A 72089-nucleotide genomic window follows, 5' to 3' on the forward strand; every position below is an offset into this window, starting at 1 on the left:
AATCTGGGAAAGAATAAAAAAGAAAAACAATGAGGAGTCTAACACAAACGTCTTGCATTTGCAATATTTTAAATATGAGGTCACTTCAAACTACTATCCGACCAGGGATACCTGACAGTGACGTCATATTGTGTTTACTTTCCAATGTTTTCCTTACTAAAGGTATATTGTATTAAATTATCATTATGTTTCTTTACATATAGCCTGCATGGTTACGTAGCCCAGAGGATAACGGCGCTGTCGTAGTAACCGAAAGATTTCGAGTTCGAATCCGGTCGACGGAACATTTTTCCCGCACGGTATTTTCTTATTCAACTATATATTAATCTTGATTTTCTAGTGCTTCACGAATTATATGCGTACAGAATTCATAGTTTCACTCCACATAGAATAGCTAAATTGGCTATGAATACGTTTTTAACTGTAACGAGCCTTTGGAGAATTACGAAAAAGCACTATCTATTCTAAAACAAGATGGACTGACGGTGAGAAAGGCATATGTTGCATTAACATTTAGTATACTTCATAATAAAATAATGACTGATAATTAAAAGAACTAACAAGAAAAAACATATAAAAACAACATTTTTCAAAATCAAGGAATGCAAATGTAACTTATTTTTCAATCAATATAATAATGAGCCGCACCATGAGAAAACAAACATAGTGGCTTTGCGACCATCATGGATCCAGACCAGCCTGCGCATCCGGGCAGTCTGGTCAGGATCCATGCTGTTCGCTAGCAGTTTCTCTAATTGCAATAGGCTTTGAAAGCGGACAGCATGGATCCTGACAAGACTGCGCGGACGCGCAGGCTGGTCTGTATCCACGTTGGTCATTAAGCCATTGTGTTGGTTCTCTCATGGTGTGGCTTATATGTTTTTGCTACAAAAAATAAAAAAGATATACCTCACCTACCACAGGTTTCGAACTTACATCGCCTGCGTGACAAGTAACCAACACATCCACTGGGCCATACGTTACTCAGAGTTTATCATATGATAAGGACATATTTCGATATACTATAAGTATGCATCCGTTTGTGGATATGCCGTGGTTATTTATAGTTTGTTGACAAAAAGACGTCACTGTCAAATATTGTCGGTGGATTAGTACGTATGCAATTTTCAATGTTATTACATTTACTGATCGCTGTTTCAGTAATCAACTGACAAACTGTCCACTGGACGGTTATAATAACGAACTCAAAATGATGAATGACACTTGTCTTTGGAATGATTTGGAATGTGAAACTTGTTTTGCTTATCTAATCTAAAACATCGCACATTCTTGTTGTAGCAGATAAACATTTTGAGGTCCAGTTGAAATGACACTGACATACATTTTTATATCAGTATATCGAAAAGTTTACTCTTTATATAATGTTGAGGTAACGCATTTTTTTTTCGGCGTAGCTGAATAACATGGATTTAGATCTATATTCTATAGTAAGCGGGGCACGGAACAGGTGCGCGCTGAAAAGATAAACCATTTATAACTAAGTCTTAAATAACATTGAATATTAGAAGGCACATATTAAATAGAGGATATTTAGTTATTTTAACCCAAAACTATAATGATTTATTCTAACTTTAAAGCCTTAAGTAATTTATCATCTCAAGAGAAATCGAAAGTACGCTTCGTTCCCCGTTGCGTACCTCGCTTTCATATGAATGATTTGTAGATGGTTGTAACTGTAGTCTCGCTCGAGTTATTGTGCTAGTGGGTACATTTGGGGGATTCTGACCAAACACGAAATATTTCAGAATCAGCACAGGGCGTCGAATCATTTTGACCTTCTGTTACTTAAAGGATACATATTGATCATTTAAGTTTGCTGCTTAGTTGAAATATTTGCAAATGAGTCATGTGTTCATAGATGCATATCAAAATCTTTTCAGTCTGTACATCCTGTTTTATTATGAATTTTCCATGCGCCAAAACATTATTACCTCTACGCCGTTTGTCTTTTTAAAAGACATTTCTTGTTTCATCTCATTATATCTTCAGGGATAGATTTGATGCCCACACGTCCTTCGTGTCATCCCTGGAAATTCTGAATATGTTGTAATTCGACATGAACATGTGCTCTACTTATTTTAGCGTAAATAGTAATTAGTGAATTTATTGTCCCTTAAATCATTAATATTTTTGTGGAATGCACGGAAATATCTGCGCTGTTTTTATCACGTTGACGTACGTTATTTCCTTTTCAATCATCCGTTTTAGGTCCTTAATATAAAAAAAAGTTTTTGACATCACTTGAGCACAAGAATATTTCTCTTAAAACATGTTACTTTATTCTTCGGTGAAAACGCCCTAAAAAGTCTGAAAATAATAGAGTTAATCCGGAACGTTATCAAATGTACGATTTAGCAGTTGATCAAGGTCTCTATGTCAAAACAGTATTGATCCTCTTTTTATTCGAATTAAAATATACTAGCCAGAGCATTTAAGAACATGATCAAAGATTCCTTCCAAATCCGCAGTACAAGACAAGACAAGACAAGCCAAAAGACGATAGACACTCAGTAAACTGTCTACAGACAACAGAATCCTGTCTAATTAGAGACCAGTAGCAATATGTGCAACACTTTTTGTTATTTCTAGTAAATGGTTTCTTTTGTTGATTTGATTGCAGAAATATATTTTTCAGAACACCATTTATGTGTCGTTTTCGATTTCTGGAATTATTTGACAGTTTTGTATCAAAAAATGTGTCCTTGGGAATGCAAATTGTAAATAAAACACATTTCATGTTTGATGATAGAAAAAGGCAAAACATACGTGATGTTTCTGTCTTGTTGGCTTGGGAGAGGCCATATTTGGTGGGTTCACATACGACTATTGATGCAGTTACCAAACAGATTGTGTCTAAGTTTAATCAAAGAAGTATAAATACACAGAACGGCAACTGGCTGTAATCCCGCGTGATCTCGTGTCAGAGCGTGAATCGGCGTTATCTTCGTAAAAACAAACATCGGCGAGCATGGAGTGACAATTTGTACCTTTAAAACTACATTTAAAATACATGTTAGCTTCTAAAACAACATTAGTTTAATGTGAAATAGTCTTAAGACACAAAGTACACGTTTCATGCCATCAAAAGAAGCGTGGTCATACGGTGATAATTATTTTACCGATGAATAACTGCTTTCGCATACAAAATGGCGCGTGGAGAAAGCGCCACTTCCGGTAAACGAGATCTCATTCCGTTATCACGGGATGTTGGCGAGATTTGCTTTATATGCCTTTCAAGTTGCCGATCTATTTATTTTTATAGCTCTTTGGTTTAATCTATAAAAAATCTGGCCAAGCCAAAGCGAAATAATTCTTGTTTCAGGTACTATAACAGTATGAACCAACTAACTGATTTACAATACAACAGCGTTCGAAAGTGATTGTCAATATTAGGATTTTCCGATGCACTTAGACTGCACAAAATAAACACTCGACATGATATTCGTAAATTCAGTTCTTCAAGTATAGGCGAATTCAGTTATATCAATTAAACACACCTGCAATCTTATTTAAAAGACAGTTGTAAATATTTAATGTTTAAAATGGCAATATCGCAGAGAAATATGTTTACATTTTCCTCCTTTTATTGTCGTTACGTGATGTTGCATTTAAAAGATACGATATGTTAAGTGTGTGATAATTGTTTTTTTATATTAAAAAATCGGTCAAATTTATGGGGAGTTGACATGGACAAACAATATATAAATTCAAACATATCTTGTGTCAGCAATATTTCTAATTAAACAAAGGGTTCTCTACATAGCACGGCACATACAAAACCCCGAGTCGTTGAAAGGCTCTTGACGTTTCGGTCTTAGATACATGTTATGACACAGTGTAACGTGAAAAAGAAATAGTACGTAAAGTATAAATGATTTCATCCTGAAGTGAAAGATATGACCAATATGAGAAAAGAAGAAATATAAGAAGTGTGGCCATCATTTTGATGCTATTTCCTTAAAATATTTGTCATGACACACAGTCTCGTAATTCCAATTAAAATGTTCATGCAATAATGTTTCCTTAAAATTTTTCGAAAAATGCTACGGACAAACTTTGTCGGAGACCTACACATGTATAAAGCGATTCATAACAAGAAACCGTTTGTTTCACTGTTTTTTTATGTTTGATTGTCCATTAATTCAATTTAATCATTGAACAAACATACGAAAAGTCTGTACAAAGAAAATGCATATTATATTTAGTGAATTTCTATAAGTTCGTCCACGAAACAAAGTCGTTTATATATTTGTTTCTTTTTTTTCTTTTTTACATGTTAGCTCTGGTCTATAAATGCAGACAAACGGAATTATCGACAATTCATGGGACAGCTTTATTCAATAATGCACGTACCAGGTTTTGTAAATGCCCCATCAAGAGGTTCATGAGAAGGTGTCATTTAAACGTATAAGACTGGATTTTACGGCTCTTTGACATTTATGAAGGTGAAATTTAATTTATTTAAATTCATAAATGAAAATTTGTTATTGTTAATAGACGCTGGGTTGTCTTTCTGTTACTTTTATTTGCTCTACCCTTCGACGTAACAATGTGCAGTCTAACCTGCATAAACGGCCTTCATTAACTCTCGTTTCGTACGATCAGCTAAACCTTTATAACAATGCAAGATAAAGATCACTAAAATTGTAATGTCACAGCATATCTAAAACTCTGAAATACTTGTGAAGTAATGATTTCTATGTGTGAGTAGATCTGGACCTAGCGACAGGCTTATTTTGCTGTAATTGAATAGCATCCACTGCAAATGGCATATAAGTACTGTTAATGAAACATTTATAATTATATTAATTAGAAAAAAATGTTATTATTAAAATAGTTATTATTAGCACTTGTGTACTGTAGATTAATAGAAAAAATTATTATCATATATTTTAGAAATAAAATGCACTATCTGCAGTTGACTTTTTGTTTTTATGTTACATGTATGCCACTGAGAATTTAAGAATAACAAACCCTTTTTGAGAGTGAGTTTTTGTTAATTGTTCCTTATAAGAATCAATAAGACGTTCGTAAAGTATAAGTATAATGCAGTTTAAAACATATTTCATACATTAACTCGACAACATGGGTAATTAATTCACTTGTACATAGTGGTCAATTTCAGTCAGTACTTTCGACGACCGCTAAAAGCAGTTAAGACTGATCAAGTTTTATCTAAAATGATAAAAATCTAAAAGTTACATGTAGTACATAGATTACATAGACATAAATTATTATTCTTAAAGCTCAACTCACATAACAATATTTGACATGAACATCGATACAATGCAAAATACATGCATTACATTCTAAGACCTTATTATGTGGTGAAGTATTGTGTAACGATAAAGGATAGGAAAGAAGAAATTAAGCAAACAATATCAAAGCGAGTATTTAAAAATAATGAATTAAGAATTGTTTCTCTAGTTTGCGTTCTTTATTTTCAAGAGGGATGGGTTGTGTTGGTGCTGATTTACTTAAGGGATTCTAAAAAGTAACAAAACACAAGGAACAGAAAGTAAAAGACGCACAATTACGTCGTGTGCGGGGTGGTTAGTGTTTAGGAGGAACAATAAGAAATGTAGACAGACGGTTGCCTCCGACGTCTTAGCATGGAATCATTCATCTGTATTAGAGCCAGACAAAAGAATTATACTTTGTAGCAAAATGTCAAACCATGGAAATAAGTGATAATTTCTTGATTTTGTATGTGCTTGTGGTATTTTGTGGGTCCATCGCAAACATAATTTGACATTACATGGTAATTAAGCAAATCTATGCTAAAACTTTTTCAAACAAAATTTAAAAAAAAAATGGGGTTTTTTTTTCTTCATTTTATTAAACTCTAAAACATTTTCACTTGTTATACGATACGCATGTATGTGATACCTACTACTCAATGGTCAGATAAGTTATCTCCGGAATAACCCATTACTTTTTTTTCTATGGCTTAGTAGTAGTAATTATTAAATTAAAATTTTCAGAAAATGATATGCTTTTAAAGCGATAAAGTAATTCTTGACGGTTCTTCTCTGACTATCAACACGTATTCTTAGAAATTCAGTATAGGCCTGCGGTCAAATTCTGTAGGTTCTATTACACATTCCTGGTAACAATTTCACAATTTTGGCAGTGTCTCTATAAAAATGACTCGGGATAGCGTTGTGGAATATTGCGATTTTAGATAAACAGAAAAATACTTTTGAAATTAAATGTTAGTCAATTGCTAAAACGAGTTACTATAGTTGATATGTAGCTTTAAATCGGAAGCTGTCTAAATAGTACTTTATATATACATATACACTGCTGAAAACAGTGGCAGTTAAGATCCTACCTATTATGTCGTTAATCCATGTAGGTACAGCAGAAATTCAATCCACCTCCCTCTAATACCATTCCTTCGTCTTGTTTTCTTAATCAAAAATAATATATTGGAAGTATCTTCAATAAAGATTGTACAATGAAAATAAACCTTTAACCTTGTACCAACTTCGCTTATCAGAATTATAATAATGGCTTAAGTCTATGTAGTGTATATACCCGTCACATTGCGCATGTCTACCTACTAGTAATAGCATACGCTATCGGTGTAAATTGATTGGTACATGTGATTTAAGATTTAAGTATGATCAAATCATATGAATAATTTGAACAACCTGCAAGTAAAAATAAACAAGAGGGCCACGATTACACGGTTTCGCGCGCTAGATTTACAGCTCTGATTTGTGTAACAAGAAAAATTTTGCGCTTAGTAACTCCTAGATACTGACATGGACATTTGAAAGAGAAGACTTGCAAAGTTTTGCTAAGAAAACAAAAATCGAAAACTAGAACCGAACCATATTCGCGGCCATGTTTTTGATAAACTGTAAACTGGTAGGACATAACCACTGTTTAAAGAAGGTCAGGAAAGAAAGTTATTTGAAAATATAGAGGGTCATCCATGTTGTTGTTTTCTCTTCTTTTTTTTCTTTTTCTTTTTTTTTATTTTTTGGAGGAATTGGAATATTACGAACAATAATGGGATAGGGTCACACAAGATGCTTTTCTGTTTTACTTGTATATCGGACCAACGGTTTAGGTGATTTTATTTCAAGAATTTGCTAATTCAGCTATGACCTCGTTCTGAAATGCAGAATAATTTGAACAACGATGGTAAGGGGTAAACCAAGGAAATTATTTGCTTGAAATGGCTTTAAAATCGGGCAAGCCATTTCTGACAGGAAGGCTTTTAAAGTTCCACTTATAGTCAGATAGTCTTAGCAAATCATTCAATGGGGGCTGGCATATTAATTCCCGATGAGAATATCTATGTTGAAGCATGAATTTGCTCGCTTAATGTATAGCTGTTCGCAAAAACTATAGCTGTTTTATGTAAATTATAGGAGTCAAAGGGCATGCTACTGGATTTTGATTATGTTATCATTCTGTATAGCTTATATTTAACTGATTGAATACTCGCATTTTTCGGGAAAATTGTACCCCAATATACTCTGAAAATATAAGTAATTATTTAAAACTGATGAAATGCTAAGATGCAAATGTGAAAAGGATAGAAGTGTCTGAAGTTACGGTCAAAGGTAATGCGCAGTAATTATCTACGTTGATATGGTGTCAAACTATAAACAATTTTAATAAGTGTGTAAAAGTGATGAGAATTTATTCAAATTTTATACAGAACGTAAAGGATATTGAGAAAAATGATTTTGTATTAGAATGACAACTCTGCCAGGTTTACGTTTTTAATTAACACCCTTTATAAATAATTCCAGAATTACCAAATTTACTTTCTTGAAATTTTACAGAATGGCAACAGACAATTAGAGAAAGAGAGCAGTATATAATGAACATTACTATTTAAATCATCCACCTTTATAACATTTCATTCAAAATGTTAAATATTGAATGTAATTTATGAGACGGGCTAGGTGTTGACTGGTCTATCTTTTTTAAAAATCAGCAAAATATCCATTCCGTTTAAATAAAAGTAGAGAGGGACTATACCACCGTCAACTGACATACTAAGTAGAGCATTTTATCATAGCTATTACACTTTAGTCAGCCGTCTGAATTGTACAAATTAATATCTTATGTTACTAACACCAGTTGATAAAGCATGTATTGAAGCTATCTGGTAATGTACTTGCTTGCGGAATGTTCAAGTAACAAGGAAACTAGCAGATGGTCACAGAAGTCATGACACTGAGATTGATAACTTCAGTATTATCTAATATTTAATGTTATTTTATTTTTAACACATACGTTATGATAAATACGTACCATTACCGTGTCATCAAATGATCTCTGACAATTATGTATTTCTTTAGCCTGCATATTTTGTAAATTAGTCAGCACAATTAAGCATATATAAGCCAAATTAAAAACGAGTTCGTTTCCTTTTATTTCAACATTATTCATCGGTCGGTATCGTTTGTACCGATACTTGTGTTAGTTAAGTTTATTATCGAACAACTATTCTTCATAGTACAGATGTAATTCTATTTCTTTAAATATCAATTCTCTTTCACATCACACAGTTTTATGACCCATATACCACAAATCATATTGACTCATTTGATTTTTTTGTATGACTTACAATTTAGTTCCAAGGTCAATGCAAACTCTAATTCAGTTGTATTCTCAAAATCATTTTTAAGCAATCTTAAAATAAACCATCGAATACATGATTCATCCAAAGTACATTTAGTATAAAGAAATTACGAAGATAACGGGAGATTATATGTAAAGATCCAGAAAACGACAGCGTTAACTAAGCTGATTTTTATACATGCAAGCCATGAAAGCTTACAAAAGTCAAAAACATAATTTTGACCAGTAAGGTGTCATATAACCGCTTAAATTTGGTACCATTTTCCGCCGTTCAAAGAACGAATAGTCAAAACACCATATATGCGCTTACTTAACAAGCTCTTCTAAAGATTATACCTTTCGAATAATTCATTATATAAATTGCTGCAAAGTGCTTCCTTTTTCCGAGATACAGCTTATTGGTATTATAGGTACATATGTAACATAATCAGAATATGTTAGAATTTAAAGCAATTTATGTGTTATATGATCTAGATGAGTTGTTATACGGAAACGCAGTTCAATACTTTCTTCCGGAAGTTTTATATGAAATGTGTAATCATCATTATATTGAATATTGTTTTGCAATTAGGAATGAGCTAGTACATTTACATGTACATAGAAAACTTAACATACCTATGCATTTGCTGACGATACAAGCGCTGCTACATTCCAAGATGTCAACATAAATACGCATTTTCAATCGTACCTGGTACATCTGTGAATATATCTTTGAATTCTTCAAGCAGAGCATATAGGGATAGGGGGCGTGACCAAACAAGGAGCAGAGGTAGATGAAGAAATAGAGATAGAGATAAGAGTCAATATAATAGGTCGGAGAGTGGAAATAGTATAAAAGAACTCAGTGATGTTGAGAAGTTAGGTATGCTTAGTGTAAGTTCATGTCCTATAAAAACCGGTACTTATAACGGTAGGGGTATAATCTGTAATGAAAAAAAGGTTGTACATGTGTTATAGTGAAAAAGGACTAAGTAGAAACAAGTCAGCCTTTTGACAAAGTCCGTAGATATAAGTACATAGATGGAACTGAACACAGGCTAGATGTAGCTCGATTAAATATTGACTGTCCGTATTTCAAGTGTACAGTTCTACCATGGATGTTAAAATTGGTAATGTAGAGGGAGCTGTAGAACCTCAGTTTAGTAGCTTAGCATAAGCAGTCGAAACTAGGGCGCAGGCCGAAGTTTAGAAGCAAGTTAAGCTTAAAGATCCGTCTCTGATTCTAAATATCGCCGTAGAGGAATTTCTGGAAAAGCAACAGAAAGATATCACTTTAGATTTGTGTAGAAAGAAGGTTGAGGAAGGTACGTTTAAGCAGTGTAGAGGTAAGGTGTAGTGAAGTTTGAGGTTAGGAATAAGCTGTTGTATAGAGAATATACCGCCCACTGCAGAGAAAAGTAGACAGTTGATTGTACCTATATGGCTTAGAGAAACTGTACTGGAAGTTGCGCATGATTCGTTAATTTCCGTTAATTTAGGAGTAAGAAAAACTAGTGATAGGGTGTTTGATGAATTTCACTGGCCAGGAGTAATGACAGAGGTTAGGAGATATTGTCATACATGTAGTTTATGTCAATAAACTATAGCTAGGGGAAGAGTAAGTAAAGTTCCTTTTGGAAAGATGCCTTTGATTGGTACTTCGTTTATGATAGTTGTTGTCGACATTTTTGGCCTGATCGAACCTATGACTGACAGGAAAAACAGATATATTTTGACTATGATAGATTATGCAACTAGATATCCGGAAGCAATAGGTCTGCCTAGTGTTGAAACTGAGAGAGCAGCAGAGGCATTGGTAGATATGTATATAAGAGTAGGAGTTCTAGAGGAAATACTAACCGACTGTGGATCGTTTACGTCATACCGTATGGCAGAAGCTAGTGGATTTTTGTCTTTAAGGCAGTTAACTACAAAACCTTATCACCATATGTGTAACGGTTTAGTAGAGAAATTTAACGGTTCTTTGAAGCAAATGTTGAAGCTTATGTGTAGTGAGAGACTTAGCGATTGGGATAGGTCTTTGAATGCTATGCTATTTGCTTACCACGAAGTTCCGCAAGAAAGTTTGGGGTTTTCTCTCTTTTAGTTACCTTGTGGCAGAATAATTCGTAAACCGATAACTGTTTTAGAGAGTTATGGTCTGGTTAGAGGGAAAATGATGAGGTTAAGACTACTTACCAGTACGTTATGGATTTGCAAGAAAAGTTGGATGATACGTGTAAGATAGCTCAGCAACGGTTAGCCAAGAGGAGTTATAGGTACAAGAAGCATTACAATAGGAGGGCTAGAGATAGGAGGTTTAAGACAGGAAGTAAGGTACTTGCATTGTCACTTTCGAAACATAATAAGTTGTTGCTACATTGGAAAGGTCCTTTCGTAGTAGTAGAGGTAGTTATAGACTAGATTACAGAATAGATGTAGACGGAATGTTGAAAATTTTTCACGCAAGCATGCTGAAACAGTACTGTGAAAGGAAGGATAATAGTAATTCAATACTGGATAAGGGTGTATTAAGTAAGGTAATAGAGTAATTGTAGAGGAGGATCACAGAGACTACGACAGATTAGATCCGAATGAAAGAAGTGAATATGTGTTGAGTAGAGTAGGAAAGGATATAGTTATACGTCCTATAAAGCAAGGTACAAGGACGTACAGATAAATCCAGAGTTACCATGTAAGCAGGAAGAAGTCGTTAAAAAAAGTCTCAGATGTACTGACAGATATTCCTGGGAATACCAGCTTAGTTGAACATGTTAATATATAGTTGTTAGCAACAGATCTGATAAGAGTAAAAGGTTATCCCATTCCTTTTCCTTAGTAGTGAATGAGGAAGTATATAAGATGTTGAAGCTGGGAGTAATAGAACCATCAAATATTCAATTTTCCTCTCAGTAGTCCTTATTAGGTAAAAGGATGACAGAATAAGGTTCATATTGATTTCCGCTAGACCAACAAATTGACCGTTTTCGATGCTGAGCCTATGCCAAACACGGAGGAGATGTTTTCGAAACGATCTAAGTATACATAAAGTTATTTTTCTAAAGTAGACATTAGCAAAGGTTATTTGCAGGTTCCTTTGTCTGAAAAGGCAAAACCCATGACTGCTTTTGAAACTCAGAAAAGTTTGTTTCAATTCCGTAAGATGTCATTTGGATTAGTTAATGTCCCTGCAAAGTTTGGCAGACTGATGCGGAAGATTTTGTAGAACCTTTGGTCATTCAGATAGTTTCATTGATGATATCCTGGTGTATATAATTATATGACCATAACATACTGCAGCACTTTACGAGTTGCTAACCAGACTTATGGAGACTAAGTTAAAAGTTATACCGACTAAGTATTTTATAGGGTTTTAGAAATTAGAATGCTTACAGCATATGAAAGGAGATTCCAGACCCTTGAACCAGTTCCAAATAAGGTGCAGGAAATACAAAACGCCGAGAGACCGAATACCAAGAAGGCAGTACGTTCATTCTTAGGTGTAGTCGGATTTACAGGATGTTTATCCTACATTTTGCCGCCATCGCAGATTCACTTACAGATTTGACGAAAGAGGGTCAGCCAAGTATTGTAGAGTGGGGGTGAAAGTCAAGGAAAGGCTTTCCAGATATTGAAGACTAGTTTAATGGGTCCGCCTATTTTGAAGTTTCCTGGTGTAGAAAAAACTTTTATATTTTGAACAGATTCTTCAGATGGAGGTTTGGGCTCTGTATTGCTTCGGGAACGTGATGGAGAGAAATTACCTGCAGCCTATGCTAGTAGAAAAATACTTCATAGGGAGCAAAGTTACTCACTGAAAGAGAACGAGTGTTTAGCAATTCCTGGTAGCGAAAATGTAGATGTAGAATATTTGAGTAGAATGTACTCAGGTGGCTTTATTATATGGTGTACAGACAGACAGTGACTCTTTTGTGTTCTTTACTGTATGTCATTTTGTTTTCATGTAAGAAAATTATAAATTTTCTTTAAAAGGAGGGGCATGTGTTACAAACTGACATACGGACATCAACGTACCTATAGTATAAATGCAGCTATTGCATCATCTTTAATAATTTGTATGTTTCTGAGTTACTGAAGTAAATGTCAGATTTTACGCATAAAATACTTCTTATGTGTTTCTGTATTTCATAACTTAAATTCCCATGTAAGTTTCATCAACTGAGTTTAGTAACAAATAATTTGATATTTTTTGAACTTCAAAAGTTTATGTTTTATATCCAAAACCACAAAAGCGGGCTTTAAATTGTCCCATTTACATTCTAAAATAATCCGAGCTCACGGCTATGTTGTGATTCCCGTGTAGAATCCAATATTTTTCGGGACATAACGATACAAATTGACTGGACTAGATATGCTTAATGCTCAATACATTGCAGTCTTAATGACACTATGTCACTACTATTCTTGGTCGAAAGTAAATTTTTGCTCGATTGGGGTAAGAAATTTTCTTGTTAGATTTTTGTATGATTTTTTAAATACGATCTTATCTAAAGTTAGTACATTATTGTTCATTCTACGGAATTTGTAGAACGTTTACTTTCCAGTATAACATTAGCTAATAATGGAATGTCAGTCTAATCTGTTTTTTTCTGATTTTTGGTAATTCACTTATTCCGAAAGAGGAATCTAAAAAATTGTAAAATGTATGTTGGAAATTGTGTAAAATGATATTTAGAAAGTAAGTTTTGCTTAAAACGTACTGAGTAATGAGTGTTGTACTGTTCGTATAGTTTCTGTCCCCGCTTCGACCATCCTGTCACAAACATACATGTTGAATAATAGAGGGGAAAGAATACACCCCTGACGAATACCACATGAAACATCAATCCAATCAGTATGTAAGCTGTTTACCCGAACACAACAATAGTTGGATGATTACAATGATCTGATATTAGTAAAGAGTTTCCCAATTACCACTACATCAGAATGACGTTGCCGAAGTTTCTGACGATTAATCGAATCGTAAGTTATGGAAGTCGCACAGAAGATAGCCTTGCCTAATGTTTTACGAGTATCGATAATAGATGTAAGAGAAGAGATCTGATCGACTGTACTTCTCTTCTTTCGAAAACTATTATGTTCATCCACTGTCTTGTTATTATCATTACACCATTTTGTCAGTTTTAATTCAGAATGCAACAATACATCTTACACATAGATTGAGCTAGTGCTTTACATCTATATGATTACGGACCCCATGGATCCAAGATGCTGACTTCGGTATTGCATTTATTATACATTCACTCCATACAGAAGGCACAAGGCTTGAGCTAAAACATATATTTAGCAGAGAGTGATGAAATAAAACAGAAGTATCATTCTCTAAAACATCAGCTGGTTTATTGTCAAACGAGGATCCCTTACCACGCTTGGCGGTATCAACGACTCGTCTAGCCTATAATATGGTTTTATTGTCATAAAAAATGCCTGGGCAGTAAATATTCTGTGGACGTATAAAAGCTACATCAGATACATCTCCTGCCGGAGTGTTAAAGAGGCACCATAAAATAACGGTATTATTTTGTGTTTCCATGATGGTAATTATACCTAATTTGCATAAAAAATGAGAAATACAACTATCTACTAACAAATCTGCTGTTAAGGCCAAATCAGTGTGGTTAATGTCTGTTTTTTGATGAATGTAGCATTAAGAACAGTATTTGATATATTAATCTAAGTTTACATCAATGTTTGTTTCTACATGGCAAGATAAATATATATTTCTAATGGTTTTTTGATGATTTAGTAAAACCTATGCCAGTTTTACCAAAGAATTAAGTTTTTTTCAGTATTACATTCAGAAGCAATATTTTTTTCAGTCTGAAATCAAATATAGGGAAATAGTAATTTAGAATTTCAAAGTCGTAGTCTAAGACATTACCTTTAGCTTGCTGACGAATGAAAGAAGTAAATATGTGTCCAGTAGAGTAGAACAAGATATAGTGATATGTCCCATAAAGCAGTTACTTAAACATTTTACACTTATATTTTACCATCTTTGAAGCCCCGGTTTGTCAATATTCAATTAATGTTAATAACGCATAGTTCAATCGATCTAAATCAATTAAAACACCGATCTTTCTTGCATGCAAACATTAACAAAGTTTTCCACACATTAAATATTAAAGTAATGTTTTTTTTTTTTCTCAGGTTACTTTTGCATCAAATGATCTTTGCAACTTCACTAGAAACTTTTCAATCGGTGTTGCATGACGTTTAAAAATGCTGTAACACATGGGGCTTCTACATAAATATGAAGAATAAGGTTATGGCCTTTGAAAAAAGTAATAGATACGCTCAGTATGACATTTCTTTATATATTGAACAGCAAAAGAAACTATACAGATGTAGAGCTGGAGTATTTTTCAGTAAAATACTTAAATTTATGACGTGTTTTACTCAAACCACATTTTACTTGAAGAACTTAATGTGTTAAAGAATAAAAGAGTCGATCAACCGTGAAATCGGTAGTCCCACAATAGCCGTTTATGGCAAGCCAATTGTCCAATAATTACGTGAACCCTAGTTCACGGTTGACAAACTAGGATTAACGATCGATAAACTAGGCTTTTCGAAAGTAAAACTAGGTTTTTCGAATATTAAGTTAACCTATATTCTCGAGCGAAAACATAGGATAATGCCGTGAACCATAGTTCACGCTCGTAAATGTAGGTTCGCGATTGTAAACCCTAGTTCACGTTCCTAAACATAGGTTTACGTTCGTAAACTATGGAGCGTGAACCGGGGTTTACGAGCGTAAACATAGGATAACGATCATAAACATGAGATAACGACCGAAACTCATAGTTCAATCGAGAAACCTAGTTTATCAAACGTAAACCATGGTTTACGGTCGATATATTAGGATTATAGAATCAACAATGAATTTCGGGCGTGAACATGGGTTTACGGTCATGAACCTATGTTTACGACCGCGAACCATAATTAACGGACCTGAACCTATATTTTCGAGCGTGATCCTATGTTTGCGAACGTGGACTTGGGTTTACAAACGTGAACTTAGGTTTACGTTCGATAAACCAGGTTTTTCAAACGTAAAACCAGGTTTTTCAAATACTAACCTATTGTTTCAAGCAAAAACATAGGATAACGTCGTAAACCATAGTTCACGCTCGTAAACCCAAGTTTACGGTCGTAGGCATAGGATAACGACCGAAATTCATAGTTCAATCGAGAAACCTAGTTTATCGAACGTAAACCATGGTTTACGATTGATATACTAGGATTATGAAATCAACTATCAGTTTCGGCTGTAAACCTATGTTTAAATCAATTATCATGTATAATGAAAAATAGCTTTTTCCCGAAACGATATGAATTGGAATTAACAATATTTGTAAAGTACATATACAATAGGTACAGTATTAAACATTATATGTTTATAATATGTTATATATAATATTATATGGAAAAAAACCCATATTCTCAGTCGCCAAATTCATTCAGTCTTTACCTCTGTAATCCCTTTTAATTATGTCATCTCTGAATGGTAATAAGAACTTATCCCCCATAGAACCTGGAGAGTCAAACATCACTTAAAGTATGACCCCAACAATACAAATATGTCTCTAAAGACAATTCACCAAATAAAGATAAAAACACTCAGTCAAAGATTTAAAATGTTTTAATTATTTGCATTTTCATGACTATACATACGTGCAGGCATAAGATATTTTATCAAACGTGCATAAATGTGACATTTTGATACACGCAAAACTACATTGTATTTATCATAAAATATGAAGTTTGTCAAAAATTATTTTTACCATAAATAACCTGATAAAAACATATGAAGCAGTTTTTCAAGGATATATATATATATATCAATTGTCTTTGTAGTGTCAAACCATATTACTATGTCTAAACTCGTTTTTATTTTCATCAGAATTGTGCAATTACAAGAGAAGTTAACTTATAGATAACTGTGCTTGAAAGTACTAACTTAACGCTAGAGTTGTATGGCTTGAAAAAAAGAAACTTCAATATAACGTTCCTAAATTTCACATTTGTAAAATCATTTCTTTGAAGAACTCAAAAAGCGATTTTTAGACATTTCTTATGTCATTTCTTCTTTGAAAACTTAAGGTTCTATCTCTGATACATGATATGCACTACATAAGTAGCATGTATATAGCTTTTATTCTCAACAGAATGACCAGTTATTATGCAATATGAGTAAGTTATAAATCAAGAAATGTCCTCAACAAATTGACAGCAGATTTGCTTCAGGTCAAAACTCTTTCAATAATGCAGCATGCTATACTGGCCCCAGCGTTCCCAGACACAGTGCTGCCTGGTTTCCCTCCACGTCCAAGGTCGTCCTCGCGTTCATGAAGCTGAAACAAACGAAGACAAAGAGTACAGAGTAGACATAATGCAGGTCAATCTTTTGCTACAAGCCGTAACACTTCTATCAGATATTACAGATTTTTTACTTCAACTAAATGAAAATCCGAAATGAATACAACTAAAAGTAATGTTTGGCAAGACTTTATCTTCGAAAGGTGTTGGAACAGACAATTTAGATATTTTTGTTTAGGCTACATAACTAATTTAAGAAGAAAATTACAGCATAATGTGTTAAGAAATTTAAAAATTACATCAAGTGTTCGGCCGATTATGGGCATGTCGCCATATAGAGATACAGGATTAGGGGCTGCGAAATTAACAGTCACTTTTCCCAAACGATTTGCGATGACATTGCCGAGGTCTCCTACATGGCGGCGGCTGAAACGGGAAAATATATCTAATTCATTGTAGAACTTTATTTCTATTTCTTATTTTCCTTTCTCAGTCTTGAATATTTCAATTTAATAAAAGAAGATACTAGTACATTAACTAAAAAATTTAAATGATTCTTATACAATCGTGAAGATGTTCAAATTGCTTAAACAAAGATTAATGTCAAGAACATATTTTAATGAATACAATGTGAGAATTATATGCAGTCATTTTTTCTTTCATTTTCACACAATGTTACAATTTTATACCTTTTGGGGTCTGCAGGACCACCGTGATCTGTGTTCAAAGGATTATAGTGCAGCCCAATGGACCGACATCCATTGCTTATGTCCCCATTTGCGTGCACGTGAAACCCGAGCTTTCGGATACTTTCACTTTGCGGTAAACCGGTGATCTCCCCTTTGACCATTACAGGACGTGATCTTTGGGCTTGTTTGCATGTCTGAAAAAGTAAAGTACATGCTACAAAAACATATCCATTGCTGCTCTGTTCTTGACCTTACTTTAAAAACAATGAAAGTCTAATATCTATATTTCTTTCAGTCCGAATTCTTTTAACCTTTAGCTTGCTGGCAGTAACAATTGTATCTGCCTTCGCGACCATTACAGACCAAGATCAGCCTGCACATCATGGTCTGCACTGTTTGCTTCCAGTCAGTAATTTTTAGTGAACACCCCATCAAATAACAAATGGTATTTCCCATTCTGAATGACGGACCAGTCCATTTTAGAAATTTAGCAGGCTATGGGTTGATAGCAGAATTCTGTGTAATGATAATGTTTTTCAGTGGTTGGCCCCAAATATTTTGTTTTGTAACACATAAACACGTTGGTCTTATTTATTTTTCAAGGGACAGCCTCAAAAATTATACAATACACGAATAAGACGCACGCTTAGGGATTGACTACTGTTTTGATCAAAACTTGTTATAATAATAATTATAATAAAAGTAATGACAAATTGTAAATAATGATAAAAAGTAATGAGTAAAGATAAAGATAAAAGATATTAAACAAGACACCATTTTTTGCGTGAATCTCACTGTGCCGGTGATTTGGCTATTTGGTCCAGTCGGGTCTGGCTGAAGGTTGCAAACAGCTTTAACTGAAGTATAAAAGTTTTATAACATTTTAATACATGTATAGATATCGATGCTTGCACTTTTGGCATCTAATAAACATATGTTTGAACATAATTTTTATTCAGTTCGGTTGCAAAAATATTTTTCAATGATTTATACTTTGCTTAGCAGCGCTACCCTTTATTACGTGTGGTTTTGGCAAGAACCAAGCATATATCGCAAATTATTAACGTTTAGTCTGTTGTCGGCAAGTTATTTGGTCTTTACGATCAGTGCAAACAAAGATCAGTCTGCATGGACGTTTACACTGTTCGCTATCCATTACCTAAATTTTCATTAAACATCATCAAATAATGAACGGTACTGTCCAAATTGAATGATGGACCGGTTTATTTTAAACATTTAGCAGTATAAAGTTAAAATTTATCCCCTGGAGCAATATGAATCAAAAACTCATGACTGAATGTTTGTATTTACATAAAAACATATCAAAACGTTTTATTCTAGCAGTTTTTTCAAATTTCCTGGTCATTACGGTATCAAAATGAAATCATTGCTAATACAACAGTCACACATACGGCGCGGATAGCTACGTTTAGTACCTGAGTCGTACGGACTGGTACGGATTGATACGGGTTACTACTTTAAGGTACGGCTCAGGTACGGATCGATACGTATCGAAACGGATTACTACGTTTCCACTCGTGGCTAGACGTGTGTGACTGGGGTATTGTCAGGGACCTGCATAGAGTTCTTGTTATTACTCACTGTGTCTTTGAATTTATTTTCAAATAAATGGCGCAAACGATTCCACAGGGACTTGGGCGGTTAAGCTCAGAATACAATCGATACAAAAACGCAACCAAACAAAATGATAGCAGACTTGGTTTGATTGCACCTGTTCATGAGATGTAACAAGGGTACAAATATTGAAAGCGCCCGTCTTTGTTTCTGTAAAAAGATGTTAGGGGTTAAAGTTTGTTGTCAAAATGCTTTTGTATATGGTGAAACTGAAAGAGTGACACATATTACGCTCAGATATTTACACATTATACAATACTGTTACAATTGTGTCAGTGCGAATAGGTAAAGTATGCACGGCAGATGCATTTTCTATTAAAATGATATTGAATTACACCCTAATCATATAAACTGGGTACATAGTGTTAAAAACTTATTGTCAAGGTTAGGTTTTATAAGGTGTGGTTAAACCAAGGAGTTGGCGAAATATATCTATTCTGACAAACCTTGAAGGTACGTCTTTATGATATATTTAAACAAAATTGGAACGACCTCTCGTGCCTTATTTTACAGAACAATATCTACTTTTACTGTTCAGAAATATTTAAATGATGTCATTGTTGAAAAACATAGAATGAGTATGTCTCGACTAAGAATGTCATCACATAGGCTAGAAATAGAAAGTGGCAGATGGAGAAAACCTGTAAGCGTCCCTTTGGATCATAGAAAATGTTTATTTTGTAATGTATTGGAGGATTAATGCCATTTTATTATTGAGTGCTCACTATATACGGAATTAGGGCATTAGTAAATTAGAAGATACTATTGGTTTCATCCTAATTATATCAACTTTATGGAACTAATTAAAACTAAAAATGTTATTGAATTAATGAAACTTTCAGCGTATATTTACAAGGCGTTTAAAAAGTTGATTTTAAATTCAATGTAGCAGTCAGTAATAAATGTTAAAAACGTCTCTATCATGTTGTAACACTTGATAGAGGATGAAAATCCCCGAGACGGTAACGTCCGTATATAGTTATTCGTCTTTGTTGTCTGCATATACTGAGGCAATTTTTTCGATGTTTTCCGATTCCGGTTTATGTACACAACGCAGCGCAGACTGGTTGTCTGCAAGAACATCCGATCACTTCGAATCAGTCACAGAAATTCGTAAACAGCACCAACATGATTCTTTTTATTTCTTTTTCGTAATGAAAACTATACATGCAACTGAAAAAAAACACTTTTAAAACAGTAAGGAAGTGTAAAGGCCGTCAAGTTTCTGAGTGGAGTGCAAACAAACAATAAAATCATAAAGCCAGTGCGAGAACGCGGTGAATGACGTCACCGTCACGGCTTCCCGTAAATTTTGCAAAGTACGATATTCGCTGAAAGAGGTATGATGACACTAAATGTAAACTGTTTAGAGCGAAGTTTGACTTTCTTTTGAGTGTTGAATATTTCTTCGTAAGTAGATATATAAAAGATAAATCCCCATGCTAGGCAGTGCCTTAGTTCATATTATTTGTGATATTGTTAAATAATGCTCTCCTAGTCTCTCCCTTTCTCAAAGATATAGTATGCATTTGGTATGAAGTGTTAATCTATTGATATATTTATTGTCATCTTGCTTACACATCTTGTATAGTTGCATTGTTAATTCTTCTGTGATTATGTTATATTGATGCATGTACATGGGCAAGAATTGGTATAATACATAATAAAGTTATATGTATTAACATTTGCAACACCCTTCACGCCCCCAAGCACCGGCGGAAGTGAATTCATATCATAGTTAAAACCAAGGTATTCCGTGTTTAACTTAAGCGATTATTTTTTCAAAGTAGTGATTTGTCACGTCTTATTCTAACCTCTATATAATTCTGTAGAGATCTGCCCTAATCATTTTATCACAAATATGAAACTCACCTATCCCTTTGGTGCACTTTTGAGCATCTATATAATACGCTTGAAAAACGCACGACAAAATCAAAATCCCCAATTTGATGCATAGAATGTTGAGTCCACTCATTTTGACAAAGATCTTGACACGTAATAGCACAAGAAATTTTTTTCGAATATGCTTTGTGTACCACAATGGCAGTCTAAGGCTAACTGAATCACAACTATTTTGACATTTCTTATATAGAGAAAAAACAATTAGTATACTTAACATATCTTCCCAAATGACAGATTCGTGACTTCAAACGCATGTATCTCGTCGCTTTCTGGCATAATTATGTACTTTTTTGATATATGAATTAAGCTTGTACGTAAAGCGAAAAATAACGTTTTTGTCTATTACATAAAAATATACAATTATTTATGATAAAACAAGGCCCCAGGACATTTTCACCTGTCATTGGAGTAGCGACAACAAATGATATGATGTGTTAATACAATATACAATGTTTTTAATTTGATAAGCTGTTAGTGTCTGTTCTCATTTTGAGACTTTGCTGTTCGAGAGTAAATAGATAATTGCTATAATTACTCAATGTCAACTCGGAAGTCAGTTCTCTTGCATGAATACTTATCTACGTTGGACATGATATTTTTACTCGTAATTAAATTCAAGTTCTGATTATAAATAGGAGGTCATTTTTCGGTGGGAGGATCAGTCTTCCATGAGTAAAACAACAAAACAAGCTTAAAAATGAGAAAACGAAAATTTGTTTCAAGGTTTCAAATAAAAAGACAATTAATTAAAGATACATGGTAAGATCATTTTTATAAACATACACTTTATTAGTATTTTACTTTTCATATTTTGTTTTTAAATTTTAACTTCATGTACAACAGACCTAAAGGAAAAATCTCAATCAAATTCAGTTTATCTACGTAACGTAAGAAGTTTGAAAACAAATACATTGCATAAAACACATAACTATAAGTATGTTAACGATACTACTATGATATTCAGTTAACAGTTTTCTTGTAGGAGCAACGGGCGTCAATTTAGTGTTACATGTATCGAATGTAGAAGGTGTACACGCAACGTCGTCTTCGGTGGCCGCCCTCGTATATATATGCAGTAATCTGTTGTGTTGAAATCCCCAGTACCTCTCTTGCTGCCGGTGACAGATAGGTTAACTGCGTGTTTCTTTTTGCATGTACAGTAAATACAGAGAGCCAAAAGTAATATAAGAGGAACAGTCACATATATTGTAATGATAATCCATACCAGAAAGCTATCAAATGTTTGAATATCGTTCTTGAGTAACATTTCTAATTCGTGAATTAACTGACTCATAGTAATTAGTTTAAGCGAGCCCAGCTAAAGGGGTAACTGAATAGTAGAAATGTTGTGGGACGAGTGCGTGTTCGGTCCCCACAGAAAGTTTACATAAAACTTTAGGAATGTAAATGCCCCTTGGTCGTTTTAATGTTAAGTTTTGAAGAGTTTTGACACCAAGAGCCCAAGGTGAAACAATCATTTTATGCTTCGCAGTGCAGCTCAGTATTTACAACACTCAAAGATGCCTTAGCAGTAACAATAGAATGACATTCTGAAAGTGTTAAGCAAATCTGTTTTAGTAGAAATAAGCCAAAGTCCTTGAAACAAATAGTCTGCAATAGAATTTTTCCGTTTGGCTTGACAAGCACAGAACAAATCATTGAGGTACAATCAGTGTCTCCAACGAATGATGCGACTACACATGACTTAGAAAGGTTGATGTAGGGAATGTAAATAAAAAAATACCGTTAAAATATGTTAATAAGTTTGTAATTCCGTTAAAATATGTTAATACGTTGGAGAATCAAACGTACTGGGTTAAACCGTGTTAACACTGCGTTGTTTTAAAACGGGCGTGCTTGTTAGGGAAAGAGACAGGAAAAATGAAGTTTTTAAATGATATACTTAGGAATTTAGTCCTGCAAGATCCAAGGAATTTTTAGTCCTGCAAGATCCATTTCTAAATAAGGGACGGGGTAGACCGTTGTCGTGCCCCACAGGATCAGGTCTCTCTGCAGGAGGATGGGGGCTCGGAGGATATCGGGAAGCCGGGGCATTTCACTTTTAAAGCCAAAGGATCAATCCTAACCCCATAGGACGATTGCCAGAGCGGATAACATCATCGATATAGCCGGTAAATCCAAGTTGCAGCCGAAGTTCATCCATGGCCTGACCAAGGAGGTGGACAGACACCCCGCAGAAGTTTTTACGTATAAACCTGCCCAGGCCATGCGCTATCCAATCCTCCAAGATGTTGTAGGCAGTTGAGTCCGATACAGTAACACCTTAAAGGGCGACACGTCTTAACATAGTGACGGCAATCCTCTCTTTAAAAGGGCAGTTTCTAGCAAACGAAAGAAATGCGGTCTCGTCAAAGATTGTAGCAGCAGTCATCATGAATTTAATCCCGAAGAAATAAAATTGTACCATATGTTGAGATGCATGATTAATTTCGGTAACAAATTTTGGTAAAAGAAGAAAACTACGTATGATTTTATTAGTTAATGATCATTTTATCGTCATCATTCTCTGGCGCGGTTTGCATATCTGAGTCATAATCTGAGTAGGGGCTTAACTAAGCAGTTTGTAGCAGAGCTTGTAGCAGAGTCGTTGGATCTTGTTGTTCTTTAATTTGTTATTCCTAAAGCGTTTTTGTACTTCTGCCAGTGGGATGTCAACATCACTCTCAAGAATCTTCTCGTTGAATCCGCACCCGTTTTGTTACAGGTGATAACCTGTTATCTGAAGTAGAGGTAGCCACTGAGTCAGAGATGCTGCCTTCAGGGTAGACAACATTTTTATTTTCTTAAGGGTTGATCAGAGTTTGCTGGTTAAGGGATAGGCTATCCATCAATGTTTGTAAGTGTAATTTGTTCACCATGGACATTTACAACAGTGTTAACTAACTGATTTGTATTATCCTGTTATAAGGACGCCATTTTGGTTCATGTTTGTTCTGGCGTTGAAAAGTTTTGTAACAGACTGGGTCATTTATACTAAACTTGACATCTTGTGCATTTTTATTGGCATATTTGGCACGTCTACGTTTAAACAATTTTAGTTCACGACGTACGTTTAGGAAAGATCTTTGCTGTTCCTGTAGAATGATCTTATGAAAATATTCGCCTTGGTACTTCCTTCTAGGGCCTACTAGATTATCTATGGGTAAGATACGGTCACGTTAAAGAGGAGGAAGTAGGTCGTAGTTTTGGAACTTTCCGAAGTTGAAAATCGTATTGCAGTCAATGCAAGATTGAGGTACATATCCCATAATTTGACATTGTCTTGAGCCTGTTTAGAGAAGATATAATTCTTTCAATCATTGCAGCTGCGGTCGGATGATAGGTGGTAGTTTTAATACGTTCAATGTTCAACTCACGTAGGACATCTCCGAAAGCCGAGCTCGTACATTTAATGCCATTGCAAGTTATAATTCTCAGGAGACAAGGGTAGCGAGGGTATATTTCATTTAATAGCAAGTGAATCAGCGTATCGTGCTGTTGTCGGGCGCAGTGAAGGCTTCTACAAATCCAGAGTACTTATCCTTTGCAAATTGTATATCTATTTCCTGATATTGTCTTTGGACAGGAGCCGCATATCAAGACATATAACAGAAAATGGGAAAGGCGGACAATACGTCTCCGTGTTAATAGGAGATTTGATTTGTGACAGGTCTCTACTTTAACAAAGGATACATTTTGCAACATAGCTATGAAGTTGTTTAAACATGTTTGGCCAATAATATTTTGCTTTATTGTCGAGAAAAGCGGCTGGCTACCTGCACGTCCGTTTTGTCATGACAATGGAAGATGACAAGGTTTTGTAAGTGTTCATATAACCTATGGGTAGGATCTTATTTTGCGTTCGACAAGTTGAATAATACGTTTTCTGACTATAGAACCTTTCGTGATTCTTCGATTCGGTTACTGATGCCTCATTAATGCGAAGTATTTGCTTTAATTGAGATAGCTCGGGACATTTCCTTCTTCTTCAACCATGTTGACTTTGTCAATATCAGGTATGGGGTCCAAAGGAAGGTATTGCAGGAGACTTTGTTTATCGATAACTTGTTTTGGGTCGACATGGTTGGAATTTATGGCACTTACCTCAACTTGCACCGGGGCAGAGGATTTTTCGGGTATCTCAAAAGTGTTATCATGTTTGTCAAGCACAATGTCCGACAGATTTGCATCCTAAGTGTAAGAAACCGTAGTATCGGGTTTTCAGGGTCGTTTCAAGAAGTCTGCTATAACATTTTGTTTCACTGGTAAATATTCTATACTGAGCAGCAAAAGAAACTATCCAGATGTATAACTGGTATATTTTGAAATAAAAGATTGATTTTTCAAATTTGAATTGTTTCTTCATGCCAAAATTACACTTGAAGATTTTCACGCGATAACTTTTTAAAAATCGATCAACCATGAAGTCAGTAGTTCCACAATAGCCGTTTGAAAGGCTATATCTTCAGCGCGTCAGTTGCATTGCAATATCCCATTGGTAGCTCGCGCTAAATTTGATTCAGTCATGTGGTGCAACCGACAATATTTGTAAAACTTTACGCTGTTTTTTTTAGTTAGCCAATGGTCAATATTTCCAATAACAATAAAATTTCACAAAGAAAATTGTTAATTACAGACGCACGTGAATTTCGTGTAAAACGGCTATTTTGGGACTACTGACTTCACTGTTGGTTGATTTTTTGAAATTTAACACGTGAAATTCTTCAAGTTTAATGTGATATGAAAAGCACAAGTGATTTATAAATTAACGTTTTTAAACAAAAAATACTCCAGTTATAAAACTGGTTAGTTTCTTTTGCTGTTCAGTATATTTCACAACTGTAACCTGCGATGCTGAGAGCCCATATCTGAACTTTTTTATTCTGCATTTTATATTCCAATAGGTACTTGAGAGGCCTGTGATCAGTCCTCACTGTGATATCACAGCCTTGGAATATATAATTTGATTTACTTAGAGAGTAATGTATTGCGTGACACTCCTTATCTATGACGGAACACCTTTTCTGAGCGGGGTCAAACTATGCGAACGAAAGAATATCGGTTTTATCTCCGTTATAATCCCCCATTCTTATTTTCATTACAATTTTGTGTCAAACATGCCCTCAGGGTAAGATCTGAACAATCAGTGTGCAGGTAAAATGGTTTGTTATGATCTGGAAAAAATGGTTATGTACTTGCATCAAACTAGATTTTATCTGTTTAAATGCCTTTTGGCAAGAAGGCGTTAAGTTAAACTTGACATTTCCTCGTGTAAGATTTTCCAATGGTTCCACGATCTTAGCATGCTCTTTATAGAAACGTCTGTAGAATCCGCTCATTCTTAACAGAGATCTTTAATAGACTGAACTTTTGAGGATCTGGCCTTACGCCTTAGCTTTCTATGATTAAACCTAGATATTTTGTCTGAGGTCGCAAAAATTGACAATTTTTCATTTTGAGCTTATTGCCGTAATATAGCAAATAGAATTTGTATGTGCCTCAAGTGTTCTTCTAAACTGGAATTATAGACACTTATGTCGTCCAGGTAGCTGACAGTGAAACTTTCGCATCCTTCTAGAACTCTAGACATCAAAGACTGGAAGACCCTAAGAGTTGACGAGCCCAAAGGGCATACCCGGACGTTCAAAGAACCAATGAAACCCATGGTAAAAGTTGTCAGTTTCTTTGATTTGTCGTCAAATTTGACCTGGAAATAGGACAAACGCAGTTCAAGGATGGTGAAGTAAAATTTATTTCCTAAAGAGGATAGAACGCAATCAAAATTTGGCAGGGGACAAGACGTAATCCTCGTGTATTTGTTGAGTTATCTAGAATCTATGCACATTCGCTTGGAATTATCGCCCTTTTTCTATACTATAATGATTGAACTTTTCCAGGGACTATGTGATCGTTCAATGATCCCTGCTTTTGCCATATCTTTAGTCGTATTTTCCATGTACTGCTTATAGTTCTGGGGCGTTTTAAATAGACTTACTTTAATTGGTGGATGATTACCTACATTTTGGCAGTATCATTTGTTGACAAATCGCATTCATTTGTAGCAAATAAATCAATATTGGCTTTTGACCAGGTTTGTGACAAGATTTCTAAAATTTTCGGGTGTATTTATCTCAGATAAAATCTTTGAGTAAGGGGACTCGTTACCGCCAAATACTTGTATGACAGATGCTATCTCAGTAGGGTCTAATTTTTCAATTTTCCAAACTGAACAATTTGACCTTAAATTTATCGTTTTATGAGTATTATTCATGATAACAAACAGGTATGACTCTTTCATGTCGTAATTTGACAACTGAGTTTGTCTATGGCTCTGACTAAAGAAATGCATTTTGATATTTGCTTACTTCGCGCTCTGTTTCTGCCTCTTGGCCATTGTGATGTTTTATTTTTCCCCTTGCTATGTTGGTTGTTTGAGGCCTCAAGACCGTACTTGTCTGAAGCCTAACGATGCTATGTGAATGTCTTCTTCCGACGGAATGAAGGTGTTATTTATTCTAATGCACCTGAGATCATAACCGAGACAGGCTTTATGCTGACAGATGAATTCCATGCCTAAAATTGCATTCCCATTCATATTTGACACAACATAAAAATAAATGTAAGTTTTTATTTCCAATCCTAAAATCAAATACGAGGGCCCTATCGTAACGTAAACTACTCCACTAACAGATTGAATATTAGTGATCCTATTTAAAAGTTTTGGTCTCTTTGACAAACAAAGAGTTTGGATTTACCACAACCCCAGCATTCTACATGTGACTTTCCACTTTCAGTTTGCTGATTGAAAACTATTTGCTTTTGCAATTCGTTCTTTCTCATGCATAAAAGCATTTATCTGTTTTCGCCTAAGAATGCAAGAATGTACATGGCAAATAAATTGCAAAACCTACAATTTTTATGCGGTCTTACATGTTAAACCTCCATTGGTTTCGTAATTTGCTTTTGCCCTTGACCGTTCTTTAATCAAATATTGCCCTTTAATTTTGTTTTTGCATAGCAATTTCAGTAGCAGCCTGAAGAGTTATCTCTAAAAACCTTCATTTTTTTTTAAAAAAGGTCATGTAGTAATGTAGTAAACCGTCAATAAAAAACTACTAACTGTCTTTCTAAAATTATTATAGCACTTCTACTCCGATGATCAGTAAATGCTTCTTCTGCAAGTGAGAGAAGTCTTTCTGGAAAAAATTGAACATTTTCATCCGGGGTTTGCGGAAGATCTTATGACGTTTTTAAACAGTATTTCATTAAAGTTGGACAGTTAGTTTCCTGGTTTCAGGATTAAATTTATCTCCACAAGAATCTGCTATGCTCGTTCGGTTCACAAATCACCTCGCAATTAGTATGGAATCCAGAAAAGCGGACTGTCAAATTTAAATGATATACTATTCAAAACCGGCATAAGATATCCCCCTCCCCTCTCACACCCGACCATTCCGAAAAATAAACAACAAACAAACAAAGTTGCATCGTACAATGAAGTTGCTCTGTCTTCTGCAAATGCATTGCGTACATGCGTTTTAGGTTCCTTAGGATTGCACTTATATATGCATTTTTGTGTTTTACAATGTCATTATATGCCTTCTGTGGCATTTACGTATGTTACGGTTTCACCTGGCAGGGATAACTTTTATTTACACTGTCTTGTGACTTTGGAACATGCCGAGGGTAAGAGTGAGGTTAGGTGCACCATAAACCGGTTAAACTCCCCAGTGGTGGATTTGCCTCTCACCGTTCCAAGGCGGTGCCCCACTGTGTTCCTGTATTTGTTTGTTTTGTCCTTGTGTGTTTTGTGTGTGTGTGTGTGTGTGTGTGTGTGTGTGTGTGTGTGTGTGTGGTGAGCGTGTGTTGATCGTGTGTGCCTTTGGGGAGGTTGCGTTTTTGAAACATGGCTTTCCCTGTTGAATAGTCTTCCTTGTTTTTAGAACATTTTCGTGTTTTTATGTAAAACTGAACCATGATCTATAATGATAATAGAATAGAAAAAAGACGAAACTCCACAGGTCGCTCAACACACCAAGAACAAAAATGTTGCAGAATTGGTTTGATTGGGCCTGTTCATGGACGGTGTCGCGTGAATATCACACGCGTGGTAATATTACCACGCGTGTGATAATTACGCGGCGGCGTGAGAATCGCACGGTTCCGGGTATAGCCGTGATAATCGCACGGGCGGTCTTAGCTTTAGATATATATACCAGTATGATACATAAAATTATTCATGAATGATTTCTGCATCAATGGGTATAAAATAATTGGGTGTTCAGGCGCGTATCAATTCGGCGTTGTGCATCAAAGCCACATACTTTAAAAAAAAAATGGGATTTTTTTTTTATAAATATAATTAAGTCTTTCTTTTTAGAATAGTTTCAATATTTTATCTGAATTGGACTGACATGAATATTAGGAATCCAGGGGCGGACAATGATGGGGAAAACACGTGCGTGCATACTAAAATATAATAATATTTTGGTAAAATGTTTATTTAAGGGAAACAATTATACTCTGTAATAGCGGACTATTTATGTGCGTGGAAACATAATTATAGCATTGCACGCTCTTCTTTTTTGAAAGAAATAAAGAAATCTATCTATCTTCGAAATCAATTATAAATATGTTTGTGTACTGCAATAAAACGAAATGTTTTATGATGAGCTAATAGGTCTTTATAGAAACCAGGGGCGGATTATAATTGACGCCTTTTTGATAGAGAAATATGACGTACAGCGTATGTTAAAATCATACGGGTGTTGTTAGTTTTAGACATATATACAAAAACCACGTACAAGGTTATCAGGAATGATATTTAATATGCAGGTGCGTAGCAACTCGGTGTGTGCATCAAAGCAACATAGTTTTAAGAAAAAGGAAAGTGTTTTTTTTTTTCATAAACAAAATGTTTCAGACCTTTTAAGAATAGTGTTAACACGTGTCCGTACATTTATTTTTAAACCGAATATTATGAACTGATACAATCTTTAATAATCCAGGGGCGGCTAGTAACTGATACGAACTTTAAAAAATCCAGGGGCGGCTAGTGAGGGGTATACTACGATAAATGTCTATGCAGGCGGCGTAATTGTAGGTATATATGATATACCTATATAATGCAAAAATGATTCAGAAAGACTTCTGCATCTATTTTTAAAACTTTATTTTCTGATGCGTGGCTTGAGGCCATCGCAAGGGTGCACACTAAAATGTAATAACATTTTGATGAAATATATTTATTTCTATTTAAAGAAAATAATTATTCTGTATTGAGCAATTATCTGCGTGGCAACACAGCATCCTGTGGAATTAATTTCGACGTGATTTTTCCGTGTAGTGCATTAAAATCAATGTTTACAACGAGTTGATTCATTAAAATAAACAGGGCAGGGCGGTTACTTAGCATTTTTGCGGTTCGGCGTGTGGCCGTTAAAATCGAACGGACGTTGTTAGTCTAAGCTGGAACAACTGATACATATTAGACCTTCCTGGTTTAAGACATATATAAAATACGAGTACGATGTATTAATTTTTTCAAGAATAATTCCAGCATTTAATGGCGTATTTTTTTCTTTTAATATTCAGGTGTGAAGAAACTCGGGTGTGAGCACCAAAGCAACATCTTTAAAAAAAATGGAAAATTAATAAAGTATTTCATATTAAAATTTGTCTTAAAAGGTTCCCGTATATTGTGATAAATACTCGGCGGCGTGAGAATCACACGGTTTCGGGTATAGCCGTGATAATCGCACGGGCGGTTTTAGTTGTACACATATTTTCCAAAATGATACATAAAATTGTTCAGGAATGATTTCTGCATCAACGGGTATAAAATATTGGCTATTCAGGCGCGTATCAATTCGGAGGTGAGCATCAAAGCCACATACCTTGAAAAAAAAAGTGTTTTTTTTTTCATGAAAATATGTGCCTTTCTTTTTAAAATAGTTCCAGTTATTCAATACATTTCATCTAAATTGGACTGAAATGCATAACCACGAGCTGATAAACTATTAAAAAAAATCCAGGGCCTGGGCGGGTACTAGGCATTTTTTGCGGGGTATTTATTTATTAATTTAATATTCTGGTGCGTAGCAACTCTAAAGTGAGCATCAAAGCAACATATTTTGAAAAAAAAATGGGAAAAGTAATAAAGTATTTCATATTAAAAGTTGTCTTAAGGTTTCCGTATCTTGCGATAACTACGCGGCGGCGTGAGAATCACACGGTTTCGGGTATAGCCGTGATAATCGCACGAGTGGTCTTAGTTTTAGACATATATACCATTATGATAAATAATATTATTCAGGATTGATTTCTGCATAAACGGGTATAAATAATTGGGTATTCAGGCGCGTATCAAATCGGGCGTGTGCATCAAAGCCACATCCTTAAAAAAAAAACGGCGTGAGAATCACACGGTTTCGGGTATAGCCGTGATAATCGCACGGGCGGTCTTAGTATTAGACATATATACTTTGAAAACAGGATGCCCAAGGGCAACATGTCGAGCCTGCCGGCTGTCAAAAGAACTGGGAGTTGCACACGAAACTCTGTCTCACCGAGACAAACATTTGTGCCAAATAAAACAGTTGTGTCAGGTTATTTTATAATCCCACATTCAAGGACAAAGTTATTGTCCGAACAAGGTCAATTATGGCCATATTTGACCTTTAAACTTCAAGTCTGACCTTAACCTTTGAGATATTGACACAGGCGTTGCGCGCGATACGCCATCTCATGGTGGTGAAGAAGTGTGCCAAATTATTTTAAAATCCCACATTCAATGACAAGGTCAATTATAGCAATATTTGACCATTAAACTCCAAGTGTGACCCTGACCATTAAGATATTGACGCTGGTGTTGCATGCAACACACCATCTCACGATGGTGAACAATTGTGCCAGGTCATTTTATAATCCCACATTCAATGACGAAGTTATTGTCCAGACAAAGTCAATAATGGCCGTATTTGACCTTTAAACTCAGTGTGACCTTGACCGTAAGATGTCTACTCGGATGTTGCGCGCGACACGCCGTCTAATGATTGGTGAACAATTGTGATAAGTTATTTTAAAATCCCACAATCAATCAATGACAAACTTATGGTCAGGACAACGAAATACGGACGGACACCGAACAACCATTTGGACAACGGGCTCTACAAAAAACGGCTTGAGAATCACACGGTTTCGGGTATAGCTGTGATAATCGCACGGGCGGTCTTCGCTTTTAGACTTATATACCATTATGATATATAAAATTATATGCCATATAAATGATCAGATAGTGATATATTGTTTGTTGATAATTTCTAAATAAATGCACTTTTCTTACTTTTATATATAAAACTCGTTTTATATGATTATGTACTTGATATAAACAAAATAAATCAAGACAAAATTGCTGAGTAATCAAACTTTCACCATTGAATCAGGCCATTCACTTATTTTTATATTCAGGAATGATTTCTGCACCAACGGGTATCAATAATTGGGTATCCAGGCGCGTATCAAATCGGGCGTGTGCATCAAAGCCACATTCCTTGAAAAAATGTGATTTTTTTTTAAAAAAAATAATTGTCTTTTTTTTTTTTTTTTTGGATTTAACGTCGCACCGACACATGATAGGTCATATGGCGACTTTCCAGCTTTAATGGTGGAGGAAGACCCCAGGTGCCCCTCCGTGCATTATGTCATCACGAGCGGGTACCTGGGTAAAACCACAGACCTTCCGTAAGCCAGCTGGATGGCTTCCTCACATGAAGAATTCAACGCCCCGAGTGAGGCTCGAACCCACATCGATGAAGGGCAAGTGATTTGAAGTCAGCGACCTTAACCACTCGGCCACGGAGGCCCCAATCTTTCTTTTTAGAATAGTTTCATTTTTTTCTATATATTTTATGTAAGTTGGACTTATATGACCACTCTCTCTATCAACTTAATGATCCTAGGCTCAAGAGTTTTTGAGTTATCCGGAAACCGACTGCATACCGACCGACTGACAAACATCTGCAAAACAATATACCCCTCCTTCTCCGAAGTGTGCATGTGCATGTCAGAATGAAAACAATCGAGGCCTTCTTTTTATTCATTTTCTAATTTACCAAGGTTCATCGTTCTGATGCTTCAGTATTTAACCACCCGGACTTACGCCTTGATTACTAATAAACAAGGAAATAAAGCTCTATATATTCTGCGATAAACAACGGTTGACGCATGGACTGGTAAGAGACCATTATGACATCAATTATGACATCAATTATGACGTCAGATTACAGCATGACGTTCGATATTTTACCCCTCGGGTAAATGAAGTCTAACATAATAATTATTTAAGTAGGTCAATCAAACAAGAGATCACAGAGTGATCTTGGCACCCACCAATGTGCCATTTTTGAGTGTTCCAAATTTCAAGACTTATTGACTAGCTCATGGTCAAATTTAATTTCTGCACACATCGTTGTGCATGTGGTCCAAATTCGAAAGCTGTTGCTTGAGAAATGTGAAAGTAGGTCACTAGATCAATTTCAAGGACAAAGTTCTTTGTACACAAAACTATGCATGTGCATCAAGTTTGAAGGCTGTAGTTTGAGAAATTTAAAAGTAGGTCACTAGGTCAATCTTAAGGTCAAAGTTTATTTCGGTACACAAAACTATGCAAGTGGTCAAAATTTGAAGGCTGTAGCTTGAGAAATGTGAAAGTAGGTCACTAGGTCAAAATCAAAGTAAAATTTTATTACGGAATACAGAACTATGCATGTGGTCAAAATTTGAAGCCTGTACCTTCAAAAATGTGAAAGTAGGTCACTAGGTCAATGTAAAGGTCAAAGTTTGTTTCGGTACATAAAACCATGCATGTGGTCCAAATTTGAAGGCTGTAGCTTGAGAAATGTGAAAGTAGGTCACTGGGTCAAAATGAAGGTCAAAGTTCATTTCGTAACAAGAAACTAGGCATGTGGTCCAAATTTGAAGCCTGTACCTTCAAAAATGTGAAAGTAGGTCACTAGGTCAATGTCAAGGTCGAAGTTTTTTTCAGTGCACAAAACTATGCATGTGGTCCAAATTTGAAGGTTGTAGCTACAGAAATGTGAAAGTAGGTCACTAGGTCAAAATCAAGGTCAACTCATGTCAAGGTTCATCTTGCCACTCAAAACCATACATGTGGTCCAAATTCGAATGTTGTAGGTTATTGACAAGAAGTTTTTAAAAGTTTTTTCCTATATAAGTCTATATGAACCATGTGACACCCAGGGCGGGGCCATATTTGACCCTAGGGGGAAAATTTGAACAATCTTAGTAGAAGACCACTAGATGATGTCACATACAAAATATCAAAGCCCTAGGCCCTGTGGTTTTGGACAAGAGGTTTTTCAAAGTTTTTCCCTATATAAGTGTATATAAACCATGTGACCCCCAGGGCGGGGCCATATTAGACCCCAGGGAAATAATTTGAATCATCTTGGTAGAGGACCACTAGATGATGCTTCATACCAAATATCAAAACCCTAGGCTCTGTGGTTTTGGACAAGAAGATTTTCAAAGTTTTTCCCTATATAAATCTATGTAAATTATAGAAATAAACAAAGGGCCATAACTTACTAAAAAATTGTTAAACCAGTCTGATTTTCAGGGGGACACAACTAGGGTACCAATTCATCATTCTGACAAAGTTTGGTCAAAATCCCCCTGGTAGTTTCTGAGGAGATGCGATAACGAGAAATTGTTAACGGACGGAAGGACGGACGGACGGACGGAAGGACGACGGACCACGGACGCAGAGTGATTTGAATAGCCCACCATCTGATGATGGTGGGCTAAAAATATGAGCCGTGCCATGAGAAAACCAACATAGTTGGTTTGCGACCAGCATGGATCCGGAACATCCTGCACATTCGCACATTCTGGTCAGGATCCATGCTGTTCGCTTTTAAAGCCTATTGGAATTGGAGAAACTGTTAGTGAACAGCATGGATCCTGACAAGACTGCGCAGATGCACAGTCTGGTCCGGATCCATGCTAGTCGCAAACCCACTACGTTGATTTTCTCATGGCGCGGCTCAATTATAGTTATCGGGTATGAAACTCTAAGACTCTTTAAAAATATTTTTCAAGAAGTGTTTAACAAACTGGATGGGTTTAAACTGGATGGGAGTTAGATCTATATGGAAAATCATATTAAAGAAACGATCTTTTATGAAACTTTCAACACTTATTTTATGTTTTACAATTATAGGATCTAAACACCAACTAATGGCTCCAATGGCAGATGAAGATATTGCATAATAACTAAGTCTGTTTTAAAATATTATGTAATATGAGAGATAAAGTGTATCAAAACACTATACAAGTACATTTTAAGCAAAAAAGGGCATAATTTATTAAATTTTGGTGCAAGAGTTATGCATCTTGTGTCATATGACGTGGGTGATGATGTTGAACAACTATTTTAAGTTATATCATTGTAATGGTAAGACTTAGTGTTGAAAGATTCAAAGCTATATGTCAAAATGTGGACTTGTACAAAAACTGAACCAATTTCAAAGTCCAAAAGGGACATAATTCAACCAAATTACAGTGTTATTAAATCTTGCCTATAGAGACTATTATAATAAACAAGTGACAAAAGTTTCAAAGGGCCATAGTTCAGTCAAATCCTTGATAGAGTTATGTACTTTTGCCTAAAACATGGTATAATGATGATAAATTACTGTTGTAAGTTTCAATACTTTCAAAAGGTCCTTTTAAAATATGGACTGGTAAGAAAAACTTAAAACTGGTGTAATGCCAATGCCGATGCCATGAGTATGATAGGTTTACTTATTTTTCAATTAATCTAACTTTAAACTGAAAACCTCCTAGAAACTGTGATTCTATGAAGTGCACACTTGAAGATAATCTGCTGAATATAATCATCATATATGAAAATCCTCCTTAAATCAAATTTCACAAATTGAATAACAAATTCATCTTCTTTGACCATGTATAAAGGCCTGGCATATGGTATGAACTCCACTGGACAGCATGATGTGCCAAGAAAGCAACTTCAAAAGCTGATGGCTGACCTAAAACAGATAGAAAAATATTTTATAATGATGTCACTTAATTAAGTTAATTGCAGTATCAAATGACAAATATATTGCATACTGAAATAGCTAAATTTGATTTTATCCAAAACATTTTCCTTTTAAAATCATTTTTTTAACAAGTCTGCTTTTTGCTTAATAATATGCTACTTTATATGAAGGTCACACTGACATTCAACATTTTAATGTAGCAAAAAAACAAAACAAAACAAAACAAAAACAAGAAAACAACAACAAGAAAAAAAAAACAAGAAAACACATGATATGATAGTGTTCTAAAGTTCTTGTGCTCAATTCTTTTAAGTCAAAATTTCAACCAAGAGTTACCTACCTTGGTTTTCGATAGGTTTGATGACAAGATCTTATATAAATGCTCATTTTCTACCAAATTCTGACCAAACTAGCTATATGGGACAATTTTTGCCTACATTTTCTTATAGGTCAACTAGCATAAATTTATTCCCTATATATTTATAATCCCACTAAACGGATCCTGTCCAAACCAATTTGATAAGGATTCATAAACACCTGTGGATTTGACATGTAGTCCATGTCAGAGGATCATAAATTTTAAAGATATGTACATACATAATTGGTTATTTCCAGTGTTTTGCATTTTATTGATTGAAATGCAGCTTTTTTCAGAATATTACACACTTTTTAGTTGATGATATTACTAATTGTAATTTCTCAGTCATGTTGAGTAATTTCCCAACCAATTAAAATTTAACTCTACTGCAACGCAATTCTCATCCTTTTAGAAAAACTTTACTGTATCTAACAAAAATAATTAAATGTATTTAAAACACAATAAGAGAAGTGACAAGTACTTTTTATTCAATTATTATGATTAATCTAAGTAACAAAATAAAACCTGAAAAAAATATCACTGCTGGATTTTATTAGAAATTAATGAAGTGCTCCATTGCATTTTAATTAAATATCATTGTAATAAAACTTGATTCATCATAAATGAAAGTACTATTGTATCTTATCACTATTAAGCCCTAATTTAATCAAGTGTTCTAAACTTGTTGTAAAGGTAAGAAGTGATTTGCTGTAAAGATGAAAATTGTCACATGCAATCTGTGTACTGAACAGTAGCTTTATAGTAGCTGATTATGATAAACAGAAGCTAGTCTATCAAAGTCTAGCCTTGTAAATTGGCCTTACTGCAATGCATTGCAGAGATAATTATCATTATGGATAAATTGTTAATCAAATTTCTAAATAAAAATGAGGCATCACTCTGAAAATATTGCTGACAGTGTCCCTTGTCAAACATGTGCATACAGTATCTTTGAAAGCTAAAATATATTTAATATTAACTTGAACCAATGCTTACGCCAGGTTGAGTAGTCGAGCTAAACATTGTGTATGATGGATATCCACCTATGCAGTTCACAGCTCCATTAAGATGAGTTTAAAAAGGCAAACAAAATATTGATATAAAACATTACAAATATCACTGACTTGTAAGTTCTTATCCAATAAGAAGTATTCCACTGATGCAAGTGTTAGCATTAAGTTCTTCTATTTCATTGTCTTAACTGGAAGTATATTAATTTTTAGATTACTTTTAAGAAAAAATCTATAGTGCAAAGATGATATAAAGCACAGAGTTAAAAAAAAAACAATAACATGTTATAAAAGTAACTAAAGGACTCAGTTTCTACATACACTGTACCTACATTTTGGTAAGTATTCCAAGTTCAAAGACAAAGATTTCAATATTCATAAAGTTCTCCAGATTTCCTTATAAGAGAAATTTTGCATTATCAAAAATATTTTATGTCAACTGTCACCATACATACATAATATAATGAAAACACTTTAACTGCTTTACAAACTTTAAGTATTTTACTCTCTAAATCTTAAATTAGAATGATTTTTAAGTCCAAGAACTTTGATAAATATGGGCAAAGTTTTTTTCCAAATCCTATTGCATACATTTCTTTTAACATACCAGTATCTGTAATACTGAACCTACAAATTATCATGTCTATATAATGCACTAATGGCATGTTTGCCAGTAAACACACTGATACCTAGATTATAATATATTTAAAAAAATATTTCTAAAATTGTGGAATATAGCTAGTCTACAATCTGTGATTACATAAAGTAATTCTCCAAATAAAATCACTAAATTAGAGTTGCATCTGACACTATTACATCAAAGTAAGAAAATGACAATTTTTTTTTAATAATTCTTAATTATCAGTCTAGTGGCTAGTCTATGAGATTTGTAACTTATATAGTATAACTTACAAAATACTTTTATAAAGAACATTCACCATGTTTATATAGATCTGTAAGAATGTCCATCCTTACCTAAATCATTGAACTGTGGTGATAGCCTCTCCAGCTGCAAATTTGGTTAATCTTTCCCCATTAAATTAAAGATGGTCATCATGATCAACCATTGACTTTCAAGTACCAATCTGAAATATACATTTATATGTGTTGATAATATAGGTTTGTTACAGTGGAGTGATAAGACTATGAGGAATATCTGAAATGCAGACAACAATTTTATTTTATGAAAAAAAATCACCACTTGGAACATACTATTTTCTAACTAATATTAATTCAACTCAATATCAATAAATGGGAAAGTTATCAGTGGTCATTTTCTTAGTTATATAAAGTTTCACCGTAGATAACATAATGTATAATTGATGAAAGTTTTTTTTTTGTTAGCATTAATTTTGTAGTAACTTATATATACATTAAAACTCCTGAGTAAAATGATCTGGATCACATGTTTTATTTAATAAAAATGTATCAGTAATAACATGAGAGCCCTTTTGAAAAAAATGTTAATGTAGCTATAATATAAGTGACCCCTCCCCCCCCCCCCCCCTCAAATACCAGACTTTTTAATCCCCAATATACAAGATCCTGTCTGGTCCAGTCAGATTAGGGTCCATAAAACCCCTGTAGACTTGATATTGCCAGAGAATCATATAAATTTTATTGCCTACAGATAATTGGTTATTTCCTATGTTATGCATTGCTGTTTTTTTTCTTTTTTCTTTTCAGAATGTACACAAAATTATTTTAACTGATAATATACTAATACTGATTGCTCAGTCATGTTGAGTACCGGTAATGTCCTGGCCAGTTAAATCATAACTCTTATAGCAAAGCAATTCTCACTCCATAACAATAAAATAATTATTTAAGAGAAATTACAAGTTTGTTCATTCAATGATTATGATCTTTTTATCAAAAGTAACAAATAAAACCTGCAAAAAAATTGTAATTGCTGAATTTTATTAGATATTAAAGAAGCCGTCAGTTGCATTTTTAATAGATAAAAAGGGGATATGGACAGAGGATTTTATATATTAAAAATGCATAATTCCCTAGTGCTGTCTAAATAACGTTTCTTTTTGTATAATAAATCCAGCAATAAAGATATATCATTGTTCAAATACAACATAATTTATTATTTCTGGAAAGCTAAGTGCCTGAATGCATTTTTTACATTTTTGATTAAAAAAACAGCAATGATGAGATGTAAATCAAAAATATGATAAAAACACTGTTTTATCTTTATCACTTTGTGTATTAAATTTAGCCCTAATTCAATCAAGCTTTTCAAACTGGTTATAAAGGTGAGAACTGATTTGCTACAAAGGTGAGAAATATCACCTGCAATTCATTTACTGCACAGTAGCTATACAGTAGCTTATTATGATAAACAAAAGCAAGTCTATCAATGGTCCAGACTTGTGTATTGGCCCTTACCTCCAATACCAGACCTTATCATCCCCATAGGCCACATACCAGGCACACCAGAATCAGTGTCTTTAATTATTATTTACTGTAACAGTAAAACAGAATTAAGTTAGCTCTGTGTATTTAACTGTTCTTGAAAAAAGGGTCGCTAAAAAGCTCTACGGAGCTTATGTTAATTGTTTCACAAAGCAAAGGTAAATAAAAATTACCTTTACCTTTACCTATTCCAACTTAGTCAAAATAATTGGACATTCAGATTGTTCTATATTTGAGTGGTTTTCAAAATAATGAAGAAAAAGTGGGACATAGAGTTGAAAACCTATTTCTTATGTTGGTCACCTATTTTATATGATAGCAAATACTTCAAAATTCAAGGAAATAACTTTGGGAAAGTGTTGAGAAAAAACTATCAGAAAATAGTTCAGCCTTTAATTTGAAAGTTCAGTGAATTTCAATTGCAGTATGATGGGTGATAAATGTTGCAGTGTTTTATGATAAGGAAATATATTAACAGTTATATTTTCAACATACATGATATACCGGTAGGTGTAATGTGTATGGTTTGAAACTTATTCAATCAAATGTTTGTGGAGATTGGTTTTTAAAATCAGCCTTTCTGCACAAATCTGACATGAAAATAAAATTTTACCTAGAAAATTTGTTGCTTAATGAAAATTAATTAACATATTATTATAAAACCTATTTTTTCCTCAAATTTTGAATGTTTTAAAACATGCCAAATTTCATGAATGTCCAGTAATCTTAATTTCTAAAATTTTCAACTCAAAATGAGTTATATTGCAGATGCACAGGGGACACATACTGAAAATCAGTATAATATTCATGCATTATTAGTTTACTGTTCATAAAAAAAATTTCACAACAAACATGCTTATTCAACAGCATGTGTTCCTTTAAATGAAAAATAAGTGACTTTAAACATAACCTACACATTGAAATCATTTATTCTACATGCACTGCTTACAGAGAGTAGAAAATGACAAAATACCATGCATGGTAAAATGTGACAGTAAAATTCATACATACTTTATTATGTTACTAAGAAGATGCACAGGGGACAAACTGCAGCAAAATATATATTCATAGAATATGTTCATAGTAAGTACATTTTTTCTCGACTACACAATATTCACTTGTGAACATTTAACATATATGTGGGTAAACTTAAGAGCTTGAGAGCCAAACAATTGATGTTTCCACTTTTTAACTTGAAAACTGGTTACTCTGAAAAAATGCAAACTAAGAATTTTAAATTGTCCAGAGTTTCTTATATAATGGTAAATTAAATGAATGTCAAAAAAGGGTGCACAGGGGACATCACTTTTGGCTTTTTGAATGTTGAACAGTCCTTAATATGTCAAATTGAAAGCTGCTTTTTTATCAACTGTAACTCCCTTTCAAGGAAAATGAGCCGTGCCACGAGAAAACCAACATAGTGGATTTGTGACCAGCATTGATCCAGACCAGCATGCGCATCTGCGCAGTCTGATCAAGAACCATGCTGTTCGCTTTTAAAGCTCTTGGAATTAGAGAAACTGTTAGCGAACAGCATGGATCCTGACCACACTGTGCAAATGCGCAGGCTGGTCTGGATCCTTGCTGGTCGCAAACCAACTACGGTATGTTGGTTTTCTCATGGTACGGCTCAAATGAAGTATAATCTAATTTTATTTAAAAATAAAAATAAAAGAAATCTGACACTTAACAACTAAAAAGTTGCAAAGGGGACATTTTTGGGTGTATATACATTCATCAAATGTCTGAGAAAGTTGATCTATTAAACAAAAAAACATACTGTGTCTTCACAGCTGAAAGGATAAAGATCTTAGAAAAACATTAGGACTTAGAAAACTAATGGGGTTATGAAAATGTAGTGTTCCACATTAAAATTTTGTACTTTTTCACTACATTTTTTGTGAAGAGGGTTCCATCACAAGATGTGGAAAATATTGGTGAGAGTAAGATGTTGGTAATGAAAAAAAGAGTTTTTTGCTTTAGATGTGCAGAGTTTAAGCTTACTGGAACCACTCTCGAGTCCGCTTCTTGGAATAACCAGTACTAGTGTCATATGAGAAGTCCTGACCCCACTGGGGCTCGAACCCTCGCCCCTGGATTGAGCTGAGCCAACAACTTACATACCACATAATTTAACACAAATCAATGAAGAACTCGTGCGGATGCATTGGTTGATAGGGCCCTAATACGTGCCCTACAGGGGGTTAAAGGGCCCCCGGGGGTTCGTTTCCCGGGGAACCCCCATTGGGGGAGTGCCCTTTGGGGTTTGGGCACTTTTCATGTTTCCCACGTCGGCCCGCGAAAAAGGGGGGTTCTGGAAAATTGTGGGGAAAAGGTTTTAAATTTTTGTTTTTCCCGGCGTAGGACTTTTTCGGATAAACGTGGGTTTTTTCAGGTCTCGGAAAGGGGCACGCAAACACCCACAAATAAAAAAAAAAAATTTGGAGGACACAGTTTTTCAGTTCTCACTTCAAAATTTTTACTCTCAGTGGCATTTCAAAAAATTCAAAAATTCTTTTTTCAAATAAAAATAGGGGAAATTTGTTTAAATGGGGGAAATTGCGGGAATAACTTTGGGAATAACTTAATGAAAAATTTTTCCCTGAAAGGGGGGGAAAACAGCACAAATAAATAAAAGTAGGAGGACAAGATTTTCAGTTCTCCCTTTCAAAATTTTTTTATCCATTTGGCATGGGGTGACGTACTTTGGGCGGTTTGGTAAATAAAAGAGGCCCGTCCCCTTTTTTTAGTTTACTTTGTTAGTTATAGGAAAAAATTTGGTGGGGGTATAGGACTGTACTTATTTTAACAAAAAAATTTTGTTTTTGTAGGGGGATGATAACTGATTGGGAAGACAAATGGTGAATATGTGTATAAGGGTTTATATGGGGAAATGTGCCCAATTTATAATAGAATACCAAGGGACAAATGACCCCGTTACATCCCCCCCCTTCAGAAAAAATGTGCCCCCGCATTTTAAAAGGTTTCTCTCCCTATACCCGCAAATTACACTACCCCAAAAACTTTAAAACAAATTTCAACTTTATACTAAATACAAATTCCTAGGGTCAAAACCGTTACCTAAAAATGTAGTTAAAAAATGATTCACCAACAATTACGTTTTTGAATCTTAAGACATTAAGTCGTTGTACGGAAATGTATTTTCCCCCGGAAACTTTAGCCCAAAAGTTCCCCATTAAAATTTTTTTATGAAAAGGACTTCAGTTCTATCATAAAATTAATTAGAAAAACATTTTGGGGTTTAAACATACAAAAAACCCAAAAAATTCCTAAAGGCATGGGTTTTTTAAAAAATTACCTAAAATTTTTTTTTTCTGTTTTATCATGATATCAAAGATCATATTTTAGTGATAATTTTTTCGAGCACTATTATTTTATTCATATTTTTAAAGGGGGATCTTTAGTGCCTTTTATACAATGTTCGTTTGTCCCAAATTTAAAAACAAAACAACTAAAAAAAAAAATCTGATCAATGTACGTTTTGCTTTCTTTTCTTTTATCTGTACAACTGAAATCAATGGTTGTTCCCCCTTTTCATTTAAAAACCCCCCGCATCCTAACAGGTCTGTTTTGACACGACTCCCCTTTCTGGGAAAAAAAATTCCTTTGTTTTTTTTAAATGGCGCCCCCCAGGCTTCCTTTCGGGAGGAATAAAGTATTTCGGGAAATTTTTTGTCTGGGTTTTTGGTGGGACAATTTGGATTTTTGGGTTTATAAAAGGATGTGCTTTGGTTTTGGGGCCCGGTTCCCTTTTTCGTTCGTCTGCTTGATCGGTACTTTAATCATCAAATAAATTTTCCCACGACTACGTCAGGGGGCCCCCAAAAATGGGGATTTCTTTTGGGGCCAGCCAAAAAGGGAAATTGGGGGGTTTTCGGTGAAGGGTTCGAAGACTCCCTACGCCCGCTTTTCCCCTTTTCCCCTGGAGGTTTTGGGTTTAAAAGGTTTGGGGGCGGAAAATTTAAACTTTTTTGAACCCCTTCTCCATTTGGGCCCGCTTTTCTTATTTTTTCCTTTCAGTCCTACATTTCGGGACAAAGGCCCCCTTTTTTTCCAGTTTACCCTCCCGACTTTTCAAGTCATTTCTTTGCTTTGGGTTTGGGACTGTCGTTTGGCCTCCCGTGTAGCCACTTTTATGCAAAGTCAAGACCCCTTTTTCAAATTTGTGCCCTAATCGGGAAGGGGGTCTTTTTTGAAGTGAGGGTCTGGTTCAGAAACCGAAAAAAAAAATAAAGAGCAAGCCTCGGGGGGCGGCCAAAAATTAAAAAATTTTGGGGTGATCCTTTTAGTTTCATGCCTGTGGATTTTTTGGCGTGAAAAAAAGGGGGTTTACATGGGACTTAATTACTTTTTTTCTTTCCTTCCAGATTACCGAGCATTTTTTAAGCAAAGTTCTTTTTAAATCGCTCGGGATCCCATTCCCCTGGGATGGAAAGGGGGTGGTTCGCGCCCTTGTTATGTTTGCGTTTTTACGGTTCTTTGTTTAAACAGCTCCATCAAAATTCCTACCTGGTCGCGTGCAGACGTGCAGGGGAAAAACCCTAATGGCAGTTTAAATGCCAAACAAAACCTTAGCTGTTGTGCGGGCTGTTTGTTTTCTCGTGGGTATGGCTTGTGCAAAGTGGGTAAAAGTGCCCGTAATGTTAAAACCCCTTTTCATACCCCCCTGGGACTTTCAAAGGGTAAGGAAATCCCTGGGCCCCCGAGTCAATTTTGGGTTTGAAGTTTCCCTGGGACCAAACCCCGCCCCTACTTTAGGGGAATTTGCGACGTATTTCATCGAGGAAAAGTTTCGGACAAGCCCTTCCACAAAAATGATCTAAAACCGGCCAAAAGAACCTTTTTTTTAAAAAAACGCACGTTCTTTTCCCCTCCTTGTTCCTGAAAACCCTTCCCTGGAGGCCGGTTAAAAGCTAATCACGTTAAAATTCAAAGGGAAGGGAAAAAGTTGTTGAACAAGTTTGGGCCCGAAAAAAAAACCTTTGCGTTTCAGTATGCCCCCCGATGGGAAAGATTTGACCACCCCTCTAAAAGGGAATGTCTAAAAAAGGGATCTTCAAAAGAAGAGAGAGCTTTGTTTGGGCGATGGGCCTGTCTGCACCAGTTCCCCCCTAGCAATTTACTGTGTCTTTTTTTCTGTTTTTTTTCCCGTCAATGTCGCCCAATGGGGTGTCTAAAGTGGAATTTAGGGATTGGGGAAAAAATCTAAAACTGGCTGTGAAAGGATTTCATCGAAAAATGGAGATCCTGGGGGAAAAGGCCAACACTCCAAGGCCCAAATAGCTTTGACAGCTTCAGGGGAAAGGGAAAAAGAAGCTTTGTCAGAGCTTGAAGTGGTAATTGGGGGGAGAGTATCGCTTCGACATTAGACTTACCCCCACGATTTTGGATTTTCCAAAAATTTTAGTTTGTGAGGGCTAACCAAAAATATGGAAGTTGCGTCGCTTGGCGGGGAAGGCAGAAGTAAAATAAAAGGTTTTTTGTTTTGGGACGGCCCCCCGGTAAAAAAGTTACCCTTAAATTGTCCCCCTTAAAATTTCCCCTGACCCCCCGCCCAATTAATTGCTAGGAAACCCCCCAGGTTTTTGAGGGAATTTTTTAAATTTGTTCATTTGGGAAATGAGTCCCACGAAAATTGCAAAAAACAAAGGACCCTTCCTTTATTCTCCCCCGAACCCCCCTTGATTGGGGGGACACCCCCCCCAGCCCCCATTTCCCCCCTGGCCCCCTCCCCCCCAAATGGAGGTTTTTAAAAAGGGTCCCTAAAATCCTTTTTGCCCAAAATTGGAGGGGACCAAGGGGTTTGGAAGCGAATCAAAAACGGACTGTTGCCCCTGGACCCCAAGTCCCGCTGTAGTTTCCCTTTGGTTTTCTTGTCTTTTTGGGTGGTGTGGCCAATAAGTTGGTCCTTTCCCCCGTTTGGTTGGCCCCACTGAGCAAAACCCCCCTTTGGATGGGATCCCCCCAAAAGTTTTTAGCCCCCCCCCCGGCCCCAAGCCAAGAAAACTTCTTTAAATCTTTTTTAGTTTTGGGGGATGGGCCAAATTCCCCCTTCCCAAAAGGGCCCCCTATTTTCCCCGGGCGGTTCCTCAAACCTTTTTTTGGGGGCAAATTTTATATGGCCGGTTGTTGACGCTGGGCGGAAGGGAAAAATTTGCACCCCCCCGGGACCCCCCTTTAGGTTTTAAGCCCGCCCTTTTTTTTCCAAACCCCGGAAGATGATTGGGGCGTTTGAAAACTCCCTTCCCCCTGGACCGTGGAGGGAAAAATAATTAAAATCGTCCAAAAGGTTAAAAAAGGATTCTTTTAAAATTTTTGCTCCCCCCATGGCTCGGGTTCCTTTTAAACCTTTGGGGTTTTTGCTGGTGCGTTCGTTAGCCCAAAAAGCCCCCCCCAAAATTACACTCAAAAAATCCAAGTGGGCCCTGAGAATGCTGTTTGTTTCTTATCCTTCTCGTTCTTTGGGAACCTGCCGGCCGTTTGTTTAAAACGGTTGGTAAAGTACTTAGAGCCAGCTAAAATGTTTATTGGTTCTCCCCTATTCGGGGAAAAGCTTAGGGATCCCCTTTACAGTACGGCTTTTTTTAAGCCCGGGGGAAATCCAGGCGGGAATTTAGCGGGGGCCTTTCCCTTTTTCGAAAAAGAACCCCATTTGAAGAAAAGGGGGGTGTTGATTCCCTAAACGCCCCCAGGGATCCCAAAATTTTCTTTGGGTTTTTCTTAACCTCCTCAAAAATTCAGGGGAAAAGCCCGAATGGTTCTTTTAAAAAATGTAGGGTTTGTGAGTTCAATTTAGGTCAACAATATTTTTTTAAAACCCGTGGGGCAAAACCAGAAGGAAAAAAATGTGGGTTTTCCCGGGCCCAAAAAAAAGTCTTGAGCCCTTTTTGTTTCATCAACTGTTGGGGATTTCGGTAGGGGTTTGAAAATACCTAACTCTTCCCGGGGAAATTTTCTTCATTTTGAAGTTGAGATTTGGAACCTTTTTAAAGGGGGCAAATTCCCCAATAAATTTTGCCCCTCCCTTTAAGTTTACGAGAAAAGAATTTGGTTTTTATGAGGTTTGGTCGTGCCGAATATTGCATACTCTGACCTGTATTTACAAAATTTGGGCTAGTTTAATTCCCTTTTTCCCAAATTGGATAAACAGAAAGACTAGTGAGGGTTTTCCCTTAACCCTTCCCCGTAACACCCAATGGGCTTTTCCCCCATTTCGAAATTTACCCAAAATGGTCGTGTCTACAAGGTGGGTTTTTTTAAAAGTTAGTATCGACCAAAAATTTTCCCGGAATGGATTGTACCGAAAACTTTTACGATAGATGTTTTCCCCAACAGCAGGCAAAATGCTACGTCTGTGGTGGGTTTTGGGAAAAAATTCAAAAACAATGGTCCAAAATTAAAAAAAAAACCAAATGATGACGAAAATTTTGGTTTTTTGACCCTTTTAAAACTGGTACAGAGACTGGATTCAAGTCAAATTTAGGAATTCTGTTTCTACAATGATAAAACCAAAAGTATGGAATAGAAGAAAAAATTGGCAAATTGAAACATCTAGGGGGTGAAATAAAAAAGCTAAAAGGGAAAATTGGTTTAGGCTGAAGTGGGGGGTTTTTAAAAAATTTTATAAGGGAAAATAATCTTATCTTTCCCGGGTCAAAAAAAACCCTTTTTCAACTGAAGCCCTTTCAAGAACTTCTGTTTTTATGGCTTTGGCCAAATTTTTGGTTTTCCAAACTTTGGGCCCTTTAAAAACTTGTGGATCTTTATGGCCCTGCTGAGAAAAACCCCTTTTTTGTTTTTTTGGGGTTTTTTATTTTGGGGTCCCTCTGAATTTTTCCTTTTTTTGGGGTGCCCTTTTTTTGGTTCCAAATTTCCCCTTTTTTTTTTTTCTTTCAGACCATTTTTCCTCTTTTCACTGTTTCCCCCTTTTTTTTGCTTGCCTTTTTCAAACTGTGTAACCCCTTTCTCAAAATTACTCCAACTTGGTTTTTAAAATCTCTAAAACTGGGCTGTTTAAATTTGTAACTGCTGGCAACTTGTTTTAAAAAGATGACATACATTGGGATGCTGGTCAACCTTGGTCTTACCTGGTTTGGGGTTCCCAACGGTTTGAGTTTCCTTAGGGTCTGAACGGGGGTTATGTATTGGGTCTCTTTTAGTTAATTGCAAGTCCTGTTCAATCTGTCTCAGCTCTCGTCTGAGCACACCATAGTCTATTGTGTTGTCAAATTTATAGCGGGGGCCTCCGTGGCCGAGTGGTTAGAGTCGTTGACTTCAAACCATTTGCCCCTCATCGATGTGGGTTCGAAACCTCATTTGGGGCGTAGAAATTTTCACGTGAGGAAGCCCTCCCGCTGCTTACGGAAGGTCGGTGGTTCTACCAAAGGTGCCCGCTCGTGATGAAATATGCCCCGGAGGGGCACCTGGGGTCTTCCTCCACCATTAAGCTGGAAAGTCGCATATGACCTAAAAAATTGTGTCGGTGCGACAATAAACCCAACAAAATAAAATAAAATAAATAAATTTATAGCGAGATACATTTCGAAGTTCACTATCTCGTAAACCTGACCAAAGACGGTTACACAAAAATTTCATTCTTAGTGGTCTTGTTTAAATCAATTATTTGATTGCAAAGTAAAATGTTCCAGTCTAAGGTATAATCTGCAATAGATTCATTTGGCTCCTGTTGAGCACAGTAAAATTTCTCTTTGAGTTTTCCCCTATTGGCCACATTGCATAAATACCTCTAATTCATCAATAATGTCAGGGACAGAGGCCCTTCTCCCAATGAAGAACACTGCACGGGCTTTTCCTTTGAGACTCTTCTAACGGCTTCAAGTTTTTACATGCTGTGAAAATACACCCTTTTTGAATTAAACAAAGGGTTTCATCATATTTCACATATCAAAGTCATCACCCTCCTACCCTCACCTGAAAATTCAGGCAGTTTAGGAACTCTTTAACTAGAATACTGATTGGCTGCTGAAAGCTACTTCCATATGGGTACAAAGAGTCTCTTGGGGGATGGGTATTGGGGCTGACATATTTAGACAGGCATTTTTAAGTGGTTGGATGTTGGATTTTTTAGTTAACAAGTAGTCTCTTTTCACTACCTGATAAAGGGAAAAAAACCTGTCTGTAAAAGGATTTACAGGCCATGACCCTTTAAAAGTAGTTTAAAAGGGTAAAGGGATTGTAGGGCAAAAGATTTGTACCAATACCCTGCTCATCACAGGTGTAAAGGGTTGTGGAGAAAAAAATGGGGTCCTCTCTTTTCCACTGATGCATTTTTCCCCGGTTTCATTATTGTCTTCAGCTTTCCCCTTTCGGAGTATTTTTTGTTTCCCCTCTGGGGGGAAGGGGTTCTATTGTTAGGAAAATTTTGTATTTTCCTGAACGGCGTATATTCAACAAAATTTTAACTTTGCTCCCTTTTCCCGGCTATAAAATTTAGACCAAAATTTTGGTTGTGATATTACAAAAAAATTGCAGTAAAATTTTATTTTTTAAATCATTATTTTGCCCCAATTGCCCCCTTCTATAACCCCCTAGAATGGATGTAAATTTTGTTTTATCGTTATTTTCAGCAAAATTTTTTCAATCCTGAAACCCAAATCGGGCATTGTAAGAATGATATAACTCAATTATGGTCAAACTACCCCATTTTTTTCGAAAGCGTATAGTAATTTTCATCTTTCTTTTTAAAGTATAATTCTTTAGATTTATTTTAGATGAAAACCCCAAATTTCTTTAAAATTCTATTTTGCCCCCAAAACATTTAACCCCCCCTTTTTTTTTTAATATTTTTTCCTGAATTTTTTTTTTAAATAAAAAAGAATTTTCCAAAAAAAACTAAAACCCGATAAATAAAAATGTCATATTTTTTTTAACAACCCCAAAGTTTTCTTGTTTTATTTTAAATCAAATTTAAAAATTCGGGTACCCTTTTTCTTATTCCGCAAACCCCCGCAATTAGAGGCTGTGTTAAAAGAATCTTACAGTTACTCCCCAGTCTTTACAAAATCCCCCAATATTTACTTTCAAGCGATTGATAATAAAATTTAGGCAAAACTGCTGCGTGCGGACTGGTGGCGGTTTTTAGGACAGTGAAAAAATTTTTAGTTTTTCGTTTTTTAAGAGAGTTGTGCAGTTTTCGATGTTTCCATTCCAAGAAAGGAACTGTGTTGGATAGACTCGCCTGTGTTTTATGGGTTTGAAAAACTGTGTGGTAAAACTGTGAAATTAAAAAGAAAACTGCACTTCGTCCCGTCCGCCATTTTAAAACATTTTAGAACTTTAAAAATTGTTTTTACTTTTGTGAATACTGACTGTTTTAAATGTCCCACGCCTGCTCTTACTCTTTTAGCAAGAACTTTTAAGTAGTATTTTACTGACTTTTAGTGTGCATAGACACTTTTACGAATTTAAGAAACTACGTGTTGTATTGTGGGTCGGTGTCTGAGGGTCACCTGGGCGGAGACAAGATGGCGGCTGCTGAGAGTGCTCTTGTTCTACCTGTGGTACAAGGGAACTGTATACCAGCTCATTCAAGAACCAAAAACTATATACTGAATGAAGATAAGTCCCTTAAGAAAAAATTGCAAACATGCGATAGACCTTTTATGAATGTAATACCCAAGGATTCCGGTAAACAGCTGAAAATTGAATGCAGCACGGGGTGCTATGAACTGCTGCGCATGGAACTCTGTAGTATGATAGACTGTGTAGATTTTGGTTCTCAGTTTAATGTGGTTTTTCAAGTGGAAACTGTCAAGGATAGTGGGGGGAACTGTCCTGAAATGACCAAGTTCAGTTGAATATGAAGTGGCTGAAAGACAGTTAGCCGTTAAAGAACTTCACCACAAAAGTATATTTTCACATATTAGAAGACTGCTTCTCCTCTATAAATTACCAACAGCATATGAATTGTTTGACAAGACACCTGATGAATCAGATTGGAAGAACCTACTTAAGGAAGCTGTTAGGCTTTCAATAGAAGAGCAATGGAGGTCAGACTTTGCGGAAAAACCTAGCCTCAAGTACATTAATCCATCCTCGCTGCAGGCAGGTAAACCACATCATGTATATACTTCAGTTAGACCTAACTTACAAGATGTCAAGAGGGCGGAACTTAAGGCAAGACTCATGACAGGTACATACACCTTACAAGCAAATAGAGCTGCATTCAACCAGTACAATGTGAATCCAACCTGTAAATTGTGTAATACAGAACCTGAGACCAGGGATCACTTCATTGCTGTATGTCCAGCGTTAGAGGTCATCCGTCAAAAAATAAAAGTCCGTCTAAAAAATGACATACAATCTGATATATCATGTGCTTTGAAGGACAGACACAGGTTTACCCATCTTATGCTTGACTGTACACATCCCAGTACTGGACTTCAACTCCAGCTGACAGCTGAGAGTATAGACAAGGTAGAGTTGCTATCAAGAGAATTGCTGTTAAGGCTCCACTTGGCAGGTGCAGGGGACTTTCGGACAGTGACCCATAATGCAATACTTAAGGACTTTTTAATCATAAAGTAAAGATAATCCCCCTTGTATATCCCCCCCGGAAGTGTTAGGGTGTAAATATCTAGTTACAATCTGTGTGTGATTTAAAGTGGATTACTTAATTCGCGATTCAGGAAGGATCGATCTGCATACTACCAAGATACAGCTAGATCTTGGGTGCTCCGAAAAGTCAACGGAGGAATTTACTAAACAACAACAACAACAACATACCGGTATATATGTTTATTTCCTGAGCTATTGTGAATAAATTCCAAAAGATTATGAAAAACAAAACTGCTGTTTAGGAATCCCGTGAAAATATGTAAACATCTAGTGACGTGTACACAATCTGGGTATCACCAGTTATGGCTTATTTCATTGGCTGAATGGAGGATGCCCTCTGACGTCATCATATCGTACTCAATGGTGTCGAACCCATGTCGTACAAAGTTTCGTCGACCCAAAGTCACACTGGCCACCAAATTTGTTACCCGGTCAGTAGGACACTTACGGATAAACGTGTGTTCTCTTCAGGTCTCTGAAAGGGCACGCAAACAGCACAAATAAATAAAAAAAGTAGGAGGACACAGATTTTCAGTTCTCACTTCAAAATCTTTACTCTCAGTGCGCATTTCAATAATTCATAAATTCATTATTCAAATGAAATATGGAAAATGATAAATGAGGGAATGCAGAATAAACATTGAATAACATAACATGTAAATTATTTACCTGAAAGGGCACGCAAACAGCACAAATAAATAAAAAAGTAGGAGGACACAGATTTTCAGTTCTCACTTCAAAATCTTTACTCTCAGTGTGCATGCGTGACGTACATTGGCGGATAGGTAAATAAAAGAGGCCCGTCACCTATTTTTAGTTTACATGTTAGTTATAGGAATGAAATAGTGGAGTATAGGACTGTACTTATGTAACGAAAAAATAAGTGTTGTATGGGGATGATAACTGATTAGATGGACAAATGGATGAATATGTGTATAATGATATATAGGGATGTGACATTTATATATAGAATACCAATGACAAATGACCCCGTTACAATTGGTTTTAACTGTTCTTAAAAAAGGGTCGCTCAAAAGCTCTACAGAGCTTATGTTCATTGTTTCACAAAGCGACGTTAGATAAAATTTACCTTTAACCGAATCCCCTTTTGATAAATGTTCTTTTTTTAAATCAATTTCAAAATATCTCCTCTGTCCATATGATATGGATCCCGTTTTAAATTTTTTGATTACATTTCCAACTGAACATCTAATTACGGATCACTTTTTTCGAATTTCAGTAGTTGAAAACAGCTAATAAATCACAATTACAACTGCTTAGTAGACCTACATCTATATTGTAAAATTATGTCACTCTGGCCAGGCTTTGGCTGAAGAACTTCAAGAAGTCTTAGAGTACCTGCATACTACTGTAGGTGTTATTATTTTAAACTGGTTGTATGTAATCTACTAGATCCATATTATATGTGGAAACAGATAAATAAGATAAACAAGTGACTGTCAATCAGAAAGATCTAGAATCTACAAGATTTTATTTCAAAAGTGCAAATCTACTTACTTTCGATCTCGCAAGCTCCGCCATCTTGTCTCTTCAGGCGGCGAATGATGAAATTAAAACATGCGAATCACGCTTTTCTCCAAAGGTGTAATTACACCGATAACAGATATTTGCCTATGGGTATGTCAAGCAAGTTATTAGAGTCTTAAATTAACAAATAGTTTTACTGAAGAATAATAGGACATTTTTGAAATAACCAACTCATTATTTGCGCACCGCGGACATGTTCGTAGATTTTTAGACAAAAAGGTGATTTTCAGAGCGTGTAAATCTTATTATTTTGAGTAGCTATTGACAAACAACAGTCCCATGCACAATATTTAACACCTCTAGCAAGTTTTAAGACAATCTGATTCGTGAAAAAGATAAGTTACTGTTTTCTGCAAGTTTTTTCTGAGGCACCATAAAAGCCGGTAAAATACGTCAAATTGGGCATATTCAAATCAATATATTTAAATTTCAGGAATATAAAATCAAAATCAAATTATGTAATTTACAAAAGCTATCTTTGACAATTTAATACGCAAAATTTTGCAAATATTGAACAAAGAATAAGCACTTGGGCAGGTTTTGAAAAACATATATAAACCGTGGACCTGGTCACGACCGTGTGATAATCACGCTACAACGGTAGTGGAAACGCATGCTACCGTCGACGCCCACTAGCCGCCCCGGGTTGGGCAGAACTTAACATTTACACATGTTAAAAGTACAAAAAAGCAATCCAGAGACATCCGCAGATGTGTTCATACGGCGGTGCACATGGCACCAATCAATGCTACTCTAGTGTGTAATTCCAGGAAAAGCGGCGTATGGTCCCCAGTTAAAATAATGGGTTTGCCTTCAACGAGAAAACAATGGTCAGAACTAAACAAACTGAAATTTAGAAACGGGATCTGAGATTATGGAGCCTGCATATTACAGGGACTGCCAAAAGAAAAAATTAAAAAGCAGGCACTTTATCCAAGGGGCAATTATTCAATACCCAAAGCTATAAAAGCGTGAGTATTGGAAGCACCCAGGCCGAAATGACATTCACAACAGTACCAATAACACGACATATAGTCTTGCGGAACGATCTGAGAAGATCAAACTATAAAAGGTCAAACTAAGGAACTGGTACTCTTATCAAACTTTTACAATACAGGTACTTGTGTTTCGTTAAACGGCTTCATCTTTGGCTGCATAGCATTAAATTTGATACACTGCTCCAAATCACACAACACGTTTCAGTATGCATTAAACTGCGTTAAGCTTTAATGAATCGTTTCATTTTACACTGCACGAACTCGTCTTGCGTTAAACGTCTTCACATTGTACTGCATGGCATCAAGTTTCTAAAAACCGCTCTTGATTACACGGAGCGATTTAGATATACATTAGACGGCGTGAAGTTGCAATAAATCATTTCATTTTACACTGCACGCACTCATTGCCTGTAGATTGTTGCAAAATGCCGTATACATATTGAGTGTAGAATGAGGAGTAAAAAATGTAAAAATAAAAGAATTTGTGATAGCGAACTCGAAAACTTTTTGTGCGTGAGCAAGCGTTCACGAAATGGAGGTTCAGACGATAACTCAGACGTAAAAACTGTAAGTGATATTCTAAATGAAACTAATTAAGTATTGTAAAATATTGGGAGCACCTGAATGACATAAATGACAGTTCAGGCACCACTGATCAGAACATTTCGTATAATAACGGAGAAGAAACTTTAGTAAAAACTACATCTAAAATACACATGACGTCACCGAAAACGCCACCTAGACAAGATATGAATCTCGATGCCATGTAACGGCTGTGACAGATATAAAAAGAGCCGAGACAGTGTCATCCGAAGATGTGAGTCTAAAATCGATAAGCTTAAAATTGACTTTGCATATACTATTGAAGTAAAAATGAAGGGCCTCAAAGATGGACCTGTTCAAAGAGAGTGCCCGTATTGACGGTCTATGTACTGTTGTTAGATCTATGCTATCTCGCTTGGATGCACTTGAACTGTCGTCACAACATACAATGTCAGAAGGGGAGATGAAGGTTCCTGCTATCGGAAAAAGAGTGGGTCTTAATGATTTAGATTTGCGGGTTTGTTACTGAACAAAAAAAGTTATTATACGTATATACCAATGGATTTGTCTAGAAACGAAGTATACTGCCAGATAGTCAAACTACGACTGAGTATCTTATAAGTCGTACGATGAAGAATTTAATAACAAATTAGTCATGTTTTTGTAATTGATTTAAATGCAGATGATTTACGTTTAAAAATATACTTTAAATTGCATTAAACGATTGTTTTCATCGTCCTTTGTTGACATGACGGACTACTTTTAGTTGCTATAAATATAAATATTACACGGAGATATAGTGTCCAATTCCCGCGAAATATAATAAAGGAAAGTTCTTCACGCCGTTTTCTTTGTTTTTTTTTTTTGTATTTTTTTTTTCGGAGGGGAGAGGGGGCGGGGGAGAGTGTCAAAATATTCTACAACCTGAAATAAAATTATATCATCTGCTTCATCTTACATGTTTTCAAACGGTTTACTTAATCTAATAAAAGCGTTATCTTTCCAACTTTTGTAAAACTTTCTTACTTCCAAGACCGTTACGTCTTTTGAATAATTAGACTTCCCATTTTCAACCTTCAGTCTGTACGCAGAAATTATAAATACTGTACAAAATACATATCGGAGCCATCTAAACTACTCAAACCTGATGGAGCTCTATTATATCAAATAAATGTAATTTTCCGATAACGGTCTTTATTGAGAGGTTTAAGCATGCCTGCATATTAAGCCTGACAACAGACCAACTTTATGATCTCCGTTGACGTTGTTGAAGCCTAAAACTTCCGAGTTATATGAAGAAGTACCTGTCTGAACATACTGCGCACAGGTTAGTGCACTTTACGATTTCCACGAGTCTGTTGGATAGCTTCTTCACTGGAAATATATTCTACATTGCAAATAACGTTTCCGATACATTTTTTTTTTGTTTTTCACCGGAGATATTTTGGATATTTTTATAATTTCTTACAAGTTATATCTGATTTGAAATTAACACTTAATGATATAGAAAATCTGTGTATCTCATTGTTTATGATTATGGTTCTATGGGTTTCCTTAAAATAATGCCTTATTTTTCAACACCTGTAAATTTTCTTACAGCTGTAACATTTAGGCATATTTACAACTGCAACTTTTTCAGTTGTACAGCTGTATTTTTTTTACAGTTTTATCTCATTTGCATATTTCGAACTGTTTTACAGTCACACTTACATTGGTTGCCGGTGAAAGCAAGAATAGAGTTCAAGATACTCTCGTTCATGTATAGCTGTCACACTGGCAAAGCACCTCTGTACTTAACAGAATTGCTTACAGAGTATATTCCTAGTAGACAAGGTTTGAGACCGTCTGAAAATTCTGAATGTCGTTATGTTGTTCCATACAACAAATGCAAAACATTCAATGATAGAAGTGTCTGTACTATTGGTCCAAACCGCTGGAATGAATCAGAGATTTCGCGGCATTGTTTTAAATTTTTGATAATTGTTTATCATGCGAAAACAGCAGGTGATAGTTCTTAAATTTGTGTTAAAGGTTTTGCATTTCGACATTTATATCTCCAAAGTTTGTTTAATAAACGCACTGGTTGGTAAAGCTCTATGGGTAGGGCAGTGCGTTGTATTTCTTGGCACCATTAACCGGGGAGTTGAACCTCTATATGCAGCCCGTCTGGGCGTACCAGATGCTTTAAGCACTGGTATTGGCAATAGGGGTAAAATGACCTCAAGGGGTGAGGTGCGATCATGACTGTTTATTACAATAAGGCTGTTATTATTATTATTGTCATTATTTATATTGTTGTAATAACTATTGAATACATTATTGTATAAAAATAGGCGTTTAATCAAATTATTCAGTTTCAGTTTTTTTCGTTTTACAACTGTAAATTGAAATCTACAGCTGTAAAATCAATGTTGTTATATAAAATCTACAGGTGTAAATTTGAAATAATCATGAACAAAAATACAGATCTTTTACAGCTGTACAATTTCGTACAGGAAAGACCAAGTGTTTTGAAATTTACTGAACTTAAAGAGCACAACACAATATTCAGCACTCTTGAAGCTCAGAAAGTTTGTATATCATGCTTTCTTGTTACGTCAGTCTAATGTACACGCTGTTGCATAGTTTTCTTATATTGTATACGATATCGGCTTTATATAATATTACAACAGCCAATATAGATACTTATCATGATTATTTCTTAGTTTACAATAGTGCTTGTCATATATTTGTTCCATGTCATGTTATTCCAATTTAAGAAATGCTTAATTACTAACATTAATATATAATTACATATTTTGAGTTTCAACCTCACGTATACTTCATAAAGAACAGTTGGCTTCAACTTATTTCTAAGGTTTTCGATATAAATGATTCTCTTTGTGTAAACTTGTCACTATAATTACGTTTATATGTTTATCTGTGTGTAACAAAAAACAGTACCTGTTTACGATACAATTTAATAAAATGAATTGAATTGAATTGAATTGTATTTACTATACAATTTAAAATTCTGCTTTATTCCAAAAAATTCTATTGTGTAATAATTATTGATAAACAGTGTGTGTCAGTTAATTTTAGAAAAGATTGTCCTTGATTTTTCCAGAATGTTCTTTCTTCTTAGTGTTACATGAAAATTCTGGAATCTTCCATTATACAATATATAGTCAGATGTTTTAGATTAAAACGGAACCTAAAAAGCTTGCTGTAGATATTGATGAAACTTTCCTGTATTTCTTAAAAACAAATTATTACCTGTTTGGATATTTATTATTTTGAAGAATTTTTTGAAGGATTTATATAAAAAAATCTGGATTTAAAAAGTTACCTTTGAATTGAGTAATTACAAACTTTGGATATTTCTTCTGAACTGTGTGAAACATTGTGGAATTCATTCTGACTGGATTTAAATTTTACCTGGACAGGATTTGGACCTTTTTGACATATTAGATTGGATATTACAGCTCTTTGTCATTTTCAAAGGTATTTGTATTTTTACTTAAATGCATTAATAAAATTTTGTTATAGTTAATAGTTGCTGGTTTGTCTTTCTGTTACTTTTATTTACAGTAACAAGAAATTGTTACCCTCTGACGTAACAATAGGGTCATAAGTATGTCCCCTTGAGTTTTAATAAGCTTTCCTTTTGATTTCAGCGGGTGGCCTATTTTTTATTTTACCACACATGACCAAATTTTCAATATGGCATAGGAGTAATCAAGATAAACATCCTGACTAAGTTTCATGTAGACAGGATAAAAAATGTGGCCTCAATAGTGTTAACAAAATTTTCCTTTGATTTGACTGGATGACCTAGTTTTTGACTCCACATGACCCAGTTTCAAACTTGGCAAAGAGATCATCAAAATAAACATTTTATGCAATTTGTATTAAATCATAGCATAGACACCTCTGTATGACTGAAAAGCCAAAATAGAAATGTTTGCCCCTTTCAGTGGCAGTATTTCTAGAATCCATGATCAAATCTATCCGGTTTTCGAAAGGGACCAAGATCTTATTGTGACATAAGTTGTATGCAAATGCCGTTAAAATCGAATGTAAAATATCACCCCTATCGCCTTGACAAAAAAAACAAAAACAAATTTTGACTCTTTCAGGGGTCAATCAGGGGCCGTAACTCAGGAGCCTATGACTAAATCTGACAGATTCATCATCGAATCCTAATTCTATTGTTGTTAAAGATATTTTGCAAGTTTGTAAGAAATCAAACCATAAGTAAAGTCTCCACATGGCTGTAAAAGCCAGAATAACAAGTTTCGGCTCTTTAAGGGACCATAATTCTGGAACCAATGATGGAATCCGGCCAGTTTTCGATACGAACCAAGATATTATGAAATTATTGTGCATGTTTGGTTAAAATTGATTGCAAAAGTGGTCTCTATCGTGTTCAGTTAGTTGAGCAAAATTAGCTAACTTTGTCAGTTTAAGGGGTCATAACTGTAGAACCCATGATGCGATCTGGCCAGTTTTCGAAAGGAACTGAGATATTATGGCAGTACAATTTATGTGCAAGTGTAATTGTAATTGGTTACAAAATGTGGTTTCTATCATGTTCACAAGAAATTGTAGGCTGACGCCGACGGACGATCACAAAAGCTCAACTCTTTTTACGTGACAGGTGAGCTGAAAATTCCGACAACTGAAACTGAAAGTACTTTTTGCCTGACTGCCTAGCTGTGTTCCTGTTTGTGAACTTGTAATACTTTGCATTTCTGTACAAGACTGATTATATACACACATGGATGTATGATTTCTTTTGCTTCGAAACAAGTTAAATCATCAGGTAAAACATATTCAAAAATAAAAAATGTTAGTATACAGCACTTTTGAGAATGACTGTGCTATTATAAATAAATAGGATGAAAGGGACAACAGGTTAAGTAATTTATGATGACTTTCTTATTTTGCAATATAACAATTTCATGCATGTCAACACAATTAAAAGTATAAATTATCAATACACAATTATGCATAAAAAGTTGTGCTACAAAGGAACCAAACTCGAACACAGTGTTACTTCCACATATCGTTTGACAATTTCCTTCATGGAGGTTGCAAAGTTGACTAGAATGGTGTCGACAGAATATGTTTCATTCAATGATATAATATACCGACGTCTCAATAATGTTTTTAAGTAACAAAAGACACAATTAAAACAACTGAACAAAAAAAAAAAAAACAAATGTGCATGTTTACACAATGTTCATGATGCTTAACAAGTTTTATTTGAAATGGACAAAAAAGTAGGTAATACAATGTAATTGTCATTGGTCGTCAAAGACGGGCCACACCTCCAGACAAAATAATCGATCATTAAAGGCAAGAAAACATGTACATACCCACTTCATCCTGCTGATGCATACCAAGTTTCAATTCAGTTGGATGGAAACTGCAGGACTCAGAATGGTGTGAATTATTTCGAGGTCCAAAAGGACAACAACTCCAGATAAAATAATTAAGCAAAGAAATCCTGATGCAATACTCATGTCCCGATCACTGTTATGATGTAAATAGAGATTTATGGCAACTGTATGGGTTAAGTTCTTCGACAACGGAGACATAAAAGGAGTTTTATTATATATCTGGGAATAAGCATGCTTTAAAAGTTTTCATAAAACGTAGTACACAGGTTTCGTTTTCATTTTCATTTTAACCTAGTTAGAAGGGAACTTCTATATATAACACTGATTAAGAGCTGGAAGTCCGAGTCATAAATTTTACATGCCATCTTGTTATGATAAATATATGTGTCACGTTATGTAGCCTCAGTACATTCATAAAAAGTTACAGACAGAATAAATTTAGTTTTTGACTGCTTAATTGTGACATTGACTATAATTTTGAATCTAGAATGTGTCACATCGAATTATAACATTTAATAACCGTGCCAAGTAATTTGAAAAAAACATTTAATCATGGAAACGCTTCGGGGTTCAGGATCCACACTGTTCGCTTTTAAAGCCTATTGCAATCAGAGAAACCATTAGTGGATAGCATGGATCCTGACCAGACTGCGCGAATGCGCCAGCTTGTCCGGATCCATGCTGGTCGCAAAGGAACTGTGTTGGTTTTCTCACGGTGCGGCTCATTAATTTTAGGATATTTCTGAAATATGTAGGTGTGCAGCGCTCAAATTATAAACTATCTGACATCAGAGGTATATGCTAACAAACATCAGAAAAGATCTTTGGAATTGTGTTATTTCCGAGTGCAAACATTTTTTATTTCGTAGATGAAAAGCTGGCATGTCTTACTAAAGCCCAGGTAGTTTCAAGAAAATGAACATTGACTCCATATTAGCAAATAAAAAAAGAAATCTCCGCTGATACATTTAGACGGGGTAGTAGCCCCTGCGCGTGACAAATGCGAGTTTCTTTTTCGAGTTTAGCCTATGTACTTTCATTTTCATTGTTTCCGCGAAAAGCTGAAAGTCGTATGACGTCATTTTTTGTGTTGTCAAAGACGTATGTATACCTGGCGATATTGTTTTAAAATATGTCGGACGTCCTTGGGATAAAAGCCGTGAATATTGGAGGGGGTGGTATTGTAACATCATACTGTAGTTAAAACTTGTTTACAACAATAACCTCCAAAAGTCAAATAATTAAAAATCTCAAAACATTGAAAGTGGCCTTTTATACACCAAACTTATAAAAAGCTGCAATCTGATTTTATCAAAAATATGCACCCGCTGAAATTGAAATATAACAAAATGGGATGAAATCAAAATCGTTGTGTTTATAAATAAACAGATTTTTTGCAAGGAAAATACCAATAAATGAAATTGCTTTTTGTTTCATATAAAATTCTGCTACTTCAGATCAAATCTGATACAGTTTCTAGGAAGACCTATTTTCAACAAAACATCAATCAAAGCATTTGCTACAAGAAAAACGAAAAGAAAAATGGGTATTGAGTAATACGCAGTGAAGAAGTCAGATATCTTCATGTTGCAGCTGCCGCAGAATAAAAACCTTCAGTTTGTTTTCAAACAAACAACAGGAAAGAATGCAAAGTGTCTTATTTTATTTAAAATATATTGAACTTTCACGAGTGAAATAATGCCCATTTGGCTCCCGGTTTACGCACCAAGGCGCTAAAAATTGAACAAATAAGATCTACATTTGTATATGTATCATTAGGGTCTATTTTCGAACTACACCACGAAAGTATATTTTGACCGAATTACTTCTTTATAACCTTCAGGAAATGGGGAGCATTTAAGTTACATGCTAGTCTGGCTACCGGCTAGATAATCTGTTTTTTTTTTTAGAAAAGATTCTGTTGAATAGTCTGACTTCATCAGTCTTGTCTCTGATTATCTAGCGTTTTTAAGAAGGAAAGGGACATAATTATAAAAAGTTTGAGCAAACTCAGGAGTTATCTCCTGTGAACAAAACACAGGGTCTGAACACAAACTGTAGTTTCATACAAGCATTTTCGTGGAAGAAATGAACGCGCCTTTCTTGTCACTCTTTTCATAATAATTTAACAAACATGCATTTATTTTTAATAATTCATATTTATGTTATAGAAACGTTTTCAAGTTTAGTCCAGTCAGGTGTACAAGAAATTACTATCGAGTCATATCGAACTGCTGCGTGCACCTAAAGCTCTCACACTTCCTGTGTAATATCTGCGTAATAAAGAAAATACCATAACCCTCCATAGTTAATACATTATGTTTTTTCTTTTTTTTTCCGTTTGTTTAAGCATGTCCGACAGGAAGGCAATAATCAGATAGATTTATGGCCGCCGATTTATCGCTATCGAGTTAGGGGCATGCAAGTTCACGACACTTAACTGAGGCAACTCGACGGTGAATGTACGAGTCTAAAGTATGGTGGAATGGACCTATCATGATGCAGGCGCGAAAAGATATGTGCTGTCACAAGATCGCTCTATCACAATCGTGGCAGCGTAGTATCTCTTCTCTGTTACATCATGTCGTGACATAGCTACATCAGCATCATGCTTTCATTGTTAAATGTAGTACATGAATGTAGCGAAATGAGCAACATGTACAGTCTTACAGTACAGATAATAAAACTCTCAAATGCACATTACAGTGGATTTGTGGGCACAACTAAGAGTCTGAGGTGTCAAGAATTTCCATAGAATTTGCACATGCAAATACAAAACGTATTTGTAAAATTAAAACAAAGAAAAATATCAAACAGGTAATGCCACGCACCAAAAGCGCAGCCTCCCCAAAACGAACCCCCCAGCACGCAAACACGTGCACCACACACACACACACTCAAAGCTTACACATCAGGACATAACGAACAACACACACACACACACTCAAAGCCAACACATAAGGACAAGACGAACAATAAGCATACACACACGCGCACACACAAAGTCAACACACAAGGACAAAACGAACAAACAAAGGAATACAGTGGGGCACCGCCTTGGAACGGTCAGTGGCAAAAACACCACTGGGGAGCTTATACCGGTTTATGGTGCGCACCCAACCTCACTCTTACCCCCACCATGTTCCAAAGACATGGGACAGTGTAAATAAAAGTAATCCCCTCCAGGTGAATCTCTAACACACGTAATGGAAACAAAAAGGCATGGCATGTAAAACACAAAAATGCTCGTGTATAAATATATAAAAAGCAAACCTTAAGAACCAAAAACGTATGTACTCAATGCCTTTTCAGAAGACAGAGCAACAAGAGAAACACCCTTAAAGTCGACGTTATTAACGTCTCGATTTACCTACAGGAAGCAACTCGATTAAATGTATCGGACAATACGTATTGCAGATGTTTAGTATGTGAAGTGATTTGCTTTGAAGCATTAAAAAACGCTTCAAAGCTCTAATTCATGATGAAGCATATGTCTCCAGGATAATTCTGAAAAGAATTCATCCTCAAAATTTCCTGTTATGTCAGTTACTTGCGCGAAACGAAGTTAATGTTGTTAAGGTATCCAAGTCACTGTCCGAGTTACCAAAAGGTTGCAATTATCAAATAAAACACAGTAAAATTCATCTATTATATCACAAATGTAAATAACATTCTTAACAATTAATTTAAAAAATCATGTACATATTTATATACCTGTATCCTCATGATACATGTAAATTTTGCACAAGACATACAGAATTTACATTATAGTGGTTTTGTCGTTGTTGTTGTTGTTTTTGCTCAAATTGAGAAAATCTTAAGTTTTCAAACCCAAAGATATTTTAAGAAAATTAGGCAAACGAAAAGGAGAATCCTTATGCCGAGTCCAGGTTTTGTGTTAAATGTCCGGTTAAATGACGTCATGTTTTTACCTCCGGTTTGTCAGACGTGTAGAATTTCCTATGTCAAAATAAATCTAGGTGAAACAATTTATATAAACCTTGATAATCATTGTACTTTTTGTATTATGCTGCTTTCGGAATTCGGATTACAGCAAAATCCAACTTCGATATCGGTCTATCAACTTAATTATTAATATTTTGTCAAGAACATGTCAATGTATCAATTACGGAGCATTAACTTCAGAATCCGCAGAATACCAGTCATAAATCGTATATGATAAATTAAATGGCAAAAAGCAATGCCGTTTACAGAGATTACCGTAAATGCTGACTCTAGATATTATGCTTATGGATGAGAAACTAAAGTTTTAATCCTAAATAGAATGTTCTGTTCTGGTCCGTTCTGTTCTGTTCCGTTCTGTTCTGTTCTAGTTAAATATCCATTAAATGACAGAAGGTATTTCATCAGCAAAGGGGAGAATTTCCAAACGATATATCAGATCATGATTTAGAATGTCCAACGACTGACACAAGTACATGTATAGTTAAATCATCTTGTAACATTGGGTTTCTGTGTCTTTAAACTGTTGTTGTCTTACACGTATATGAAGCAAAATGCCGTGCTGTATTCTGGTTTACCGCAAGGAGACGTTTATTTCTCTTCGACCTGAAATATAAATTATTTAATTCGAACAAGTATACAAATACTAATGAAATCATCTTGCAAAACATCTCTATTAAAACACACAAACTCACAAACACACACTTTTTGTGCGCACAAGCACTGTCGCACACACGTGCAACGCACATGCACATGTATGATTATTTTGCGGAATACAATTATTTTTTATCAGGTGATTTTATGACACAGACATGTACCTTTTGGTGTTCCAATAGTATTTATTAACAAATAGGATTAATATTAAATATGGTATTTGTATGCAAACAAATACAATGTAAATTTGTAAAAGTTCACTCTTAAAATACATCTGAAACATGATGAAGACGTTAACGTTCTCTCTTTTTACAAGAAGGTAGCTCTACACGTTTGATACACCGGAAGTAATGTTTAAAGGATCAGGAAAACGTGGAATAAAGCAGGGTCGGATACAGGATTTGATGTTAGAGGGGAGGTAAATTATTTGTAGTGTAGAGCAACTAGGGGTGTCAGGGGTCATGCTCCACCTGAAAATTTTGAAAACAATTGCCTCCTCTGGTGCATTCTGGGTGTTCTTAGGTACTTTATCTGGTATTGAGAAATCACAGGTTTTGTGATAAAATTAATACAAATAACATATTAATTAAAGTAATGTTTTATGAATTTTCGCAAGCAAAGCGAGCGAGAAAACAATGCATATTATTTTACCCAGAACAATAGACAAATTACCTATGCGACAGAGAAAAAAATACACATGAGCCACACCACGAGAAAACCAACATAGTGCGTTTGCGACCAGCACGGATCAAAACCAGCCTGCGCATCCGTACAGTCTAATCAGGATCCAAGCTGTTCGCTTTCAAAGCCTATTGGAATAAGAGAAACTGTTAGCAAACAGCATGAATCGTGACCAGACTGCAGATGCGCAGGCTGGTCTGGATCCATGATGGTCGGAAACGCACTATGTTGGTTTTCTCATGGCGCGGCTCATATTCTATATTTCTAACCCAGAACAGAAGACGAATTACGTATTCGAGTGTAGCAAGCTAGAAAAATGCATATGCAATGCGACCAAAGCGAGCGAGAAAAAAAGTTTTTTTTTTTTTTATTTTCAGTCAGAACAATTAAGAAAAATGTACGTGAGCGTAGCGAGCGAAGAAAAATGTATATTTTGCACCAATTGTACCCAAACAAAAGACAAATTACGTATGCTCCGGCGATTTTAGAAGGGCGCGCGCCGGGTGCGCCCTCCTCTGGATCCGCTAGTGTAAAGACTTGATGAAAACAACCATATGAATTAAACGTACTCGATGAGTAAATTTATTACAAGATTTAGCTTACCAAAAGGTTCCTTCTAGCGCACATTAAATATTCTTTTTAAGGGATCTTTAATAAAATAATTATGAACTATGATTTTTGCTAGTTTACGTACATTCTTATCTATTTATTTTAACAATACTTAAAGTTATTTCACACAAACATCTATTTAACTTAAAATAATAAACAAACACATTTAGATGAGCGATCCTACCTAAAGATTATTAGCGGACAATAAATACCATCACTCTGTCAAAATTTGGGGAACCAATGTCGACACCTGTCCTAGTGGCACAGATCAGAATTTGGTCGTATGTTTGCCTAATTTTAATTAGTAATACAATGGAAGAAAAGTTCTGCCATATGCCAGTAATTGCATTGCATGAATGGATACTTACAGCTCCAGCACGACTAAACCAGGAGAAAAAGGGCCTTTATATAAGTCGGCACCAACAAACTGATGGATTTGAAAAAAGTGCGTATAAATAGTTCACAATTTGACAATTACAAAACAATTAATCAAATATATGAAATTACCAAGTTCGAAATATTTATAGCTCAGTAAAGTGAAGAAATGCATTATACAGTTCTAAATAAAAAAAGGGAAGTTATTGAAATGTTGTTATCCGGTGACGGTACGTATCGTGCAATAGCATTCACAGACAAGTAAAAAATCTCGAATAACTTTATAAGTACAGTATGTTTTGATGGTTATACTTAAAATGTTAAAATATTAAAGTTGGTATGAAATAAAATCGTTAAAAGAACCTCTGGAAGCAGCAAAGAATGAAACCGAGAAGAATAATAGCTAGTAGACGATAATTTTAGGCGGGAGTCTATTTTTAGATGATGAATATTCATTTAGTTAATCTCGATTCTACAATATGACATGTAAGATTTAGGAGTTAGATAGTGTAGACTAAATTATTGTTTTTGTAGGTCTGTTTATTACGTAGTTGTATTTCACTAAAGATTGACTTAAAGATGCGTAAAATCACATTGGCAAAGAGGCTATTTGTAATGAATATGCATGAGTACAAGCGGCGCCTATTGGAATTCGGATGCCTTCGATGCTACCCTTGTATCCATTACCTGCTCAGTCAAGTGTGACATGTTCACCATAAGTGTTCCTTCTCATGAGAAGGAACAATAAGAGCAACGTTTCTATCTTTCTTAAAGATAAAATATGTTATTTAAACATCTTACACGTTATGTCATTCCGAAAAATGTTATAAAATCGGTATGAAATCCGCGCGCCTCTAATCGTGGACAAATATCTCTAATAAAAGCCTTAACATTTTAGACGGTGAGAGGTTGCATCAAAATCTACACTGCAGAACAATTTTTTTTCTTCAAAATGTTATCAGATTTGTTATTTTCCCGTAGCGTACCATTACAAAAACTTTTGCAAGGTCTTTTTTTTTTAAATAGGTCTTGCAAAAGATCGATACAACCCTATTTGTTTTGAATGCCGAATTTTCTAAGCATGTTTCAAACTTTTTAAAAAAATCAGGGTTTAATCAAACTCTACATTCAATTTGTAGAAAACGTCTACGTGCGCCTAATTGCTGCAAATTTTATGTGAGTATTGTCAGAGGGCCTTTTTTTTCGTAACAGATTATTTTTCTTATATGTAACATAGCATCTTAACCTTTTCTTTAGTAAAAAGACATGTAATACTAATTGGCTATATATGGTTTTTACATCATTTAAATACTCTAAAGTGACTGCATAAAGTCATGCGAATGCTTATAAGCAGTTACGTTAACATTCAACCTTGATTGCCATGCAACAAACTCTGCATTGAGGAAAACAATGTATTTATTAAGACTTACCCTAATATCAAGATTTTGACACTTGTGACCGGAACTTACCATCTTCTTTCTTAGCTTACATCTTGAAGTCGTGCTTTCACCAGCTTGAAAGTAGATGTGTCAATCGTAATAACGCAGACTTACCTGAAACAATCACAATTCATCATTTATCAATATTTCTCGCTTATAGTTTGGATTCATTACATCGGTAATTTCTTTATAAAATTTACGCACAAACTAACTGATCCTAACAGATGTATGACATTGTCGCACAAACAGACTGTCTAATCGTTCATTGTTTCAAAATCTACCTTTCTGAAACATTATCAGCAAGATAATTACAGTAACTGAAAACATACGTCGGAAAGAGAATGTGTTAACTAATGTAACGCAGATGAAGTATAAATGCATGCGTTGTACAGAACTTTAAGAGCAGGCCTTTTCGAGAGCTGAGCTTTGCGGTAACGCACATGGTGATGGATTTGAAAATATCCGCCGGAAGCTAACATGGCAAACCTATCGGCGAGAATTTTTTTCTCTGCGCAGTCGGAAGAGAGGACGTCATTCTATCGCTCTAAATTATCACCCAAGTTTCAAAATGATCATGTTCTTCCGATAGATAAACTTTAGAAAGATACTGGAAATACTGGCATTAATATTCCTTTTGGAAAGGAATTTACATAGTAAGCCATCAGCTTGTTTTCCAATCCATGTATTTGACATGTAAAAATGTGTTGTATATGTTATGTGTATGTTGCTTAAATAATAAATATTGTTTAAACTAATATTCCAAAAGCCAGTATAACATTGCGAATAGGAAATAACGTCACCATTACATCGGTTCTTTAGAAAATTAACTAATTATGGGGACAAGGGGCTGAAAACACGCAAATGCTACAAGTCTGCATTGATACACGTGCGAAAATCCAATTTTGAGAATACCAGAGAAGTCTAGAGCGGAAGTGGTGCATATAATTAGTACGTCTTCTGACGACATTTTAAGAAAACGTGCATTTATGTATACGATGATAATTGTCGGTAAGGTATCTGCTTCTGATTACATTTTTAAAAAAAGCAACTATACATAAGTTCTAACTCAACAGAATACTACTAAATATAGGTGTTCTGTAGCATTTCACACCTGATCAATAAAAGTGTCATACCTCATAACAAAATTTAATTTAAAAATCAACTAACTCTTCATTCCATTATCGTCCATGTTATCATCTTAGATAGCAGTTGGAGTTGTTTGGACATTTCACAAGTCGGCTGAAGATAATCGCATGCACACAGAGATCTGAAAGACATAAAGGATAAATAATAAAAAATGTATCGTTTTGTTAATTTGCTAAATATGGGTGTTCTGTAGCATTTTATACAAATATGTACCATATATTAGATACTACAGTCAATCTTACTGATTGTTCAAGTAGAACTAGCAGCCGATAGTTTCTGTTTTGAATTTGACTCAAATTTTGAGCCGCTACATAATGTCATTTGAATGTTTTTCAGAAGTTTTACTAATAGCGAGCTCAAAGAATCGAGCTTTACGGTAACACAAGTATAGATCTTTTTACAGAGAGCTGTTACCCTAGCAACGGGAGACAATTTTCGCGCATGCGAAATCTATGTATGGCAAAATGATATGACCGAACAATATATATTACGTTAGAGTTATATTGTAGCATTTTATACAAATATGTACCATATATTAGATACTACAGTCAATCTTACTGACTATTCGATCAGTAATGAATTTATTTTATGGTAAATATCGACCACAAGACAAATAAAAATATCTTTGCAAAACCACACCTGGTATACTTTAACTAATGCGTATTATCATTGATGATTTTGGATTAATAAACCTTTTTTTCAGCAATTTTGATCTCGACAAATTTAGGTTAAGAAAAAAGAAGTAAAATGATATTTTCCATGAATTTATAAAGTAATTATGAAGTTTTTATTTTATTTCCTAACATGATTTCACAGAAAGTACCACCTATGGTAATAAGCTTACATGATACTTGCAATATAATTTAAAGTCAAAGATAAAAACAAAATGTTCAGTTAACAAATTTCAGCCGTTGATTTTATATCCAATTATAGCTAAATGGGGATAGTTTCATTCCGTATTCAAAAATCATTAATCATCTTAACATTGTTATTTTTTTATTTCTATTGATTCTTTGAATTCGAAAGTTTTTATTTGACAATATCAAAGTAGTTCGGATGGTGAATGTAACGGTTAGATTTAATAGAGAGGGGGCGGTTAGCGGGGAGGGGTGTTCTACACTTACATTCTTTATCTGTTGTTAACCCATACCATGCTAGATTTCTATAAGGATCTTCTCCATCTTTCAATTTGGACAATACCATTAACTGTTAAAAGGGGTGTTTACCAAAAAGATACTGACTGAATGGCGAACAGTGCCAGCCGTAGCGCAGTGGTAGCGCGTCCGCCTTGAGATCGTAGTGTCCCGGGTTCGATCCCGACCACTGCCTTGGTGGTAGTGTCCTTAGGCAAGACACTTTAATTCCACATTGCCTCTCTCTCTCTCTCTGCTCTTAGAGGTTGGTTCCATCTGGAATGAGTCTCGAGAGTCATTAATATAAGTTGTAAGAACTTGTTTGGCAATCGAGAATAAATAAATTAGTATAAACTAACAGTGCCGATCATGTTCAGACTGTACGGATGTACAGGCTGATCATGATTTACACTGGTTGCAAAGGCAGACTCGAGCGAGCGAGAAAACAATGCATATTTTTTTTGTACCCAGAACAATAGACAAATTACCTATGCGGATGCGCAGGCTGGTCTGGATCCATGCTGGTCGCAAAGCCACTATGTTGGTTTTCCCATGGCGCGGCTCAATATTATTAATCCGAGTGCGTTTTAATGACATTGATGACCGAATGCATTTAAGTATGTCACATCAAAGTCATCTTATATGCTTCAGTAGATTTTATGATCCGCTCTAATTAGGGGACACCCTCGAAATAAAGTTAGGGTCTTGATTACCTAAATGTCCTGTGTTTTATCATGTCAATTGCATAATAGTTACGTAATGATTTCCGGTATATTACTTAAAACAGTTACTTGAGTGACATGAAGCCGCGACCACTATGTATGTAGATGCCATTCAAGTCGGAGAAAAATATAAACAACAAACTATCTAAAGTTGTGGAAAAAATGGATAAAATGAAAGAAATATAGGTTCTCGTGAATTCTTTTGAGTAGTGAATAGTTTCTTTGTTACATATAAATGACATGTATTCTTTTTTTAATTAAATCTGATTTCTTTGAGCTCGCTTTGAGACTTTGTCTTATTTCATATTATTCACTCTAGACCACCGTACCACACATTTATGGTACTTACCATAATTTAAAGATTTTGACCCTTGCAAGTCGCATCTGTGTCCGGAAATTACGTTTACCAACTGTTTACCACACATTATCTTGTAGACATGCCTTTTCCGTCCCGACATCAGGCGTCTTTATGAACCGATATACCTGAAATGATCACAATTTATCATGAACTTAAAAACATTCACTCATTGTTCGAATGCATTAAATTGATAAATTTTGTCAAAACACACACAATCATCTGACTGTAGCACCGTAGAATCATGTAGTTCTTGCAGAAAGTCGTAAAATATTAGTGTGCGCATGTCCAACCTTAAGCAAACGTAAGAATTCAGGATAACCAAAATGAGTTTGTTTATTTATTTTTGTGGATTATCTTAATTGATACCGCCGAAATAGTGAATAAATGAACTCAGAAAAGCTACAAGACATTGTTTCGTTACAATGCCGCCACAAACGCTCCGACGTTATGTTTATAAACAAACAAAATTAAGCAGAATTTATAGATTTCATCTTTAAATCATGTGATTTGAGCATTAATTTTTTATTCATAAGCTAACTGTTAACCGTTTTAAGCAAATATTTCATTTAGCTTATAAAGAAAATGACATTAAAGCCGTTGAAAACCCCGTTAATTATTTAAAAATGTAGTTGTTTAAAAGTGAAAGAAAATGCGTTACAATGGAAACACCAGTCATGCTACATATAATAGAATTATCAAACACGCAGACTTCGGAGAGTTTTTACTCTGTCATAAGACAGATGAAAAGTGTAACGCCAGGTGATTTGTGTTAAATATAAATATTTTTCCTCTTCTTTCACTTTGAAATACCTATGAGGGTTATGTACTTCAAACCTGGAGAAAGATTGTACTTGAAGATGAAAAAAACAAAACAAAAAAAAACC

At 35.2% G+C, this 72089-nt stretch overlaps 1 protein-coding gene and 1 long non-coding RNA gene across 3 annotated transcripts; both read right to left on the bottom strand.

Moving 5' to 3' along the window:
- Positions 1-16258: 16258 nt before the first annotated feature.
- On the bottom strand, positions 16259-21355 carry LOC123527858 (superoxide dismutase [Cu-Zn]-like). Its single transcript, XM_045307554.2, has 5 exons — positions 21150-21355; positions 18417-18499; positions 17643-17836; positions 17253-17379; positions 16259-16988 (listed from the first exon to the last, which is right to left on the bottom strand). Exons 1-5 carry the CDS (start codon positions 21250-21252, stop codon positions 16878-16880), a joined length of 618 nt encoding a protein of 205 aa, XP_045163489.2. The 5' UTR covers positions 21253-21355; the 3' UTR covers positions 16259-16877.
- Positions 21356-35213: 13858 nt separating this feature from the next.
- Positions 35214-53214, bottom strand: LOC123526200 (uncharacterized). 2 transcript variants are annotated; one of them, XR_008367136.1, is made up of 3 exons: positions 53171-53214; positions 38606-38715; positions 35214-36250 (listed from the first exon to the last, which is right to left on the bottom strand). It is a non-coding gene; the product is annotated as an uncharacterized LOC123526200 (long non-coding RNA). The 2 variants fall into 2 exon arrangements; XR_008367135.1 differs by lacking the exon at positions 53171-53214 and adding an exon at positions 40028-40739.
- Between the last annotated feature and the right edge of the window lie 18875 nt (positions 53215-72089).

This window comes from Mercenaria mercenaria, chromosome 14, assembly GCF_021730395.1.
Source record: "Mercenaria mercenaria strain notata chromosome 14, MADL_Memer_1, whole genome shotgun sequence".
In the NCBI taxonomy this organism is placed as follows: domain Eukaryota; kingdom Metazoa; phylum Mollusca; class Bivalvia; order Venerida; family Veneridae; genus Mercenaria; species Mercenaria mercenaria.

Bases quoted from the DNA above. Each gene is read 5' to 3' on its own strand.
- LOC123527858 (XM_045307554.2), bottom strand. From the start codon at position 21,252: ATGAGTGGACTCAACATTCTATGCATCAAATTGGGGATTTTGATTTTG. The intron at 18,500-21,149 runs GTGAGTTTCATA...TTTATACTTCAG, and splicing joins AAAGTGCACCAAAGGGATAG to TTAAAGCTGTTTGCAACCTT. The intron at 17,380-17,642 runs GTATAAAATTGT...TTCCCGTTTCAG, and splicing joins GGTCCTGCAGACCCCAAAAG to CCGCCGCCATGTAGGAGACC.